Source organism: Miniopterus schreibersii, assembly GCF_964146895.1.
Source record: "Miniopterus schreibersii genome assembly, chromosome: 10".
NCBI lineage: Eukaryota > Metazoa > Chordata > Mammalia > Chiroptera > Miniopteridae > Miniopterus > Miniopterus schreibersii.
Window position 1 is genome coordinate 6,735,757 of NC_138110.1, and position 70,937 is coordinate 6,806,693.

At 46.3% G+C, this 70,937-nt stretch overlaps 1 protein-coding gene and 1 long non-coding RNA gene across 5 annotated transcripts; one reads left to right on the top strand and one right to left on the bottom strand.

Annotated features, from left to right (window-relative positions):
- The first annotated feature begins 11,637 nt into the window (after positions 1-11,637).
- On the top strand, positions 11,638-50,208 carry ZNF217 (zinc finger protein 217). Of its 4 annotated transcripts, XM_081150025.1 has the most exons (7): positions 11,638-11,823; positions 22,936-23,016; positions 36,841-38,594; positions 42,100-42,216; positions 43,858-45,423; positions 46,665-46,796; positions 48,146-50,208. In XM_081150025.1, exons 3-6 carry the CDS (start codon positions 37,208-37,210, stop codon positions 46,772-46,774), a joined length of 3,180 nt encoding a protein of 1,059 aa, XP_081006151.1. In that variant the 5' UTR covers positions 11,638-11,823; positions 22,936-23,016; positions 36,841-37,207; the 3' UTR covers positions 46,775-46,796; positions 48,146-50,208. The 4 variants fall into 4 exon arrangements, with proteins under 4 accessions (XP_081006151.1, XP_081006154.1, XP_081006152.1 ...); XM_081150028.1 differs by lacking the exons at positions 11,638-11,823; positions 22,936-23,016 and adding an exon at positions 26,219-26,432; XM_081150026.1 differs by lacking the exons at positions 11,638-11,823; positions 22,936-23,016 and adding an exon at positions 26,689-26,761.
- LOC308563201 lies at positions 25,723-26,758 on the bottom strand. Its single transcript, XR_013999750.1, has 3 exons — positions 26,685-26,758; positions 26,415-26,548; positions 25,723-25,753 (listed from the first exon to the last, which is right to left on the bottom strand). It is a non-coding gene; the product is annotated as an uncharacterized lncRNA (long non-coding RNA).
- Positions 50,209-70,937: the final 20,729 nt, after the last annotated feature.

Below are 70,937 nucleotides of genomic sequence, written 5' to 3' on the forward strand. Positions count from 1 at the left end.
ACCGATATTCAGAATTTGGCTACAAAAAAAGAAGCTTCCAGGGAATGTGATGAAGCCCACATAGGTAAAACTTTACTACATTCTTCCTATTTCATCATGAATGATTATTTGGTTCATCCAGTGAACAACTGTGAATTATCCAAGAAAAATGATCCTTTTTCTACTTGCGGTTCAATTTATTGATACCTAACCTTGTTTCATAAAAGACGAGGTTTCTGCCCTGGCCAGGTGGTTCCATTGGTTGGAATGTCATCCAGCACACCGAAAAGACTGCAGGTTCGAGTCCCGGGCGGGCACGTACAAGAAGCAACCGATGAGTGCATAAAAGAGTGGAACAGCAAAGAGTGGAACAGCAAAGACTGGAACAGCAAAGAGTGGAACAGCAAATCGATGCTTCTCTCTCTCCCCTCCCTTCCTCTCTCTCTCAAATCAATAAACATATCCTCAGGTGAAAATAAAGGGGAAAAAAGGTGACCTTTCCCATTGTGCACATGTTTAATGATTGAAAAAACGTTCTTGTATATTTTAAAATGTACAAGAAAGATTTTTATAGGCATAGAAATGTACTTTAGAAGAAGTGTTTAAAATATATTAAAAATGAAACTAAACTTTTGTTAATGGACATTTGAGTAACTAGGAAATATAATTAAGTCAAGTATATGTTTTCTCAAGCATTGTGGCTAGATCTAATTTGTTGTTTGCTTAGTTGTGTTTTTTCTTTCCATTTTTTATGTTTTTCTTTTTTAATAGTTTTATATATTGATTTGAGAGAGAGAGAGAGAGAGAGGGAAGCATCTGTTTGTTGTTCCATTTATTTGTGTATTTGTCGATTCATTGGTTGCTTCTTGCACCTGCCCTGCCCGGAGATCGAACTCGACACCGCGGATTGTCGGGAGGCCGCTCTAACCAGCTGAGCCACCTGGCCAGGCTTTTTTCCTCCCGTTTTGTTTGTTTCTAGTTTGCTTGTTGGTTGATTTTCTTTCTCTCTTCTCTTCTCTTCTCTTCTCTTCTCTTCTCTTCTCTTCTCTTCTCTTCTCTTCTCTTCTCTTCTCTTCTCTTCTCTTCTCTCTTCTCTCTTCTCTTTCTTTCTTTTCTTTTCTTTCCTCCCTCCCTCCCTCCCTCCCTCCCTCCCTCCCTCCCTCCCTCCCTCCCTCCCTCCCTCCCTCCCTCCCTCCCTCCCTTCCTGTTGCTGTTTTTTAAGATAGTAGCTGTGAGTCCCCTTCAGTCAGTGATAAAATCCTCCAAGTTTTAACATTTTATGGTTGAGGTTTTAATAAGCATTTAACATGAACTGAGACAAATGGGCTTGTTCAAGGCTAACTAACGCATGCAGCTCTGGCTCTTGAGCATACCTCAGAGTTCCCCTGAGCTGACCTAGCTAGATATCCCAACGTGTCTGCGTTGCAGCAACTGAGTTGGCTCAAAGATTTAAAGTAGAAGGGAAATGTTGGCCCAGATCAGTGTCACACACCTTTCTCAGTGGCTTCCTGTCAATCCAAGTCTCTGTACTGAGACTCCCGACTTTCACCTACACTCCAGGCACTTTAGAAAAAAATTCTGCCCTGGGACAGAGGTCAGGGAGCTACCTTCATGGAAGGTTCGCAGGCTGGATTGATGCCCGGAGGCAGCAAAGAGTAATGAGTCAGCACGGCCCGCGCCGAGCTGTGTGATCTCCGGCAGCCTAGTTAACATTTCTGGGCCTTGGTTTACACCTCTGTACAATGGGATCTGTCCCATAGGGCGGTAGGAAGGATTCACGGAGCTAATGCTTATAAAACATTTATAATAGAAAGATAGGAAAATATTTGCCGGTGTGAGTTGGGGACAAGTCTCCCTCCCCCAGTGGCTACTGCTCTGAAATAAGAGTCCACTCCGGAGGGAGGGACCTTGGGGTGGGGGAGGGGAGTCGTTTACTAAAAGAGCAATGTTTTCTTTTACATATTTTAAAAATGGAATCGTTCACAGGAGGCCGCTCTTCTGCACAGTCCAAGTGCCAGTGAGGGAGAGAAAATGCTGACTTCTCCCGGCCTGCAGTGCCAGGGAGGAGGGACTTTTAGTGCCTCAGGGACTTTTAGCTGAGTAATAAAGCAATATTCCTCGTGAACACCACCCCAGTCCCTCTCCCGTGATTGTAAACTTAGTAACAGAATGTTCAAGGTCTCCTGGGTATTTTACAAAATCACTTGAGAAAGACTGCACCAGGATCATCAATTTTTAACCAGTGCTTAGGGGGCATATTCTAAGTGAGCCCTCAACTGTCAAATAATTGTCATGAAACCCTGCAACATTTTTTCTATTGGCGTTAGTGATGACTGCCCACTGTGTGAATTACACACTGTGAGTTACACAAAAATAAGATAGTTTTTAAAAAGAATTTTTGTCCTAAGTGACAAAAGATCATTGTAAAATAAATGTGAAAACTATACACACACAGAGGAAATTAAAATCCCTGGGGATTGATAATAACATCTCAGTAGATGAGAAAGCGTTTTTGAAGAAGTTCTTCATCTGTGGTGCAGAATCTGGAATTTTTTCAAAAAGATGTTGGGATAAAATAATACCCAAATAAATTCAAGGAGAAAAAGAGGAAGTCATTCTACACAAATGCTAGAATGGAGACCACTTCCTTCTCAAATACGTACATCCCCCACTGTGAAAAAAGACCAGGATCTTCAAGGTAGGAAGTAGAAACAAGACATGAATATTATTCCCTGGGAATTCTAGGAGCCGAAAAGCACTGGCTTACGTAGCAACAGACCTGGGAGCTAACCGAGTCCGGATACACAGCAGAGAACATTCACACCCAGGTTAGAAGGGGCAGGACGTGGGGGCAGGGGGTGGGGGACCAGCACTCTGCCAGGAGCCCTGCACTGAAGTTTGGGCTCTGCAATTGATTAACTTTTTGACCTTGGAAAGGTGACGGTCCCTCTGAGGTCCCCTCTCTACCTTTCAGAGTGATATTAAGATAATGTATCTGTAAAAATCCTTTTAACGGAACAATGCAAACATAAGGCCTGACCTTAGGAGGCACAAGTCCAAGCTTTTCTGTATTGTCTGGATCAAAACATTGTTTCCTTGTCTACATTATTTATCAGAGTGGATTTCCACTTGTTTCCAAGGTGAAATAAGCTGCTTCCACTGGGCCCATTCAGAAACTCTGATGGTTTAATTTAGTGAATTTCTCTAAAGTCATGTTTTGAAAAATAGGTCCCTAGAAATACTTTTGTTTTTTAAAAAAATTTTCAATTACAGTTTGCTTTCAATGTTCACCTTACTCCCAGTCTATCCTGACCCAAACATTTACTGACTGTCTTTAAACACGGATAAATACTTAAGTATTCTTGATAAATGGATCAAGAAGTTGGGATTTCCTCTCCAAAGGCATCCTCATCTGTATCTCATCGCTGGCCATAAATATGCAACGTCTCCTAAAGCCCAGGCCTGCCTATCTGTGAGCCCACACCCATTTGCTGTCCCACATGAAACTTGGCGGCAGGCCAAGGGTATGGCCAAATAATGGCTGTGCCAGAGGGAATTAATCAGAGCGCCGCCCCCTCCCCCCGCAGGGGACAGAGGCCCCTCCATCAGGACCCAGGTGGGCAGTGTGGACACTTCTGAGCCTGCCATCCTGGGGGGACAGTCCCCTTTAGGGCACCAGGAGTCTATGAAATTACTCCAGCTACTGGTTGGCTTTTCTGAGCCTGCTTTTGGCACAGGTAGGCAAGGAGGCGGCAAAAAAAATGGTGTAAGCAAGTTTCGAAATCTTAGATCATTTCATGAATGACTCAGTGTTTCCTTCTGGAAAAGTGCAATAATTGGCTTTCATTAATAACTGAGCTTTGAAAAGAGGCTCTAAATGTGGAGGCTCCTTTGTGCGGTGGGAACCCAGCCGTCCTCTGGCCTTCGCCCCGCAGCTTCCCCAGGAATTCTGTTGGCCACAGCGTGGGCCTGTGAACAACCTGCCACGCACTTCCTCCTCCAGGCTTCCTGCTCCCAGACGGGCACCGAGGCCGGCTCTTTCTTGCCTTCTTTCCTTTGCCTTTTCTATTTAAAAATATTCAAAGTAGAGTGCATCAAATCAACACAACCTTCAACTCACGTGATATTATGGGTCACTTGCATCTCAATAAAGCCTGGAAAAATATTCAAAAGCTAAACCTGTTCCTCTTCTTTAAGAGACTAGAGGACAGCCTGGCATTTACCTCTTTCTAGAATGAGACTGTCATGAGGGGTATTTTGCTTTAGCGTGTGAAACACATAACTAAGTATGTTTCAAATATCATCTTTAATTCAGGCACATTTCAATTTTAGAATGAAAAGAAAAAGCAGCCACCCAAATACATGAATGGAAGCTCCGCGTCCTCTCCCTCTGCACATGAACGGCCCTAAGCGTTCGCACAGAGGAAAGCGGGCCAGCCGGCCGCCGGCTCCGGCGCAGCCCCGAAGCCAGGAGACGCCGGCCCTGACTCACCGCGGCACTGAACGCCGCTCAAGCTAAAGTATGCAAATAGCGCTTAAGCTGCTGGAGGGAGACTGCGATTGGATAAATAAAGTGGAGAAGGTTACTGTGGTTACCGTGGGCTCTATTTGCATACAGGCTTATCTTGTTTTTAAAGCAGGAGGGGGTTTGAAAAAGAGGAGGGAGAGAAAAATCCCAACTTTCACTGCCTGTTCTCAAAAGACGACCTCCTAAGAAGGCCCAGCCGTTCGGGCCACGTAAATGGCAAAAAGTGCTTCGTGTGGAAGAATCTGAAACGTTCAACACATTTGCTAGTATGTAGAATGCAAGCAAGGGACTAGCCTCAGGTCATCGTACTGAGAAAAAGTGCACGATCCAACTTTTTGTCACTCAAGGGTGGTGTGTTTAGGTCAGGACTGATTCTGTCACTACTGGGGTTTCAGGAGTGGCCTTGTCTGGGTTGTTGGGCTGCTCCCCTTCCAAGTCAGACCCACAGTCAGACTGAAAGAGAAGGAAATAGAGGGGGCGGGGAGAGGGGGGGAGAGAGAGAGAGAGAGAGAGAGAGAGATGCCTGATAGCAGATCCTGACGATATATATCAAATTACAAGCCTTGCAGCTAGAACCCTGTGAGTGAAAGCCGCAGTGACGCGTCACTTGGGAAGGGAAGCTCACACTGTACATCTTACTTACGTCTGTGTAAGCATGTATTTACCGATCTTGGGCTCTGGAAAAAACTTCACTCATTGCCCTTGCTCATCCATGTAAGATGGAAATAGTTCAAGGAAATGAGATGAGCAAAGTCCATACATACTGACTCAGAAAGAGAATGAATTTGAATAAATGCTTCAGAAAACGTCTAACTTAGACACACCCACATAGGTAGGACGGAGGGAAAGCTCATGGGAGCAGGGGACCCGCAGAAGCCCCTGAGTGGCACTCACCACGTAGGGTCTCCAGGCCCTGATTCAGCATCTGAAGATAGAGGTGGAGCCCGGGGCCTGGTAGCTGAGTTGGTTAGAGCCTCATCCAGATCCACCAAGGTTTCGGGTTCCATCCCCGGTCAGGGTACATATGAGAAGCAACCAATGAATGCATGAATAAGTGGAATAACAAATCAGTGTTTCTCTCTCTCTCAAATTAAAAAAAAAAGTAAAAAAAAAAAAAAATTGGGGTGGCAAGTGCCCAGAGAATGCGAGATATACACTTGGAACCATACGAATGCCGTAAAGATTCATTTCATAAATCTTTGCTTTCTGTTTTCTTTTATATGGGTATTTAATCTAGTTTTGGGGGCACTGTCAAGGCTTTCCTGATAATTTTACTCGTGGACAAAATAGAGCAGGTTTTCTGTTTGGAGTTCCTGTCCCCCCCAAGCCCCCTCCCAAAGCTGGATTCTGAAATGGAAAGTGAGACAAGGGAGGAGTGGTAAGGACCGGATGCACTGACAGAGAGGTGGCATGTTCCTTATTTAGTGAGCGTGGTCCCTTAAGATTATAACACAGACACATGCATTCCGGTACTTAAAGAAAAAACACCAAATATCTATATCTATATATTTTTTAAAGAAGTTAATACCTGCTTCTGGTATCCAATTCAACAGACACAAAGGGGACAACAGAGAAAGTTAGTCCCCTCTCCCCTCAGCCCCCACCGTGGCTCCAGCCTCCCAGGTCCCCTCCCTAGAGGTCACTGCTAACACCAGAACGAAGATTGTTTTAAAGGAGATAATTACCCTGCCGACTTGGTTTTCCTTTACAACGTGAATACACTTTTGTCGTCTTTATTCCTGGATAATTCCCTCTGAAGGACCTTCCGATACAGAGGGATTAAAAAAGAGTTTTGGTGGCATGACAGCCTTTGCCCGCTGGGGTTACAATCCAGCTGTCAGCGAAACCTTTTAATTTGTTCCGGCTCCACTTGGCACAGGTATTCCGCCCCTCCCCGCTCCACCAAAGGAGTGTGGCGGGGGCCAGGCTAGAGGGGAGCCTGTTCAGCATTTGGAGCGTCTAAATTTTTGTATGGGAAAGAAAATAAGAGGTGATTGAAGAAGTGAACGTTTTTAACACACGAGGGAAATCATCACTGGAAGAGATCAAGTGGAAAAGAGCAGGGTATTACCAAGTACTACACCTGCTTTCAGGAGCCGCAAGCAGCACGGGCCGGGTAGCTCAGTGGGTTACAGCGCCCCGTCCGGATACCCCCAGGCTTGGGTTTCCATCCCCGGTGAGGGCAGCAGCCAGCCGATGCAGCAATACGGGAAGCAACAAACTGATGCTTCTCTCTCTCTTTCACGCTCTCTCTCTCCCTCCCCCCTTGCCTCTCTTTCTAAAAACCAATCAATCAATAACATTTAAAAATATATATTAAAAAAAAAAAGAGCTGCAAGCATACACCAGCAGGGCAACTGCGGTTGTTTCTGAGTGTTACATGTTGGGCTTATGGGTGATTTCTGCAGGTTTCAGACTTTGTAGAATAAACAATAAGGATTTCTAATCGTAAAACTAAAAAAGTATTTTTCAAGATTTGTACATTGCACGCTAGACTGTATCCTCTGGTCTTTTCTAAGGATATGGCCAACTTGGCGAATTCTTGTCCTTAAAATATGGCAGGTACATAGGCCTAATAACAACATTCTTTGAGCGTGTTGTCTAGTTATCCCAAATAATTCTGATTCATCCGCTTCGGCCTCTACTATATTCTACTTACATTTGTTCAACACACATTTAAATAGAGTTGAACCAGTGATGTCTATGTAATTTCCACACCCATCCCCACAGTTTGGAAGATGGTATTTTTAACATTAGGCAGGACATTCTATATCAGTTCAATAATTATAAATTAAATTTGAATATTGAGGAACTGATCGGCTTTTTTTAATAGGTGTATTTTGACACCTACAAGAAGCCTGAGAATGGACCACAGACACGCTTTCAATATTCTATAAATTGCCTGGCAGTAGCCTCTTGGCTCTATCAGCTTCATAATTCATTTATACTTGTAATGTTATTTTTCAGCTGTGTGCCTGTGTGTACTTAAAGTAAAACGGACAAAAATAAGTTTGATGGGGAAAAACATTTTAATTGCTTTCAAATGTTCCAATAAAACTCAAACCCATACACTCTTGCTCAAGAGTTTCCTTGCCAGATTATTACATACTTGCTTGCCAAATCTCTCTAGCTTTCTCCTATTTTCTTAATCTTAGGAACTACAGACAATATTAAGGGTTGCTGGCTGGTCAGAACATGTAAATGTTTTCAAAAGGCTTTTAAACATTCAAATGTCATAGGAAGGAATAAAAAAAAAAAATCAGATCTCCACTCTTAAAAAAGACTAAAAGTCTATGAGTCAGAGAATAGCAAAGTAATCTTATGAAGTTTTTTTTTTTTTAATTCATGTTTAAATAACCATTTTGTTGTCTTCAACTGTGGTTCCTACTGAGAACATCCCAATAAACGGCCAGTCTCTGTGACTAAGGAAATACTTTAACTTATGATCCACTGATAGGAGAAGAAATATCAACCAGGCCAGGAGGTCTCGTAGGTCACTATCTAACAGACGGTGGCACCAGCCCAGGCCCAGCTTGATGATGATGGAGCGGGGGTTGTGTACAAACCATGACAAGTTTGCTAAGATTATTTCAGCCCATTGAACAACACCGGGTGGGCACCACGCACACTGGATTCTATGTAGACAGAATATAATAGAATGTACTGTGGATGGTGGGTGTCCTGTGTTCAAAGTTGAAGCTTTGAATTATTATAGGGTAAGGTTCCAGCCTTACTCTGATGGATTTGCAATGTTTTGCTGCCTACTTGAAAAACTAAGAAAGATATAACATCTTTAATAACTTGGAAAAGTAAAGACAGGAGCAGAAATCATTTATAACTTGGAAAAGCAAAGAAAGAAGCCGAAATCAGAAATCAGTCTGATATACAGAAATGGAAGGAAACAAAGCATTAGAGTGAATTCAAATATCATCTTTTTGTCACAAGCAAAACTCTCTTAGATATGAGTAATTTCCCTCAAATAGTCATAAGAACAATTTTATTTCAATCTTGATTTCTTCAAAGGTGAAATAAAACTCAGCTTCTTGGCCTCAGGATCATATCTTACAGTGTACTGTTTTCATAAACATTATTTTTAAGGAAAAAGCCCCACTATGACATCTGTATGTCTCCATAAAGACAATATCATAGTCACAGGGCACTTTTCATGTACCTTCATAGTATCTTGTGATATAAGGAGGGAGTGGGGAAACTGATTCAGGGGTAGAAACAAATTGTTGCTCTTACATGACCCAACACCAAAAGCCCAAGGTCTATTTAATTTCAGCTGCTCCCTTGGCTCTGGATTCAACTTGACATAATTGGTATTTAAAGTAAATGAATTTTAAATATATTTTTCATCATAATTATCACTTAGTGGTAGAAGTAATTCATTACTCTTGGGGGTCAGAAGGAAAGGCTTTCATTCCTAAGAGATCCAATCAAGGGGTGATCTACCCCACTAAACAGCTTCAGACATTTGCAAATGCTGGGAGATGTCGTCAGAAGAAATAAAATTCTGCCCGGCCGGGCGTGTCTCAGCGGTTGAGCATCAACCTAGGATCCAGGCCATCGGGATTCGATTCCTGGTCAGGGCACATGCCCAGGTTGTGGGCTCGATCAATGACTCATCATTGATGTTTCTATCTCTCTCTCTCCCTCTCCTTTCCTCTCTCTGAAATCAATAAAGATATATTTTTAAAAAAAGAAAAAAAAAAAAAAGAAGAAATAAAATTCTTAAGTAGACCTTCTTTGCTCCTGAGACACCTCAGAAGGCAGGCTTGCCACTAAGGCAAACCCACAGGCTTTCTGTTGGGGTTTAAGACTGTGGGCTTTTCTTATCTATCCTCTTATTTACAGCTAAAGTACTTCATTAAAAATGAATATAAACCTATCAACCTGGTGGTCAAAGAAGAGAAGAATTTTTTGAGGAAAGACAGTTTAAGGAAGAAATAATAAAAGGGGGAAATGGAATAATGCGTTGTAGCACAGAATGAGCATCCCTCAAAGTGCAAAAATAATGTTTTCCAAAGTTTTTTTTTTAAGTGTCTGTAAAATCTATCCATTATCTGCTTGGTGTTATTTTACATTTCTTTAACACCTCAAAGTTCAAAGTAAATAACTGTTAAGAAGGGTTAAATCCAATATTTACATGGAGAATGTTTCCTGAGAATTTGACATCTCAGTTAAGGTTGAGGTTTTGTCAAAGATGGTCAAATACATCACACTGGAAACTCGTACCTCGTTTGAAAACCTTCCTCACGCTCTTGCATCCTGAATGAATTCTGCCAGAGAGCTTGAGTACAAATCAGGAACTTAATTTAAGTAATTTGTCCTAAAAAAGAAACCTCTGGCCCGGTTCGCTACTTTGAATTTTTGGACTATTAATAATGAAGAGAGCTGTGTTTTCAAGTCTATTCTGCTCCCAGCTATGATCTCAGTATACACAGGGTGTCCATGAAGTACAAAAACAAAGAATATGCATAAGGTCCCCATGACATCTTCGATCTGCAATAGCTACACTCGAGCGGAATAGAGTATCAGAGAATAAAATAAGAGAAAACAAAAACAAAGTAAAGCAGTTTAATAAAATAAAGGGCATTAAATAATACTATGCAGACTTCCAGACTTTATAGAAACCCTGTACTGAGCTGGTGGGGTGTGCTGGGCCAGCTGAGTAGCTGGATGAAATGGGAAACTCCAGCGCAGGAAGTGCTGCTGCTAATTAAGGAATGTGGAACCCTTCCTTGTGAGTCAGCTGGGCGGTATGTGCAACTCTGTGCGGCTTGCTGCCTGCGTGGGGATTGCAGGAAACTTTACAAAGAAAACCAGAATATCTTGCCACTTAGCATTTAAGAGGCAAGATGTGTGTGGGGTGTGTGTGTGTGTGTGTGTGTGTGTGTGTGTGTAAAAGGTTCCTAATCTTTAAAACAGCTCGTTGCAGCTGGCCTTTTTATCAGCTGATTATATTTACTGCATCATCTCCTGGGATGGCATGGTGTTATCCCATAGACAAGACATGGACCATTTACGAGCTCACATTTTCAGGTACACAGCCTTATCACAGCCTTCTGAGGATTCACTACTATTACACAGCAATAAAAACATCTCTGGGGGACTGCTAACTCTTTTTTTAATTTCTTTTTGGGGAAAAAAAAGTCAATGTTAATTTATTTTATTTCAAATGTAATATAGGCATATTATAGAAAATTCAAGAAAAATAGGAGATAGGAAAAGGTGGTGCAGATCTCATAATAAAAAAACCATTAAAAAGTTTTTTATATGTGGCCACTAGCCATATATGGCTATTTAAAAAATATATATGTAACTTTTGAAATGTACACAAAAGTAGAGAGAATAAAATGAACCCTTCATTCCCAACACCCAGTTCTGCAATTTTAAGATGTTAAGCACATTTGCTTCAATTCTTCCTTTTTAAAAATTTGCTAAAGTATTACAAATTCCAACATGCCATGTCATTCTCCTAAATGCTTCAGTATATGTCTCAAAAAATACACACACGTTTTTTCCTAATAACCCGTCACGCCGCTATCGCAGCTAATGAATTAGCGGCGCACTCTCGGTACGTCCATGCCAAAATGCCCTTTTCAAGAAAACCAATTAAAATTTCTCCCGTGCACCTTTGTCCTCTCTTTTTGCTTACTAATCAAAAAAAATTTATAGTGTGTTCAAGTACGATTTTGCATCTTCTCTCAGGGGCTGCTCGAATGCTTCTCACAACTTTCTCCTTGGGAAATAAATGGCCGTGCGCAGGGGCGCGGGGCCTGCCCGGCTCTGCGCCCCGGCCCGTCCCCGCGCACATGGGGAGAGCTGCTTCCCTCCCCGCACGGCCAGCGCGGTGCCAGGCGCGCCTTTGTCCCTGACACCTTTCCCCGGGTCAGGGCTGCGTCCCCGGGACTCGCTGCAGGGGTGCCCGGCTGCACGCACACGCGGGCCGGGCCGGGCCCTGGGCCGCCCGCGGCTTGTTTACGAGCGGGCCGCAGGGGCGCCCGCTCCCACGCGCGGAGGGTGCGGGCCTCCGCTGCAACGTGCAAGGGCAGCTTTGCAGAGCCCTCCCCACCTCGCCGGCTAGGGCTGCCCTAGGGTTGCAACCGTCTCAAAGTAAAGAAACGCTCCTTTTCCTCTAGCTCCGCAAACGCGGCCTGCGCAGACTGCCCGGGAGCCACGGCCCCGCTCCGAGGAGAGACGCGGGGCTCTGGGAGATGCGGTGCTGAGAGTTCCCACCCCCGGGAAGCCCGGCGCGGGGGAGGGGCGCGGCGCCTGCAGCCTCTGCCGCCCGGGAGGGTAGAAATGCACAGGTCAGCGTTCTCTTCGTTTCCTTTACGATTTTCCCCCTAAAGCTGCGTGTTTTATGCGTTTCCGTCTGGCTGGGTTGAGGATGCAGAAATACGGTTGAAAAGTAGCAGAAAACTTTGGTGGCAGGCGTTTCCTGTGCGCGCAGCCCCGGGCCGGGCGCCGAGGATTCAGGCAGAGCCATCTTAGCTGCGAGTCCAAATTCTACTTTGTTTCCTTGGGGACACGTCCTTCTTACTTGTTGCCTTCAAATAAAATTGCCTCAGGAATTGTTTATTTCGGTGCATGGCAGTCTCCGTTTCTTTAAAGACTGTAGCGTATCCGTTTCAAATCCTGGTGGAAGATTCAGCGGTGTGGGTTTGGAGACATTTATGTGACAGATTTGCCTTTTTTTTTTTTTGGAGGCAGGGAGAAAACTGTCCCATTGCTGTCGTCGTGTTTATGGGGGAGGAAAAAAGGAGGAACTTGATAAGAAAGTACTTAGCAAGACCGGCTTTGAAAGCCCAACATCTGAATCATTATTTTCAGTTTCTTTCTCTCTCTAGCTTTCTGTTGTTTTTTTTTTTTTGGAAAAAGTTCAAGGAAAGATGGTCCTATTATCCTCATTTGCTTTTCACTGTCCCTCTGCCCCCCCCCGCCCCCCCCAAGACTCTGAAGTCGTTCCTCAAAGCGAGTGGGGACAAAACACAACCTCTTAAAATATTTTTAAGAGGACATGCAGGCTTGGTATGTTAAAAAATATATATTTATATATAACATATAAGTGTATTATATGTATTGTATAATATATATTACATATTGTATGTTACATATTATATGTTATACGTTATGTATATATCAACAATGTGCTAACCACGTTTTTTAAAAAGTTGTCCAGGAAGCCGGAGGGCTTTAGCTAAGCGGCGGGCCGACCGAGGCCAGGGGCGCATCCAGGAAGGATGGTGGCGAATGCCATTTTGGCTGACGTTTATCGAGTGGTCACCGTGGGCTAGGCAGTTTTAAGATTTCATCACAATGAGCTCATTTGATGCCCCAAAGTGGCCGATGCCCTGGGTGGCGGCGTCCTTCCCGGTGTCGTAGGGGAGGCGGGCGGCGAGGCCCTGGCTCAGGCCTCCCGAGGCCCGCGCACGGGGTCCAGGGGCGCCCAGGCTGGGCCTCACCCAGTTCTGGTTTGGGGGGAACCCGCTGTGTGCGCGTTGGGAGCTGCTGGGCAGAAGCCCGTCAGCTGATAGGGCAGTGGCGGGTAGGGTGGCTTGGGGTCGGCTGTAGAAATGGAGGGTAGCCGCCTGCGCTCGGGTCTAGGTTCCTGCTGTGTAGGTCTCCGTAGCCTCTCAGGGGTGTGGCTCTGACTCTAATCTCTGTCCCAGCCTTTCCCTGGAATCCCGGTGTCCTCTCTGAGGGCGCGGCTGGAGAGGGCACACCGAGGGCCCGCCGCTCGCCCACTCCAGGCACCCCCGGCTCCCTGAGGATCCCCGGGCCCAGGTACGCTCCGCGCGCCATCGGCATCGGTGGGTCTGGCAGACGGTTGAGACTCTGGAGCGGGCTAATCTGGGTCCGAGTCCGACTGTCTCTTTGGCCCGAAATAAACGTCCTTGCTGCTCTTTCCCGGCCCAGGAGTAAGCACCTGGCTGGGCCTGGGCGGGAGGAAGCTTCTGCCCCTCCTGCCCGCGGGCCATGGTCTTCATCATAGTAGCGGGTCCTCCTTGAGTGCCCGCTACGTGCCAAGTTCCCCCGGAGCATTTTACAAGCGAGGACTTGTTTCTTCCATCCAAATACACTTATCAGTGAATGCTCTTCCCTCCATCTGTAAAATGGGGACACAGAGGCCAAGGGAGCTCAAGGGAGGTGGCAGAGGCTGGGAGCCCAGAGTCTGGGTTTGAACCCAGAAAGCCAGGGCTAAGGGCTCACTGGCTGCGTCCCCGCTCAGGCCCAGCTTTCTGCTCTGTGGGATGGGCACTGACTGCCTGGGCATCCAGACATGGTGCATATAATGTGCTTGGCCTATGATGACTCTGTAATCAGTGGTCGCTGTTATTCTTCTCAATTCTCCCGAAGTCAAGGTCAGCCACATGGTGCAGACAAGAATGGCCTGAGTTCGCTTGGGCTCTTAGATCAGGCTAGAATTCCACTGTTCTTGTTGTGGAATCTCAAGAAAGTTAAAATTAAGTCAGAAAGTGGATTAACCCCTGATGGCGACCGTTTCCTCACCTGCCGCATGACTCGCACATACAGGGTATTAGGAGAGCTAAGGAACCGGGATCGGATCCATTGAGTGTGGAGTTAAGGCTGGGCACATAGCGGGGGCTCAATAAATTGTGTTATTTCCCCATTTTCTTATCCTTGTCTCTTCTTACTATTACTATTATCATTACTGTTGTTGTAAAAGTAACCTGAAAATATGAACACTTAAATATCTGGGTGATTTCAGCAAAGGAGACTGTCTGCATTACTATTTTAGGAATATACTTGGTTTTATCGGTCTATTTCATAAGCCTCTTAATAGTCCAGCCAGGTCATTATTCCTCTGCTCATACCTTTCAGTGACTCTCAGGTTCATTCGCAGCAATATGTGGTCTTTTAAAATTTTTATTTTTTTTAATTGAATTTATTTGGGTGACATTCATTGGTTAATAAAATTATATAGGTTTCAGGTGTACAGTTCTATAGTACATCATCTGTATGTTGTATTACGTGTTCACTTCCCCAAGTCAAGTCTGTCACCGCTTATCCCCCGTTATCTTCTACCTCCCTCACCCCCCTTAAAATCTGGTCTTTATAATGACCCAGTGACCCCCATCTTAATTTTTTGACTTGGCTCCTCCTCTTATTCCACGAGCCATAGTGCCATGCTGGCTTCCTTGCTGCCCCGAGCCACTGGGCACACTGCCTCGAGGTCTTTGCAGGCCAGCCCCGTAGCGGGAATGCCCTTTCCCCAGAACCCCGCATGGCTCCCGCTGCCCCCTTCAGATCCTGACGCGTGTCTTCGCCCGCGGAGTCTTCCTGGACTCGCCTATTGAACATCACCCCACCGGCCCCCTCCACTCCCTTTCCTCAGGTAAATAACAGCGCTTAACCTTCGGCCGTCTTCCCCGAGACGCCTGAGGCAGGAGGTTCTTATTTCTCTCCATAGCATTATCATTTAATGCACTGTAGTAGTATTTAACACACCAGGATAGGCATTTTGATAGGTTTGCGTTCCTGCTGCATCCCCAGCACCGAGAGCAGTGGCTGGTACATGGCAGGTGCTTAATAAATACTGGTGGAGTGAGAAAGTGAAGGACTGAGTGGATGAAGGAACCCAGGCAGCGTGCGTGAGGAGGCAGAACAGCTGTGTGTTGGGCCACTTCCTGTGCGCGGCCATGTTCCCAGCGTGGAGGGAATGGGCGCCCCTTGGACGGGCCTGCTCAGCTGATGAGACACCCAGGTTGAGGCTTTCCCCAGCCAATGTCACAACGAGACGCTGAACAAAGGGTGACTGGACACACAGTGGCGGCGTTGGGGGTGGGCCCCGGGGGGTGGGGGGGGATGGCCACAGATTGATTTCGGCTGATACGTGGCGCGTGGTTTGGGGAGAGTCAGCATCGGGGTGGCCCAGGCCGCGGGCGCGGAGCAAGGAGGTGGGTCAGCAGAGAATGGTTTCTGGAGTGTACTATCTGAGGGTAGTATTTATAAATCCTAAACATTTTATTCACCATTTTTTCTTCCCCAGGGCTTTGGACAGTTTGGGATTCTATGTGAATTTAAAAAATTTTTATGTATCTTGATTTTAATGAGTTTTATAGAGAGAGAGAGGAAGAGGGAAACATCAGTTTGTTGTTCCATTTATTTATGCATCCATTGATTGGTTTTGGTATGCGCTCTGACCCGATGGAACCTCAGCCTCGTCCTGGGACAGGCTCCAACCAGCTGAGTGAGCTACGCTGCCATTTTTTTCCCCACCCCCGTGCCCTTCCCCCGCCTCCGCTTCCCGCCGCTACCCGGTGCGCACTGCGCAAGCGTAGCCGCCTAGGCTCCGCCTCTTCCGGTCCCGGAGGCCCGCCTTTCACTGGGAGTCTATGCTAATGGGCAGCTGCGTTTTACGTGGACCCTTAGCCACCACCAAAGGGTCCTGGATCCTTGCCCACATCTGAGAATTAATCCCTTTTGGTAAGGGTCTTCCCCGCTTTCATATATCTATTGGCGTCTTATGTATTGTTTACATACAGTTGACTTAACTATATTAATGTCAGGCATGCGACATAATTATTTGGTATTTGTATGTATTATGAAATGATCAGCATATATATTTAGGTGTGTGTATGTAAACATAAGTATAATGTGCATAGTATGTGTGTATATACATTGTACACATACATAACTATACATTAGATACACATATTTCCCCTTTAGAAAATATATTATGGTGTGTGTGTTTGTTTAAACAGAAATGGCATACCTTTTTGCTGCTTGATTCTTTTTAAAAATTTTTTATTCCATGGTGTCTTGGTGATTTAGCCACGTGAGTACATGTGGCCCTACTTCTTTTTCCCAGCTGCTGTCTCTGTTCTTAATGTGGGCATACCATTGTTTATGTGGCCCTTTCCTTTTGATGGACACGTTGGTGGTTTCTAATTTTCACTATTATAAACAGTGCTGCAGTGAACATCCTTGTGTCCCTGAGGAATTATTTATTACTCTAGAGCACGTATTATAATTATATGCTTATCTATTCATACTTTAATTTGTTTGATGCCTCATTCTCCTATTAAAATATAAGTTCCACGAGGGCGGAAATACAATTTGTTTTGTACCTCACTTTTTAATTACTACCTTAGCCAAGTACCTGGGACAAAAGAATCCTCAGTAACTATTTATGTAATGAATCTGCAAAAATGTTGGCTGGGGCCACCACGGAGTGGTTTTGCATCCTTAGAGAGGGAATGATGATATATTTTGGTACAGTGTGAGATTTTTGCATAGGGTAGTAGGAGTTGGTTATTAGTGGTTTAGGAAAAAGTGTTCTGGGCCCAGTGATGAGATTCTTGTACAGATCAGAAGGAAACAAACAGGGAACCAAAAGGAAAAGGGTGCATTTGAGAGCTATTGGGATGATAGGCTCTGTAAGATGTACTAATTGACTAGCTCTGAGGGGCAATGGAAAGGCAGGCTTGGAGGGTTAAGACCTAGTTTAGGACACTTTATAAATATTTATTGCCTCCCAGTTCTATGCAAAAAGTACTCTGCTAATTGCTGTTGGGAAATGAGTTTGCACGACCTTTCTCCCCTACATTCAAAGGAGAGTTGCAGTCTATTGGGGAAGATGGACTAGTCCACAGGTACACCAGGAATGCAAGGGAGTGACTGAGGCGGGAGGGGACTAGCCCCAGGCCAACCAAGTGAACTCTTGCTGTTCCTGAAATGGGGGGAGGGGAGGGAGGTTAGAGTAGGGATGCTTCTCCCTGGTCCCAGAGCTACACATGGCTGACTGGTGAACATTCAGGAAATAGGGTGTCCAGAAATGTGCATCACTGTAGATTTTTAGAAATTAAGGAAATTTAGGGTGGTGACACAGCTGAGGTTTGACCTCAGGTTCACATGACCCATTGGCCTCAGTGTAATCTGGAAGATGGGGACATATCCTGACCCTCAGTTTCCCTTTTTAAAGAAAAGGCAGTAACAACAAAAAGGGCGAAGATTGATAAGGTTGCAGCAAATTCAGAGACAGGTGTTCTTATCAGTGATAGCTCTGACTCTATGGTCATGCCTTGGACACAAGGACAGGAAGATGTCCATTGAAGTAAATGGCCTGTTGTGTCTTAGTTTGCAATGCCTCTGTAGCCAGGATGAGATCGTCGTGGAGATAATCTGTGGAGGAAGAAACAGTTGAAGTTTAATAGTTCTTTCAGTTTTACTTCCATTTCCTCTCACTGGCTTCCCAGTGCTCTTGGAGTAAAATCCAAAGTCTTCACGTGGCCAGCCAGATTCTGCTGGCCACGCTCTCAGAAATTGTCTTTATCCTAAGAGATGTCGGGAGTTTCAGGCAGGGCCCTAATGGAATCAGGCTTGACTTTTGAAAAGATCAGCATGGCGTTTGGAAAGATCAATGTGACAGATACGTGATTTCTACTGGAAAGGTAGTTCTGTGAACGCAGGGTTCATGTTCCTTGCATCTGTATCCTGGCATGTGGGGAGAATGCCAGGCACACCACAGAGTAGGTGTGCGTTCTGTTGGTTGAATGCATACTTCACCTCTCTGCCTTTAAAGCAAGATGAAAACTAGCTATCTGCTTATTAGTAGGAGGATGTGATGGGATAATGGATATTATCTCATGCCTGGCACACGGTAACGTACTCATTTTTCATCCAGTATTTGATGAACATCTACTATGTGCTAGGCATGGTTCAAGGTCCTGGGGATCCAGGATGGGGTGTGGGGTGAGGCTTGGCTAGTGCCTGCAGCGAAAGGAAGCTCGGTGGTGAAGGGTGGTGAGAGGGGGAAGCAGGGAGATGGGAGCTGAGACTGGAGACCTAGGCCGGGGAATCTGCTAAGAGGGAGGCCCCATATCTGTGGTTAAGGACAAGGCCCTAGAGCAGAGGTGGGGACCCTTTTTTCTGCCAAGGGCTATTTGGATATTTATAACATCATTTGAAGGCCATACAGAATTATCAACTTAAAAATTAGCCTGCTATATTTGGTCAAATATTTAATTAACTCACCCCTAATGTGATGGCTGGAACTGCTTCTCTTTGGTGAGGTCTTGGCAGGGCCAGACCAAATGATTTCAAGGGCTGTATAAGGCTGGTGGGTTCGACGTTCCCACCCCTGCCCCAGAGGCAGGTGCTGGATTTAGCCTTCTAGCTGCTGCTCAGAACCAGTGGGCTTTGGGAGAGCCACTTAATCCCTCTGTGTCCAGGTTCATTAATAAAAATGGGAAAAAACAGGCTTTCCCTCAGAGGGTCGCCAGGAGTTAGAGTAAATGCGTAAAGAGCACACAGTGAGAACTTAACCAGTGTTAGAGTGTATCAGCCAGCCCCTTGGCATGCTGGCCCTGCTTTTGGTAGGTAGTATTTTGGAAATATCAGTGCTCCATCCCAGGGCAGAGAAATGCAGAAGGGCCCCCCTGGGTGTGGGTTTGGACAAGTCTCCGCTCTCGACAGAGTTAACAGATTGATTCAGAGCAAAATAAAACTCCTAACCAACCAACAACTTACCAGGCCATTTATGTCATTGAAAGAGAGAGCCAGGGGAAAAGTAGAAAAATTAAGTCAAAGACACTCAGTGTCCTTCCCAGCAAACTATGGGGCATCTTGGGTTCCAAGTCCAATGTCAGTGGCATCAGGAGAGCTGAGACTAGGGTGCCAGGTATATTCAAAGGTGAGCCCTCCACAGTCCTTTATGGAGTTGATACTTGGTGCAGTTGACCTCTGGTCAATGCAGGAGTTAGGGATGCTCACCCCCATGTAGCCGAAAATCCGAATATAACTTTTTTTTATAATTTTATTTTAAATATATCTTTATTGATTTTAGAGAGAGGGAGAGAGATAGAAACATCATTGATGAGAGAATCGTCATTGATTGGCTGCCTCCTGCACGCCCAACACTGGGGATCAAGCCCGCAGCCCAGATATGTGCCCTGACCAGGAATTGAACCGCGATCTCTTGGATCCTAGGTTGATGCTCAAAAAGCTGAGCCATGCCCGGCTGGGCCGAATATAACTTTTGACGCTCCCAAAACTTAACTACAGATAGCTTACTGTTTCCCAGAAACCTTACGTATAACATAGTCAGTTAACACATATTTTGTGTATTACATGTATTATGGACTATGTTCTTACAATAAAGTAAGCTAGAGTAAAAAATACTATTAAGAAAATCATAAGGGAGAGAAAATAGATTTCCAGTACTGTTCCTATTAGAAAAAAAAATGCATGTAGGTGCACCTGCGCAGCGCAAACACAGGAGTCATTCTAAAAACAACACAGAAGAGCTTCTCTTGGAGTATGCCATGGGGCAACCCAGCTATCCAATGAGGCAGGCAAGTAAAAGTTATAATGCCTATTTTACAAATGAGGAAACTCAGCCAAGACCCCATGACTGGTTTGAAGACCCAAATTTTAATTCCCTTCCCAGTGGAACTCACTGTGCAGAATTCTGCATATTATTATTCATTTCTATATTCATTTGTTTTGAACACATTTGTTGATCACTGTACAGGCAGACATGGAGATACAGCAGAGAACAAGACAGTGTCGTCTATTTTTATGGTGTTAAGTTGGAGGAGGACAGGTAGGAACAAATAATTCGTATGGTATAACGTGGAGTGTGTGTAACTGCATGGGTTTGAGCTCTGGGGGTACCTGGCAGGGGTGCATGATCTAATGTTGGTGGCTAACCCATCTCTCCACCTGCTCTTTTTTCATTAACATTCACTTCCCGCAGAGTCTCATACAATTCCATAATATTAAATATCCATTAGTGGTGGAGGGTTGTGGGAGAAGGTCTGAGAGTGAAATATAGAATTCATTCCTGGACATCTAAATGGAGATGGAGTAGGCAGTAGGAAATATTTTTGGGGAGTTGAGGGGAAAGGTCTGGGTGAGAAAGATATAAATTTAGGAGCCTTGTGGGTCTTCTGAACCATTGAATTGGATGAAATCACCTAGGGAATAAATAAGAAACTGAGAAGGTGCCAGCATTGGGCCCTGGGCACTTTAAAGTGTGGAGGTTGGGGACAGGAGAAAGAACCAGCCGAGGGGACTGAGAAGGAGCAGCCAGTGAGGGCTGGGGGAAATGAGCAGGTTTCCAAATCAGGGGAAGACGTGTTTCAAGGAGGAAGGTGGGATAGACTCCATCAAGTACTGCAGATGTGACAAATAAAATGAAGATGGAAAGTTGTCTGTCTGACATCCTAGAGGCAAAACCCAGTTCTTGCTACTGTTTTTGCAAGGTCCTGCCTCATTTCCATGTGTTTCTGTCCTTGCTCACTGGGCCCCACACACTGGCCTCCTTCTAGTTCATTCTCCAGGCAGCTTCCCTTCTGTCCTGAGCCTTCCCACCTCCTGCTCCCCGCCTGGCTTCCTGGATAGCGGCTGCTGCTCCTCAGGGAGCCCCAGCCTGAAACAGCAGGCAACGTCCCCTCTCCAGTGACCCTTATGTTGCAAATATAATTTTCTCTGTGTTGTATGTCTCCCTCTAGAACAGGGATTTTTCAACCAGCATGCCGCAGAGTTTTAAAAACTTGCAGTACGTGACCATTTAGGGGCACTGACCTCTTTTCCCTTAGATTGCCAAATAAAAAAATGACAACAGCCAACACAACTATAGCTGCGCAGTGTGAATGAATCAAAATGATACCTATTTTTTTTTGTCAGGTCGGCAAAAAAGATATTTTTTGGTGTGCTGCAGAATTGTAGTAATTAGTTTATGCGCCATGACACGAAAAAGGTTGAAAATCGCTGGTCTCGGAGGTAGACTGAAGTACAAAGGGGCGAGGACTTCACCTGGTTGGCTTACTCTGAGCTCCATCTCCCGTGCCTTCAGTAGTGCCAGGCCCCCCAAAACTCTGGGCTTACAACTTTGCACAGTGTCTCATTTAATTCTGCAGTCTTATATCAAAATAAGTAGTTATTTATATCAATTATATATGTATTTCTTTCTCATTTTATTGATACAATTGACATGACCCTGTATGTTTTGACACGTGACACTTTAAGTTGATGTTGTACAACACGATTTGATGTATGTGCATGTTGCAGAATCATTACACGGTAAGTTGACGTTCATTATTTCATGTGGTTCCAGTTCTTTCCTTGTGATGGGAACGTGTAAGTAGTGGTTTTTTCGTCTCCCACCATCTCCTCCACCTCTTCCTCTTCATCATCATCCTATTTTATGGATGAGGAAACTGAAACCCAGAGGGATTAAACAATATTCTAGAATTAATGCATCTCTCAAGAGGTGGGAGCGGAGCGTTTGAGCCCAGAGCAGCTGGAGAAAGTCTGAGGCCCTGGCAGAGGCACCCGGCAGAGCACCGGGTCTCAGCCCCTCGGAGGGACAGAAGCTGAGTTTCTTGAGTGACGGGGAAGGGAGCACTGCAGAGGGAAGCACGGGCTGACGGCTCTGGTGAGGTGGGCGGAAGCTTAGGACCCTACTGAAGGCTTCGTCTGGACTTGAGGCTGAGAGTTAGGCCGGGGCCAGAAGTACAGGCCTGGCGAGGCAAGCTCTGGAGTTTGTTCTTTTTTCCTGAGGCAAAAGGAAGCCATTAAGCAGGGCGGTGACATGATCTGATTTACACTGTAAAATATCTCTGGGCCTATGGCGTGGAGAATGGAGGAAGGCAAACCTAGAAAGAAAGAAGCTTGGAGAAACTTCACTTACTCACATAGTTGGAGAGGGTGAGAGTTTGTGGTGCTGGGGGTAGGCTTGTGTCAGGGATGAAGTGGACAAAGTTGAAATTCAGGGGTTCCCCCCAAATGTATGCACATCTTAACAGCTGAGAGCGCAATTTTGAAAATGGAATGTATTTTAGTAAGCATTGCCTTTATAATTATTTAAAGTGTATGTATACATTTTTTGGGATACCCTGTATATTTAGAAATTACAGGGTTTGCTGATGGCCTCAAGGTGTGTGGGGAAGGAGGGTGACCTAGAGTTGGGCTCCTAGGTTTTGAGTTGAGTAAGTGGGTGGATGGAAGAGGGTTCCATTTGTTGAGATGAGGGTGGGAATCGGATTTCAGGAAGTGTTCCTTACATTCCTCTGCCCGGCTTCCTCTCATCCCAGAGCTCCTCCTTTAGAACAGCAGATGGAGCAAAAAGCTTGAGAGGTGCTCCCAAAGTTCAGTGACACACGTAATTTTTAAAGAAAGTTTACATTTACATGTCGAGTGACGTCAACCTCGGAAAACCTTCCAGAATATTAGAGGAAGACAAAAGTGCTTGAAAAGGGGAGGGGGAGGGCACTGATCAAACTTGTCAACGGGACAAATAACAGTTAAAATAAACAATGCCCCCCACTGTCCGTAGCCAAGTTAATCTAATCAAGTTGTGATTGAATCTAGATTTCTATTTAAACTGAGCCTTATTCTTGGCCCCTCCCTTTTCGGTGCGTGTAAAAATCCGGCAATCACATCTCTTCCAGGATTGTGCCGAGCCAGGTGGACTGGCAAACTCGGAGAGAAAAGAGTCTCCAGGTTCCAGACACTGCCTCCACTTCCGAAAGGTAATTCCTGCTATTTATTTTTGTCATCTACTATGATGATGTTTTATAGAGGGTTTAAAATCTTGAGACGACTTGAGTGAAATCAAGAAACTTGGTAGAAAAGAGAGAAGTGTGGTGTTTCTTGCAGTTGTTGGTGATCCCTACTTAATTTAGTGCATTCAGTCGTGTTAAAAAGGGCTGCCCTGGTTTTCTTCTCAAATGTCCTTTGTAGTTTGCAGGAGCTGGCAGGTTGGGCTAACTTTTTCCATTCTCTTTTCCTGCTAACTCCTCACTGCAGTTTTTCAGGTTTTCCTGCTCTGAACACTAAATTCTTGTTAAGTATCTATGTTGGCTCCATTTCAGCTCCAGGGTTTTACATACAGTTTCCAAACTGTTTTTCTGTAATTGTTCCATAGTAAAATAAATACTTGCAAAATAAGATACCGCATTCTGGTCTTCTAATTAGGGCTAAGTCCCAAAAGATGATCCTAATAGATGGTAAATATAGCGAATCAAAAAGGTTTTTGTTTTGTTATTAGATCTGGAGAGAAAATCCTAAACTGGCTAAAAGAAGAGGTCTCATATCACTAGGATTAAATCAGAGATAATGGGGCGGATTTTTTATAAACGTACAACAGGAAACATCTTAAAGAGGGCTGGTCTGTTTAGATAATTGTGAAACATGAAGTGTAGCTGACGTTTGTCGCATTAAAAAGAGGTGAAGTGGGGCTTTTTCTGCCCCTTCAGCTAGTAGCATGTGCAGAGCATCAGCTCACATTGGAAGGGACATTTCTGGTCCCATTCTTTCTTTGTGTTGCCGGCTTCCCTGCAGCACCTGACTCCTTAAGAATTAGTCTAGCTAGGGGGTGATGGCAAAACAGGATTACTCGTGGGTGGGTGGAGCTAAGTATATGCAGACCAACGTTCGATTTTCAATTTTCATTTAGTACAATATGAATTCTTTGCTTTTATTACAAAACCACATGTTCCTAGTGTTCTGATACTTTTGGAGTTTCCATTTTTAATTGTTTTAACTATACATGCTTTCCAAACACATCTTAAGTATAAGCTTCTCCATTCAAAGGGGAGATTGTGTCTTATAGACACCCTTACAGTGAATACAGATCACTCCATGTCCATTTGAAAACAGTATGTGTTTGCAACCCAGCACTCAGTCACTGGCAGAATTTTGCAACCATTTCTCATTTTTTTGTTGGCATGCTTCCAAGAATAAGGGTCTTTGTAATTCCTTGCTCAAACATAAGGATCACATATAAAACTCTTAGCAGATAGATCTGTTAATACAATCATCTTTCATTTTTAAAAGCTACAACATAATAAGGTTTTTTTATTGGGGGGAGGAGAGAAACAGTAGCGAACAGACCATATGATGTTGTTATGCTAACAAAGTGGTAGCTTTGTGAGGGCCTAGAGGAAAAAAAAGCACAACCCTTTTGCTCTGAAAATAATTCAGTAGCAACAAGGTCTGAGAGCCAGGAGCTCTATTGTTCTTAGTGAAACGAATATTTGTCAAAACATTTGATTGTTTTCCCATTCCTACTGAAAAAGTTTGGACTTTTCTTTTTTGCTCAATTTTGATAGCAGGATTTTAAACTATCAGTGCTATTGTGTTTACAGCATTCAGGGTTTCAGAGTTCAAAGGTTATCCATTAACATGTAGAGTGAGGCTACACTTATGTTAAGACTCAACCTAGTTCCACTAGTTCATAGTTTCTTTGTTTAGGAGCAAGGGTGGAAGTCATTTGTTTTAGTAAGTTCAATGAAGCTTCTTGTTTATGAAGAGTAGGTCTCTGGACTGTTTTTCAGGATGTGACTATGTATAAGGCTCTAAAAAGTATTTTAAAGAAAGGTATTCATCTTCTCTGAGAAAGGGAACCCTGGTACTAGAAGTGGATTTTAGTGGGGGGGGAAAAAAAAAAAAGTTCTGCCTTAAGAATCTACTTCTGGCACTGCTAATTAATTAAGTGTGAGTAAGAAATTGGTTCACTTCGTTTTTAGAAAAGACTAACCAGACCATATGTGAGGCTAGTAGTTATATATAAAATGACAGCAAAACATCACACTCGGCAAATTCTTCCCCTTTGCTAAGGAGCTGCCTCTCACATTCCATTTCCTATTTATTAAGGGTTGCATTGCTCGCCAGCCCAGCACTTATGTAGTGGCTTTTTTTGGGTCCTGATTTATTAACCATATACTTTTTAAGTGCCTTTCTTGATATATTTTAAGTTTTTCCATTTTGGATACACCGAAGGCCAAAAAAAAAAATACTGGGCTATTTTGTTTGTGGTGACTTGCATATCTCCGTTTATATTTGCATTCGTTTGCCTCTTGGGGCAGAAAACTTAGTGGGTGTGATTGTGCTTCCGTGGTTCCTCTTGGGGCTTAAAATGGGGGAAATCACTGTCCTGGGAATCAGAACCTTTTCTTTCTTTTTTTGTGAGCAAGGGAAAGAACAGTAGGGAAACGCTTTAAATGAGTTGTGCGTGGGGAGGAGGGGGAAAAGCTTTTTTTGTTGTTGTTCCCATTTTAATGAGCCCGGTTTCACCCACGTGGATTTCTATCAAAGCCGAGTGGATTCTTGGAACCTAGGCCAAGTTTAGAAATCTCAAGTTATAATAGCAGCCCAAAACCCAGACCTTTCAGAAAAATAACAACAAAGGATAGCTTTATGAAGATACTAATTAAAAAACATTTTAATCATCTTGTCTCGTCGACCTTCCTCACACTTGAAGGAAACCTAAAAAAAAATGTTTTGTGCACCGCTGCCTTTCAGTCTACCCAGTGGGTGTGAAGGCTTTTTGTGTTGGTAATTCTGGATGACCCAGGAGTTCGGGCTGCCAGCCCCTCCCCTCGCCTGGGCACACCTTGCAAGGGAGGGGGCGGGGAGGCGGAGGCCCGCGTCTGCGCCTGCGCGCTGCGCCGGTGGCCCCCCCCTCCCCGCGTACCTGTCACTGGAACCGCCGGGCGTTCCCGGGCCACGTTAGGCCGGATGGCGGGAGGCGGGGGGTGTGGGGGCGGTGAAAGGCGCGCGCCTGCGCGGGAATCTCCCGGGCGAGAACAGGGAGTGCGCGTGCTCGTCCGCTCGCACGCGCCCCGGAGGCGGAGCCCGCGGTGGTGGGCGGGGCAGGGGCGCGCCTGCGAGGGTCACGTGGCGCGGGGCGGGGCCTCGGGGGCGGTCGCCGGGCGGGTGTAGGCAGGAGGCGGGGCGTATGCGAACGGCGGGGCCGAGGGAGGGCGCAACAGCTGCTCCTAAGCACTTTCTGACCCAACAGTCCGGGTGCGCCGGACGCACTGCGCCCCGGTGGCTCTAGGGACCCCCCGCGCCTGCACTGTTCCCTCGCGGACGAGTAGGGGGCGCCCGAGCCTTTGCCCCCCGTGCGCACCCCCGCCCCGCTCACCTTAGCCCCGCGCCCGAGGTGAGCCCGGCCCCCAAGTCCTCCGGGTGGGGGTGGGGTGGCGCTCTTTTTGGGGGGTCTTAAAGGCGTGAGGCCTCGTGGGAGATGGTTTCGGCCTTCGCCCCGTGGCCCCTCGTCTGTTTTGGGGGGCCGGTGCCGGCGTGAAATCCGGGAGGTGTCCGCACAAAAGGCCGAGAGAAACTCCCCGTCGCCGCCCCTCCCTCCGCCTTCCCCGCCCCCTCCCCTCCTCGCCCGCTCCCTCCTCATTCAAACCTCGGCTCGCTCGTGTGGTGTCAGTTCAGTCCCGGCCGCCGCCGAGCGAGGAAATGGCCGAGGAGCCGGAGCCGCAGGTAAAGGGGGCGCGCCCCCCGCCCGCGCCGGGCCCCGAGGGGCGCCCCGCTTCGCCCCTCCGGCGTCCCCCCGAGCCCGTCCTCGAGGCTCCGGTGCTCGTTATCTCGCCCCCGCCCCGGATGATCGCCTCGCCCGACCCCCCTGTTCCTACTCGGTTCCGCTCCTCTAGGGCGCCCCCTCCCCTCCCGGCGAGAAGGTGTCGGGCAGCCCCCGGTGTGTACAGACTGTTTTACCATCACACTCACTCTTGGAAATAGTCGAGATGGCTTGGGGGTGGGGGAGTCCCCCTCTCCGGGTCGGGAGCCAGGGGCCGGCCGGAGGGAGCCGGGGGCTGCGTACGCGGGGCGTGGGGGCTTTCCAGGAAAGTTGGATGGCTCCGCCTGGCGGGTCTCCCGGGTTGCCGACCCGGCCGTGGGGGGCCGGGGGCCGGTGCGGGGTCCCCCGCGATGGCCCGGGAGGGGCCTTGGCAAGTTGGAAACGGCCAAAACAATGAGTCCTAAAAGGCGTCCCCCGCAAACAATGGCCGGGACCGTCCATACGGGCCGGGGGAGGGGCCTGGCCTGGCCGCGGACCCCGACGCGCACCCCGGCGAGCCCCTCAGGGGCCCCCAAATCCGTGCCCGGGAGTCCCAGTCTTCTGCCCGTCACTGGGCTGCTTTTCCTGGATATACGGTTAGGATTTTTATTTACCCTCTTTAATTTTAAAGGTTTTTATAAACAACTTTAAAAATAACTCCTAAACGCTTAACTATATCTTTATAACTCAATTCTAGTGGAAGACCCAAAGCTAGCTAGCTGGAAGCAGAACTAGGAATTCCAAAGGGCAGGAGGGATTGAAATGTTAGCCTAAAAGTGTTTCTTTTTTTTTTAAAAGGGAAGTTTCTGCCAGCAGGCGCTGAGTGGCGAAACCGCGCAGTTTCAGATGTAGAGCCTTCTTCCCTCTTGATTTGGCCCCAAAATGCAAGCGACACGGGATGGGGAGGGGAGGGCGCTGCTGGGGGCCCGGGCGGTGGCTTTGGGGCGGCCTGGTTGGTCCTACGCCGGCCTGGCGGGCGAGAGGTGGCCTGCGGTGTGCCCAGGCCGGTACCTGCGCGCCGGGGCTCACAGCCGTTCAGGTCCCGGGGGGACCCCACATTTTAGGATTCGGGGTAGGACCACCGAGGACTGGAAGCAGCATTCTTGGGCGGGCGGGGAGGTTTTCAGTAAGGAAAGAGCCACCAGTGGCCACTTCTGGGACCCCAGTAGCCTGTTCACATTGGGAGCAGCAGAAACTTTTATGTCTTTTCTTTCTCTAAGAAAAGGATAGTCACTTCAGAGGTGAAGGCTTTGGTGTGTTGTTCGTCTTTGAAATTTTTTGAGCCTCAATTTATCTCTGAGTCAGCCTATAGGGCTTGAAGTGTTGAACATTCCTAAACGTGTATTAAATAAATGGCGGTTTGTAGTGATCCTATGGCCAGTTTGGGGCCCTGTATTAGTGACCACCATGCATACCCACGGCCTGGCTGGTTTCCTGGTTTTCTAGATCGTTTGCAACCATTAAGCTGTATGTTTTAAGAAGCCTAGGTCTGATTCAGTTCAGGTTGATTCAATTATGTCTTCATCGCTTTTGAGTTGGTTGAATGAGTTGACATGAGATTAAGCTCAACAAAAGAAAGGCAGGGTAACAACAGCTGCCGGCCAGGCCTGGCCACTAGGTAGGGGTCTTCAGAAGCTTTTTACCTTCTCTTCTGTGTGTCAAGAAGTTCACTTAAAAATTTTTTTTTACTGTTCTTTCCCCTTGGAATAGATGGACTGCCTTGATATCAAATAAGACTTAAAATATTAAATTTTATAATATTTTGAGAATGAGTAATAGATCTTGAGTTTCTAAAAGCCTTTAGTGTCTCTAGTGACAAGTGCAGAGCAATAACCTAATTGCTTTTGTCTGAAAAATGTAACAGTCGAACCACTAGTTTGTGCTTGCTTAGTTAATGTGTGCTAAGAACTTTTAAGGTGTGTCCATAATGGTAGATGGCTTTTTCTGAGAAGTCATGTTTATTTTAGATACTGTTTTGTTCAGTATTCCAAAGACTAGTAGTAGTGTGTGTGTGTTTTTTAATCCTGGTGTTTTAGTCCAAGTCACCCTCTCCCATTGCTGCCATTTTTAATGGTATGTAAGTTTTAAATCCTAGAGGCAGTGCCTTATTTTGAAACCCAGAAGTCAATAGCTCCAAGACAAATTTATAATTTATTTGGCTTGTTTGTTAGAATAGGGTTAGTAATCTGATTGTTTGGAATTTTAGTTATTGGGTGTGAGAAGGAAGGCTGCTCCTTCAGCTCTGCACGTTGATTTGCGCTCTGGAGGAGGAAGTAGGGGGAAGATGACTCTTAGGTGGACACGTACTTTTCTTCGTTGTCTCACTTCTTTCAATCCTTTTATCTTCTCAACACCTCCTAACACTTTGCAGTGTGACCTTTGCCGTTTTTTTAAAAAAATAACATGTGAGATCGAAGTTTAGCAGTTGTCTTGGATTCATATTACTCCCTTTCACTTCTTAATCAAAAAAAGGAACTAATACACCACTGAAATAAAACTTGTAAAATTTTCCCCCCCCTCAGCCTGAAGAATCTATTTAGGTAACAGCTTGGCCCCCTTCCCCTTCAGGTAATAGGGGAGGAGTGAAGGTTTTTGGCTTTGCCTTTACTTTTAAGGTTTAAGGTGGAGATAGATTTGCATTCTCTTTGTAAGCCTCCATTTTTGGCAGTGTCACTTCTGGGAAGAGGAGCAACCCAGTGGTCCTTTTAAAGAGGAAATCTGAAAATAAGGCTTAATCAAGTCACTTAACAAACTGATGAAGTAATTCAGGAATATAATGGCCTGGCAAGGACAGTCCCTCTATCTCATTTCAGATAAATGCTCATCACTTTTCTCTCATTTAACAGTATTTATGATAAAATGGCACATTTTTGCCACAGCAGGGTTGCTTTTTCCCAACTCTGGAGCCACTCAGTTCATAGCTGCTTGGTGAGAGCCTCAGGGGTCCTGAAAGATGTGTTTTCCCACTTTATAAAATTACATTCTTTTCTCTCAGTTGTCACAAACATGATATTGGCTGATAAGAACTTTGGAGTAGTTTTAATGACTCTTGACTGCCTACAATCTACTACTTATAAGAAAAGATACGCTTTTATCTGACTCTCAGGACTGTGATTGGCCTTCTCTTGCTTGTTACACAAAGCTTTGTTTCCACTTGCTCAAAAAAAAATTCAGTTCAAGGTGTTCCATCTCATAGATGCCAGTATGGCTTGTATGTTACGGTTTTTGAGCTTACTGTGTATGACTTGTTTTAAATGGTTTAGTCCTAATTTCCTACTTCAGTCTAACCCTGTAGCAGATGGTTAATAAGTGAAATGGGAAAGGTGCACAGTGGCTAGGGATTTTTTTCTTTATTTCTTTAGTGGCTAGATATTTTCAAGACTTAGAACTACACACTGGGAATAAAAACATTAGGCAGTTGTATATACTGATGAGTGTGCCAATAGCATAAAACAAGTGTAGTGGGACTTTAAATTAAATGACTACAATTGGAATAGCTAGAATAGTTTTTAAATTACTGAGGGGTTTCAAAATAAAAACCTGGAAGGTATTTACAGATCAGGCATTTAAAGGAATCCCAGTTATATTGAATATTCTAAATAGTGAAGGTTTTTGTTTTAGTGTGTAAATTAAACCCAGGACAGTGGGAATGGGAAGAGGGGATTTGTCCACTCATCTCCAGATGGGGGGAGGGGTGTTGACTAGTTTAAAAGCACGTGGAAGACAGTGAATTACACAAAGACAGCAGGAAATTTCTTAACTTTGGGTGAGGGAAGCTGATCATTATAACTTAATGGTCTCATTTTGGGCACAGAAAAAGGACTTTACTGAAATGCTCGTTTTTAAGAATAAGGTGATTTGGCTTGTTTTTCTGCAACCAGTAACACAGGCAAATTTGCAGTGGTATGTGGGGCAAAGGATTTTGAAGTGAGACCATGAGGGCAGATAGGAATCTGACTTTGAGGAAGTGGGAGGACAGGGACCATCCTTCTTAAAACCTGCAGCTCTGGTAAACAAGCACAATTCTTGTTTAAATCTATCTTCCAGATAAATAGAGGGGCAAGCCCCTGCCAGCTGCTGCCACCTCCAGTTGCCCCTTTATACCTAACATTGGGACGCTCTGGAAAAACCTTTGCATTTGAACATTTGCTGGCTGCCTGTTCTCATCCCCATTACTTCCTGCCCAGGGTAACAGAGCTGAGTTACTGGAAATTTGGGGCCAGTTTGGTAATTTTATGATCAAGTTGAGAAATAAAATTACTAAACCTGAAAAGACAGCTGAGTATAGTTGTATGAGAGAATGAGCTTAATTCCTTAGCCTGTGTTCTTGAGCTTTACAAAATTTGTTTCTGACCTATACATCCCTCCACTTCCCAGAGAATAGCTGGCTTTTTTTAATGGGTTCTTGTAGTGTTTTATGTATTGGTGTTTGTTATTTTCTAGTGTCAGGAAAAAAGCCTTTTGAACTTAAAATCATTCAAAATTTATAGTTACAAGGCTTGGAGATTGAGAGCCCAGATAGGTTTTGTTCTTGAATCAGCATTAGGAGAAATAGTTGTTTTTCCCTACCTGTATCAAATCCGGATAACTTCAAAAACAGTTCAATTATACCAGAAGTGTTTTTCATCTTAAACAGTGATTATGTGTGTTGTTGTTCAGTATATAAATCCACTGAACATTGACTGTATGTATTAATTGAAAAGAGACTTTTCTCCTTAATTTTGAAAGCAAACAGGTGATTTAAAAGAGCCAACATACAACTGTAGTATTTGCTCTCTGCAAAGACAGGGAGGGGAGTATTTAAAGGTCTGTAAAGACCCCTCTCATGCCTTAAAAGGCATTGATTGCCCTATTTATATTTAATCTGAACTTTGTTAAATTGGGTACAATTAAGAATAGTCACCATTTGTCCTTGTGGAAAAAGAGGTGTAGGTATGTAGGGTAGTGGTGTGGTATAATGCTTGAAGTTATTGGTATATCTGTGTATATACAAATATATGTGTGTATGTACATGTATACATTCAGTAAATCTTTGTAGGGAGTTAAAGAATACAGGTAAAAATAATTTTTTTAGTTCTCTGAATTCACTCCCTCTCTGGTGCAGTTATTCTAAAATCTTTTCAAAATGTTAAGGTAGTACTGTTTAAGTCTTAATAATAGGAACTCACTGATAGCAGTGCTTAACTTGCTTAATTACAATTCTTTTTTTTAAATCCATTTCCCTTATAGTTCTCTTTCAGGACAAGATGAAAAATTTAAAAGCCAGTTTACAGGCCACAGTATTTGTTAAAACTGATAATACTGAAACTAACACTAATACATGGTGCTTAAGTTCATATTAGTATCCTTTAATTGACCTTAATTGATTTGGAATGAATCAGGCTGAGTTTTTAAAATTTTATTTTATTTGTTTTTCCTGAGGCAGAGTTTTTAATCATCACATTAGAAAATGCTAATGTGATTACATTTTATAGTACTACTACTTTGGTCTCTAATCCTATTTCAAGAAAATGAGACTTATGTCCTGTAGGATCTTCCCAAGCTCAGCCTTTGAACTCTCATTTGCTTTTGAATAGCTTAGGCTGGGATGTTAATATCAACTTTGAGTATTTTAATCTTCTTTCACTTAACTTTTAAACATCTTTCCACCGCCATATTAGGAAAGTTGGTTTGACCTTGTAGCTCCTGGGTGTGACCTTGGTGATTGCCTTGAAATAGTGTTGAAGGATTTCAAGTTACAGGTTTTGATTGCTACTGTAGATTACTATGTAGAATTCTCTTCACTAGTCAGATTAGGAAAGAATAGTATGTGCAAAATATGGAAGGGCAAACTTCTAGAAAAATTAAGTTTCCTAACCAGATCTTGGAGATGATTTTGCAGTTTAAAGGCACAAATGAATTGGTCAATGACTAGCAGTTTGTTTAGGTTGAATGTTTTAATGATCATTTAATTGAGCACTTAAGTAACTAGGGAAGGGGGGCCTAGTAGATTTGTTGGGTACTTCACATTGCTTGGCTATAAATAGAATTTTTATGTGTTTTGGACAGTTTTTGAGGACCATGAGTACCTCATTGCTCCATGCTCTGTGGTAATGAATAGTCCATATCAAGAAGTGTAAGGTACCTGCTAGTGAAGGACAGCTGTGCTGCCTCAGAGGTTAACAGTTTGGGTCCATCTGCACATAAAGAACAGTATTTAAAAGTTACAGCAATTGTCAGCATGGTGGCATTTACCTCTGACTTGTTTTGCTTAAGCACAAGTTATTGTGCTTTTCAATGTGTGATATTTGCTCATTTCAAGATCTATAGGGAGTGGCAGAATTCACAATAGCGTTACTCACAAATGAATATCTTAAAAACAAAACAACAAAAAAACCCTAGAAGAAATGACCTAAAACACAGAAGAAATCACCTAAAGAACATCAGACTTTTATTTCAAGCAGTTTTAGCAATAGGGTTCCTACTTTTTTAGGAAGATTATTTTGTGTTAAATTAAAAAAAATGTAAGTAATCACAATATAAATGAAAACCTTACCCTCTTCTCTCAGAATGTAAGGTTATCCTGAAGAACCTTTTGCCTGGGTGCCTTGGGGTATATGGCTAAAGGTTAAGTGCTGTTATTTACCTGAGTAAAGGTTTAGAAAAAAAAAATTTAAACATTGAAAAACATTTTTGCAAGTGCCTTTCAGGAGCTTAGTGTGTTGGGAATGCTCACTTTTCTGTACACTAAAGCATTTAGACCCTAGGTGTTGGGTTCGAGTAGCTTCCCTCCCACCTCCAGTTCTTTGTAAAGGGAGACAGTTGACATTATCAAGAGTCACCATTCTGTGACTTCTGTGTGTTTCACCTGTAGAGCAATGATGGTCTGGGAAGGCTGTGCACACCCACACCCCTTCAGTTGGAATTGGTGGATGGTTATTAACGGTAATTAGGTTAGAATGTCTGTTTCTCCTAAGTTCTGTTATTAGAAAGTCTTTATTATTACTATCACTGTAAAGATTTTTGTTTAGTAGGTTGGTTTTAAGTCATGTAGTTATTGATTTATAGTTTAAGGAAGTGTTTTGTTGTCTGTGTATAGTTTCTAAGGCAGGAGTTGAGGGCATTTGCTATCAGGTTTCCCAAGGGTGGCTTGCATTTTTGTTTCGGTGGGCCTGTGAGTTGAGTGGTTATAAACCTAAGTGATTGCTTGTGCTGGTCAACTTTGTGGTATGGTTAAGTGATTTTTTTAACTACACTCTTGAAATTGCAGAGAATGGTGTTTAGATGGCAGCCATAGATAGCCATGTGGAAGTTTTGAGGAACATTCAGGCGTGGTTGGTGACCATGGCCATGCCCATACTGACTCTATGCCTGTACTGATTATGTAGTGTTTATTCATTTATTTATTGCTTGGACAAGGTGTTTACTGAGGACCTAACCTTGTGCCTGGGACCCCTTCTAGACACGAGGGCGGGGTGGGGGGGGCACAAGGCCCACAGGGTCTCTGTTCCTAGAGGGTGTGGTGGTGGGGGGGCACAAGGCCCACAGGGTCTCCTTTCCTAGGACCTTTAAAGGTATGGCTCAGGGCTTTCATTTCTTTTGGGCGAGTAGTAAGGATTGCAGTGAGCCAGGGTCACCTAATGCTTGGGACAGTTGGTCAAGTTCCTGACTATCAGAACCTGTCTCAGAAGCTTCCCCAGAGGAAGGAGAGCTTAGGTTTTCCCTAGGAGGGTGACCTTTCCCACCTCCCACCCTTGAGGGCTTGGCCTGGGCCACCTTCCCCTCAACTCTAGGCCCTGGCCTGTTATGCCCCTCTCCCCTCCCCGCAGAACTGAAAGCTTTCTCCTAAGATTTTAACACTGCCTCCTTTACCAATCAGTCCTCTTGGTCTTCCCTTAGAGCTGATGATAACGTAACCCAGATACTTAACATTTCAGAGATAAAAATGGAAACTAACCCATCTTTCCAAGCTGCTTTTCAAGCCTTTGCCGTTGCCTGGGTGGGAAGTAATAGGGACACCTACCTTGTGCTTCTAATCCAGAGACTGAGTGTAGGGTTGTGTCTTTGGAGGAAAGATTATTTTTAGAAAAGTGGAATTGTCCAAAACTGAAAAATGTCACAGACAGTGAAATTTCTTTAAAAAAGAAAAAATAATGCTGAGATTTGACATGGGGACTAGCTTTGATTTTTGCCAAATTAGGACATTAAAATAACACCTTAACTATTTGCTATTGCGTCCTTTGTTTTTTAAGAAGGTTATTTTGGCACCAAAATGTAGAAAAGAGCTCAAATAGAGGACAGCCTTTATTCAGATTGAAATTATGAACTCATCGAGTTGTTTCTCTTATTTCTCATGTAGCTGTTGGCCAGTGAAAGCAGTATTGTCAGAGTTTTTGGAACTGCTTTTCTAGAGTACGTGCTATTAATTTCTTCAGTTAAAACATTACCTGGGATACTGGCATTCAGTAAATATTTGTTGGATGAGTAAATTTCTGAATAGAAACCTTAATGATCAGTCACATATCCAGATATCATTTACTATCTTAATTAGTATAGTCATTAAATACTCTTTTGATTATATCTGTCCATAAATATAGATCTGTCCCCAGAACCATAGAAGTTTGGAACTCTGAGGGGATCCTGTAATTATTCCATCTGCATGAAGTACACCACAGTAGAGGTGATGTGGTGATGACCACTTTAAGGTTATGACTCAGGCTGGACTAGAACTCGGACTTTGGGGGTGTTCTTTTATCTCCAAGCTGGTAGTCAGTCCAGGGGTTTATGCTCCATTGTGATGGCAGCAAAAGACTAAGGAACTAACACGAAGTACTTCAGTGCATTTTTTTCTTTACCCTGATCTTTGATCTGCAGTCTTATTTAGAAAAGTTTGAAGTTTAGCTTTTTCAAAACGAAAGATAACAAGGAATCTGAGCACTTTCTCTTTGTGAATGTGAAGAAATATTTCCTTGGCTGCTCTGAGCCTGCCCTTTGAGGAAGTGGAGAGAAGGAAAGTAAACTTTTTTCCTTAACACTGCCTGTGGTGGGAGTAGTGTGTGTGCCTTTTTGTTTTCATGGGTAGAATTAACTGACTTCAGTTCTGTGCTTGCCATAAGGTGGGGGGTTGGCTTCAGAGGTTCTCTTCTCCCAGTGAAAACTGGCTTCTAAGTCAAAGCCTGCAGAGTGTACAGTGCCAAGGGGGGTAAAAATGAGAGGGTCTACTTTCTGACTTAACACTAAGTAAGGCATGCTGAGCCAGCTATGTTGAGGATTTCATTTTAAATGTGTACATTCACAAAGTAGCGTTGTGTGTATGTTTCCTTGTTGCTTGGACAAAGGAAGCCCTTCCCTGATGCTTGTTGAAGGCAGAGTTGTCAAAAGGTAACTTGGATTTGGGCAGTGGATTGAGGTGTCCAGTGTCCAGTGAACCAGAATTTCTCAAGGTTCCCCTTGGCCAAGATGAGCAACCACTCTGAAGTGTTCTGAATTTCGTTCTTTGTTTCTTGAACGGGAGCTTTGGGAAAGGTCCCTATTTTGTGCTGTCCTCTGTGAATGTGTAATCCCCCAGTGTGCTTTAGGCATGTGTGCTTCTTGTGTGTTTGTATATAAGACAGCTTGAAGCTCTGGTTTTTAAAATACTACCTAAAGTGCTCTCTTTGTCATCTTATTTTTTCTTACAGTCTCTAGATCTTATTCTTACAGTCTCTAGATTTGTAGAGGCTGTTTACAAGGATACAGATGTGTGTTTAGCCACATTTTAGGTGTGTTCAGCTGAACTGAACAGTTTCTGTCCTGAAACTTCACATTTTGGGTTTAGACCATTAAAGCACCATGTTTTAAGTTTCTTACCTGGATGAAATTCTAGTGATTTAATAGGTGTGCTGATTGGATAAAATGAAGTCGTTTTTAATTAACAAGCAGCTGACTTAGGCGCCTTCTCTGCTATGTGGAAAAGGTGCCTGTGACCACACACCCAGCCTTCTCTCTTCTCGGACTCTAGCTAACCGTTTGTTTTTCCTTCTAGGTTTTGGAAATCTTGTCTCCAGGTTGCTGGAATTGACTTCTTGCTCCACTGGTCACTCAATGGAGACAGAGAACTAATGCTTTGGCCTGACTCATATTTGAATCAAAGCATTGGGAAGTCTGTCTGTCCGTTTGTGGAAAGAACCAGTGATACTCTTTATCACTGAGCTTCCTAAGACTTCTGAAGTTAAGAAGTTAGAGGAATATACACTTTCTTTTGAATTTTTATGACAAATATTTGCTCTCGTTTTTGAAGCCCAGGACTGCTGGGGGTGTGAGTGACAAGTCTTACAAGTGGCCTTATTCTAAGTCCAGAAATTCCTCAATCAGATTCTTATTTTATACACAGTCCTACAGTGACAGGAAACATGCCAACTCAATCCCTCTTAGTATATATGGATGGGCCGGAAGTTATTGGCAATTCTCTTGGCAGCCAGATGGAGCTAGATGATGCCATGTCAATAAAAGGGACAGCCGCTGTTCCTTTCAGAGCCACACAAGAAAAGAACATCATCCAAATCGAAGGCTACACGCCCTTGGACTGCATGTTCTGCAGCCAGACCTTCACCCACTCTGAGGACCTCAATAAGCACGTCCTGCTGCAGCACCGGCCCATCCTCTGTGAGCCTGCAGTTCTGCGTGTTGAAGCAGAGTATCTCAGTCCTCTTGATAAAAGTCAGGTGCGAGCAGAACTCCCCAAGGATAAAAGTGGCAAAGAAAATGAAGACTTGAGCTGTGAAGTGTGTGGGCAGACATTCAGAGTAGCTTTCGATGTGGAGATCCACATGAAAAAACACAAGGACTCTTTCACCTACGGGTGTCACGTGTGCGGACGGAGGTTCAAGGAGCCCTGGTTTCTGAAGAACCACATGCGAACGCACAATGGCAAGTCGGGGGCCAAGAGCAAGCTGCAGCAGGGCTTGGAGAGCCCGGCCACCATCAACGAGGTTGTCCAGGACCAAGCCGCTGAGAGCATCTCCTCTCCTTACAAAATCTGCATGGTTTGTGGCTTCCTATTTCCAAATAAAGAAAGTCTAATTGATCACAGGAAGATGCACACCAAAGACACAGCTTCCGGTGGCAACAGTCCCCAAGCAGACTCTGAGCAGGCAGGGATGCCAGCCCCGGGAGATGAGTTCCTACAGTTCCTAAACCTGAGACCCAAAGCTCACCCTGAAACTGCAAAGCAGCCCGCCAGATGGATACCTCAGCTTGACCCATTCACCACCTACCAGGCCTGGCAGTTGGCCACCAAGGGCAAAGTCGCTGTCTGCCGGGAGGTGAAGGAGCAGCCCGGGCAGGAAGGGAGCACCGACAATGATGATTCTGACAAAGAAGAGCTTGGAGAAATTTGGAATGTGAGTAAAAGCCACCCCGAAGGTTCTGGAAAGTCCAGAACCAATAAGAGTGGTTGTACAGGCCTCGCTCAAGATAAGGAGAAGCCTAGACACGCCAATGGTGAAGTGCCTTCTGGGGACGCGGACCCCAAGTTGCCCAGTAAGAGTGAGAAGCCCACGCACTGCTCCGAGTGTGGCAAGGCGTTCAGAACCTACCACCAGCTGGTCCTGCACTCAAGAGTCCACAAGAAGGACCGGAGGGCGGACGCCGAGTCTCCGACCATGTCTGCGGATGGCAGGCAGCCGAGGACATGTTCTCCGGACCTAGCTGGCACCCTGGAGGAAAACGGAGCCACCGATCGAGAAGGTGGCTCTGAAGATGGATCTGAGGACGGGCTTCCCGAAGGCCTCCATTTGGGTAAGTGGTGCTGCGTGCTGGCTCTCTGCAGGGCACGGGCAGCTCAGGGAGGGGTTCTGGGGGGCTTTGAGTCCAGGCGGTTTGGGTACCACCCTCTTGAAAGTCCTTTAACCCCCTCAGGGTTGAGTTAAAAGGCCTATCAATCAAGATTCCTTCCTGTTTTGAAAACACCGTGATTTTATATTTTGCTAACAAAGGACACGCATTATTTTAACTTGTGCATCAGCCTAAAGCCATGCTTCTTAACGGCTGATTTTTGCCCCAGAGGACATCTGGCAGTGTCTGGAGACATTTTTGCTTGTCAAACTGTGTGGGGGTGTAGGTGCTGCTAGCACCCAGTGGGTGGAGGCCAGGGATGTTGCTAAACATCCCACAATGCACAGGACAGCCCCACAACAGAGAAAGATCCAGCCCCAAATGTCAGTAGCACAGGGTTGAGACCCTGGCCTTCGCTTAAGTTTTGTTGGCATTCCTGATCTTATCCATAAAAATAGGGAAGTTCCTTCCCTATCTGTCAAGGCCCAGCTCTTGTGTAATTATTGCAGGTTGATTTCCAGTGGTGGAGAGGCACTGAGAGTGATGGTTAACCAGAGCAAGGATACTCCTGTCAGAGACGCCACTTGGTGCTGCTTGGTGTCCTGTCCGTTACGTCTGGGGCTAGTGTTCATTAAGTTAGCTCAGAAACTAAATGTGTCTGTAAAATACAGGGAATAGGAACACGCCAAAGATATCTTTAAGAAATCTCATTTGCTCAGTCAGATTTTAATGTGCTAATGACACTTATGGGAACTGGAAGCTGCCACTGAAGGCTGGTTGACATGTTTCTGGAATCCCAGTGGGCATTATCCAGGGCAGAGGACTCACTCTGTGGGAAGTCCTGCCCATCCTCACCTCATCCAGAGCTGCTCATTCATTGGGTCATATTTTGCTTGAGTAAAGAATTTTGCTGCTTGAAAACAGTTAAAAATTCCAGCAAGTGGATGATGAGAACTTGAGTTAGTTTTAGAGAAACATCATCATTTAGAAAAGTGTTTTTTGGTTAAAACAAATACTGCCTTTTGTTGTAACTTGACTGTGGATGTCTCCAAGAGCTGTGCATGAGACAGGACAAGTTTGGCCAGATCGTAATTGGACCTCCATCTCTTAAGCTGGGGCCCGGCTCTTTTTCTGATCACATGATGGATGAGAGAGCTGTGGTTTTCATATCAAATATTTAGACTGGTTTGAGTTTTCCTGGGACACAGGAAACCTAGCACTTAAGAGAGCTTACCATCCTCAGTTTTCAGAAGTCCAGAAAACACATCATATGGTGTCTTAGTGACATCATAAGAAGCTTTAAACTCAGCCCTCTCGTCCTCTGTTTTTTTCCCCCAGAGTCAGTACTGTTCAGGGTCATGTGGTCATGGGGAAATAATCAGGCCCCGGAGATGTCCCAGTGTCCTGAGAGAAATGAAATGGCCAGCCCATGTTCTGCCAGCAGGTGGTGTGGGCAGAAGAACCTGGTGGAAGACTTGGGCTTGGTTGTTGGGCAGCTAGAATACCCATAATAGCCGGGAGCGCCAAGACCTGGGTTCAGTCTGGTTCTGCCACTGCATTGTTTTGTGACCGATTATGTGTTGCTTAACCTTTCTTTGCCCTGATTTCCCTGTTTGCAAAATTGGTTCATTGAAATTTTCCTTGTCTTCCACCTCCCAAGGATAATTTCAATAGTCTATTTATGAAGAGTTCAGTCCTTAAAAGGACAGCACTGTAAAATCAAAGGTGATGCTGAAAAGAGCAGGAACCAGCCAGGTAGATGTGGACATTTCATGTCCTTCTGTTAAAACAAAGGCATTTCATAACTTTTTGGATGTGATGCAACATACCATAAATCCTGACACATAGTTGGAAGTAGGAAATTGCGATAAGGTACAGGCCCAGCAACAAACTTGGCTAGTTGTGTGTGATTGTCAGGAGAGCTGGGTGTTCCGTATGTAGGGATTTGTTTTTCCTGGATTTATACAGAGTGGGGCAGAAGTAGGTTTACAGTTGTGACTACACCAAACAGTTTGTTCTTGTGTTATTTATTAGTTAATGTATTACTTTCCATTTGAACAACTGTAAACCTACTTTTACCCCACCCTGTATTCTGATGTCATCTTCTGGTCAGATTGAGCTTATTATAATTTACTATCAACCTACCTTTTTTTAGATTTACTTTTAAGAAGATTAAAAAGCAAAATAATATTTTTTCAGCTTTTAGAAGTGTGTTTGATAATAGTTGTTCGTGTGATATTTTTTAAAGTCCTCAAGGCACCTTTTGAGATCCAGGGCTGTGCTGTCTCTGCTAGTTTAGCATGTGTAGAGTTGTTTAGAGGGTTAACAGTGGGTACATTTTCCTCAGGGGAACTTAGGGTGACAGAGTGTACCGTTCTGTCTTTATTGTACCTGGAGGCTCACCGAGGGCTGGCTTGTAAGCTGCTCTTAAAAGTCAGTAAGCTATAAATAATAGAGAAAGAAATGTGGAAGGAGCAGTGGAGAAGCCTTTTAATTGGAAATAAGTTTTTCAAGGCAAACTGACCAGTTTAGTTACGCTAAATTTTAAGAGTTCTCCCCACTCTTTTGTCATTGCATGTAAGATGAGCTCCAGTAAGAGGAAGTTGATCTAAAACTCAACCACTCACTTTTGGGCGAGCGGGCATTTTAACTGCAGCATGTCTAATTGTCTTGGAGAACTGGTGTTGTGTGACGTGTAACCACCCTTTAATTTGTGTCCCCAGTGGACCTTTGCTCTGGTGCATGTAAGATACACTGTCCCGATCAGCCTGTTGAGATTGAAGTGTAAAGTTGAAGGCGTTGTAATTTGAGGACAGATTGTGATTTGTCAGATAAATTGCAGCATGTTAATGCTGTGGACAATACAATCTGCTTTCCAGAATGTTGCTAAATGTTGACAAACTTTCCTAGGTGTTTTCCTGAGCCAAACCTTTTATTTTCTGAGAAGATTAAGTTGTGCTTGCTACCCTCTAGTGGTAACTTGCCCCAATCTTAAGATAAAAAACTTATTTTCCCCGGTGGTTGGGAAAATTGGCGATGTATATTGGCTCAGTTTCCTAAATGACTCGCTCTGAAGAAGCTGGTTGTTCAGCCTGTTTGTGTAGGTCCAGCTCCAGCTGGCCAGGTCCTGAGCGGTTCGGCCACGTTGAGAGAGCGAGCTGCCCGTGCCTCTCTGTTAGTGATCTCTCCTGTGATTGACAAGTGGGAAACTGAGTCTTTAACAGCAAACGCTGTAATCAAAAACCCCACCAAAACAAACAAACAAAATGAAAAAGTGCACATGTATTATAAAACTTCAGACAACCTCAAAACAACATTTGGTGTGTTTTTAGCCTTTTTGGTTTACCCAACACTAATATAAAAGTTACTTTATGCTTTCCAAAAATGTTTTGATCAAGAACATTTTAGTCAACTCGCCTTACTCATGTACTTGAACTGTCTTCTTATATATTTTTGTTTCTGCTTTAAGATAAAAATGACGATGGAGGCAAAATAAAGCATCTGACATCCTCAAGAGAATGTAGTTATTGTGGAAAGTTCTTCCGTTCAAATTATTACCTCAATATTCATCTCAGAACGCATACAGGTAAGGAACTTTTTAGATTTTTTAAAATGATGTATTAGTCAAAAGAATTATGATGCAGTGTTCTGTGTCTTGATCTTTTTTTGGTTGTTCAGATAATCTGGTAGGTCCTTGGACTAGTTTAAGAATAAACATGTAGCCTGGCCGGACGTGGCTCAGCGGTTTAGCATCGACCTAGGATCCAGGCGATCAGGGTTTGATTCCCGGTCAGGGCACATGCCCGGGTTTGCGGGCTCGATCCCTTCGGTGGTGTGCAGGAGGCAGCTGATCAGTGACTCTCTCATCATTGATGTTTCTCTCTCTCTCTCTCTCCCTCTCCTTTCCTCTCTCTGATATCAATAAAGATAAAAAAAAGAGCTAAAAAAAAAAAAGAATAATCGTGTAGCATGCCGTAGCCGGTTTTCTCAGTGGTTAGGTCATTGGCTCACAGACTGAAGGGTCCTGGGTTTGATTCCAGCCAAGTTCACGTACCTGGGCTCCAGGCTTGATTCCCAGCCCCGGTTGGGGCACGTGTGGGAGGCAACTAGTTGATGTGTCTCTCACATCGACGTTTCTCTCTCCCTGCCTCCTCCTCTCTCTGAAAAGCAATGGGAAAATCCTCAGGTGAGGATTGAATAAAAAAAGAATAAACATGTAGCATGCAGATTGCAGCTATCATTTTAATTCTTTTAGTATCATTTTAACTTGAACTCTTCTGTTCCTGTTTTGAAGTTAGTTTCCTGTTTAGTTTCCAATGACCATATCCTCTCATTTTCAAACCTCTTTAATGTATTTTCAAAAAAATTATTTTTATTAGAGAGAGAAACACTGATTTGTTGTTTCACTTATTTATGCATTTTTGTATTTTTAAGTTGAATTTATTGGGGTAACATTGGTTAACAATTATGTAGGTTTCAGGTATACAGTTCTACAACACATCATCTGTATATTGTATTGTGTGTTTACCACCCTAAGTCAAGTCTCCTTCCATCACTACTTATCCCATTTACCCTCTTCTACCTCCCCTCACCTCCTTCCTTCTGGCAATCACCTTACTGTTGACATTGGTTGATTATTGTATATGCCCTGACCAGGGATTGAGCCTGCAACCTTGGCATATCGGGATGATGCTCTAACCAACTGAACTACCCGGCCAGGGCCTTTAATTAAAGTCTTTTAATCCCACAGCTTATTTGTATTTTTATGGTTTAGAATGAAATGGGAATATATTTTATAGTCTTTTCTTTAGATTGTAGAAGCAGCTGTAACAGTGGTGTAGGAAGCTGTGTGCGCTTGAATTTCATCTCTTCCTCTCACTAGCTCTGCAACCTTGGGCAAGTTATTTAACCTTTCTGAGCCCATTTTTTTGAGCTATAGAAGTGGGACTATAATACTCACTTCCACAGGGCTATTATGAAGATTAAAGAAGTTTAAAGTGTTGCTACTTTATTTTTAAAATTAAACACATGTATTCACATGCTCAAATACTCAGTATACTAAGCATGATAAAGCAAACACCTCATGAGGAATCCTGGGTGTGAAGGTTAGTTGGTGAGGGCGAAAAGGAAAGAACCCTGTATTGTGTGTTAGATTCTTCAAGTTTCCAAAGATCTCTCTTGATGCTTTTCACAAACTTCTGTAATATGGTGACATTTCTTCTTTTAGGTGAAAAACCATACAAATGTGAATTTTGTGACTATGCTGCAGCCCAGAAGACCTCTCTGCGGTATCACTTGGAGAGACACCACAAAGACAAGCAGGTTGACGTTGCCGCCGAGGTCAAGAGCGATGGGAAAAACCAGGAGACGGAAGATGCACTACTCACCGCCGACAGTGCGCAAACCAAAAATTTGAAAAGATTTTTCGATGGTGCCAAAGATGTGAAAGGCAGCTCACCTGCCAAGCAACTTAAGGGGATGGCCCCTGCCTTTCAGAATGTTCTGGGCAGTGCTGTCCTCTCGCCAGTACACAAAGATACTCAGGATTTCAATAAAAATGCAACTGGAGATAGTGCTGATACAACAAGCAGAAACTCTGCCCCTGCTTATTTGGACATATTAAAGAAGAGACCAGCCACAGAACCTCAGGCCAGTAGCCTTGGCCGCAGAACAGAAGTGGGCGTCCTGCCTCATCCTCACCCAGACGCCCCTGCTGCCTGGAAGGCCGAAGTCGGCCTCAAAGAGAAGGTGGCAGAGGTGGCACCCGATGGCAGAGTGAAGCCTGGCATGGACTGTCAAGAAAAACCTTTAAATCTATCCCTCGCGCTTCACAGCTGCCCAGCAATTTCTTTGAGCAAGAGTTTAATCCCAAGTATCACCTGCCCATTTTGTACCTTCAAGACCTTTTATCCAGAAGTTTTAATGATGCACCAGAGATTGGAGCATAAATACAATCCCGACGTTCACAAAAACTGTAGAAACAAGTCTTGGCTTAGAAACAGGCGCACTGGCTGTCCGCCGGCTCTCCTGGGAAAAGATGTGCCTCCCTTGTCCAGTTTCCCCAAGCCCAAGCCCAAGCCCAAGCCCGCCTTCCCGGCCCAGTCCAAGACCCTGCCGTCGGAGAAGGGGAAGCCGGGCCCTCCAGGGCCAGGCAAAGCTCCTCTGACCTCAGGGACCGACTCTAGCACTTTAGCCCCCAATAACCTGAAGTCGCACAGGCCTCAGCCCAGCGTCGGGGCGCAGGGAGCTCCTGCCGCCAGGCAGCAGCCCTCAGAGATGTTTTCTAAAAGTGGAGTTTCTCCTGCCCCAGAGAAAACGAAGAGGCCAGAGACGAAGTTCAAAGCCCCGGGGGTCTCGGTGTCCCAGCCCGCGCTGGGCAACAGCACCGTCAACGGCTCAGCCGACTTCCCGACCAAGCACGACAGCCTGTGGGTGCCCCCGGGACTAGACTACTTCTGTGGCCGGAGCACGGGTGGCGCTGGTCCGGAGCTTGGAGAGCCGCTTCCCAAACGGCCGAAAGCCGGGCCGGCGACTCAGGATGCAGAGCAGCCCGGGCCCCACTACAGAAGGGGCCTCGACCTGCCCAAGTACCCCTTGGTCCGCGGAATCACGTCGCTGCTCCCCCAGGAATACGTGTGCTCGCCACCAGTGGTGCTGCCCCCCAAGCCACGGTTCCTGGCTTCGGGTGAGATCGACTCTGCCAACGTGCTGACGGTGCATAAACCCTACAGCGGGCCGGGGCCGCTCTATACGTGCGCCCCCGGAGGCCCGGCAGCCGGCGCGGGGCTGGAAGGTACTGCCCTGCTGCCCCGGCCACACCAGTGGGGTGGAGCCCCAGCTGATCCTTGCATTCTTGGCGGGGAGGGGGCAGGTCACGGGGGTGGGGTGGGGGGGGTCAGACGGAGACATTTCTAGATTTGGCAATGATTTGTGGTCCCCAAAGCAACCCTCTGGGGTAGGGTCTTATTTGGAGTATTGAATTTCTTTTGCTCACTTAATCTTTTTCGCTTGTGGGGGTGATCATAAAAAAGGTGGTTGAGAACCACTGACCGACCTTCTCCTTGCTCTTGAAGTCTCAGGTGTCATTTAGGCCCGTTCGCCTTCTGCTGTTACGGTTTTGTCTTCTCCTAGGCACATAGGTGGTGTGCCCAGCGCTCACTCCCAACCTACCCTGGGATCTGAGATTTGGGGTACTTCTGCCCACGTCTAGGCTGACCACCCTTCCTAGGCTGTCAACTCCTTTAGAGCTGAAAACACATAGTAGAGAACCTTGAATTGCCTGCAGCCCCTCACATGCCCCTCTTAAGAGGGGGCAGGGAGTGAAGACTATCTGAAGACCCCTGCCAGGAGCAGCCCCTGTGCCAGCTGTTGATTAAACAAGCTCTTGAGCAGTTTTGATGTCAGGACTTCTAGAATTACTGACTGCTTAGTCCTTGGGAGATACTAAGTGAATTTAAAAAGTGCCATTACTTCCTCATATATGTCCGTCGTTACCTTGTAGATTACTCTGGTAGTCTCCCCATGAAATGTTTTTAAAGCCTCTGCTTCCTCATTGTAGGGGTGTCTGGCACACACCTGTGCCTGTGAAAGTGTAGGTGAGTGTCCTGGGGGCATGCCACACTCCCAGACTTAGTTAAACCAGCACACCTTCCTCTGTGGTGTGTCAGCTCTGCTGGTTTGTGCTGCCTCCAAGGGACAAACCCATTTAAATCCCTCAGTTTGTATTCCAAATTCCAGGTTCTGTATGGTGACAGTACTCCATGAAGGATAGCTTGGTGCCAATTGATCCGGTACAAATAGCAAATTAAAAACCAATTGCATTCAACACTCCAGTTACTTAAAAAGTTGCGATGAAATATTAATTTTTGTTGCCTATTGATTAAAAGCTCTTAAAAATTTCCTCAAATGGTGGGCTCTGACCACATTATCAGAGTTAGGAATTTTGAAAATTGATCTCTGACAACCCACCCATAGCTTACCTAATTGCTTGAACTGAATTCTAAATGCCCTTTTACATTTTTTCCCCCCAATCAGGAAAAAGGCCTGTGTCGTATCAACACTTATCCAACAGCATGCTACAAAAGAGAAACTATGAGAATTTTATTGGGAATGCACATTATCGGCCAAATGACAAAAAAACTTGATTTCCTATTTTGGGGAAGGAAGGTGAGTATATAATGTACTGATTTGTTTAATTGAAAATAAGCCATCTAGCTTATCTAATATAATAGAAAGTAAAATTGTTTTTAATTTTAATTTCAAATTTTTAAGGTGTCTTTATGTTTTAAAGACAGAAACAGTAGGATCACAACTGAAAGTAAGCATTTATTTTGTGCTAGGCATTGAACTTGGTCTCATTTCATCCTTCCAGCAGGGGGCAGTAGGTCAGGCATCAGCAAATCGTATTTTCTGCTTGTTTTTGTCAGTAAAGTTTTATTGGCACCTGGCCATGACCTATTGTCTAGCTGCAGAGTTGGGTAGTTGTGGCAGGAACAGATTATTACTGACAGATTACTTGGGCTGTGCACTATAGCAAGTCAGTAACAGCACAGGCCGACTGTCCTGTTTGTCCAGCACTGGTTTTTTCCTGCAACCTCTGGGCTTCTCTGCTCTCATTTCCTGCTACCCAGGCCATCCTTCCTTCACCCTCTTTTTTTTTTTTTTTAAATATGTTTTTATTGATTTTAGAGGGGAAGAGGGAGAGAGAGATAAACATAGATGTGAGATAGAAACATTGATTGGTTTCTCTAAGCACCCCAACTGACCAGGGACTGAACCTGCAACCTGGGCATGTGCCCTGACCGGAATCAAACAGGCGACCTTGTGGTGCATGGGAGGACGCTCAACCAGCTGAGCCACAGTGGCCAGGGCCCTGCACCCTCTTGTCAAATAACCTTTCTAATACTTCAGGACCAGCTCACATACCTTTTCTTCAAATGTTTGCAGAGATCCAGGGGCTGCTTCCCTATTGGTGTTGCCTCTGCAGGTGTGGTTCGTGCCCATCTCTGCCCGTCTTGCCTGTGTGTCTGACTTCCACCGCTAGCTGAGCTCCAGAGCAGAGTCCTTCGTCTAATGCCCACCCATTGCCGCAGTGCCACTGATAACTTGGTAGATGTTGGCTGAACAAATAATGTTACAAATGTTTTACGTACCTTCTTGAGGATGGAGGTTATTATGAGTCACTTGTTTTGTTCACGATTCCTGGTCCTCCCATACATTTTCCTCTCATAAGGTAGAAACTTGCAGAGTTTGTTGGAGGTGGCAGCTGGCTTTGCAGACGTGAGTGTAACTTATGAATTCTGAGTCTTGGTTCAGTCCTTTTTGCCGAATCACAGTTTTACACCTATGACCATGGAAGTCATGCGGCATTCATTATCTGTCATCTATCTGTATCCCCTGGTACCTCATTGCAGAGTCAAGAGCTCTGTGGTTCTGTTTCTTTACTACACCTGAGCTTGTGTTTTTTTAAAACCGTCTTCAATTTTAATCACTCTTTAAACCTTTGTTTTCTTTAGGTCGTGATGGATGTGTGTGCTCCCCGTGAAGTTGTTAGTTCATCCTTAGAGAAAGCGAGCAGTGAAAGCTACTGAAATAAGCTGTGATTGTACTGTACATACGACGCAAGGAACACTACGTGCCGCAGAGTGGTTCTGTTAACTTTTGTACCAAATAGCAATAAAAACTGTAGTTGGAACAGTTGGGTTGTATACAAATGGAGAATGGAAATCTCTATTTTGTTCCTGAATAATATTTTTTTTTTTTAGAGTTGACCAAATAAGGGGTTTTTGCATACTTGAGCGCTGCTGAAAAGAATCATTTGGGGTGGGGTGGGGAGAAAGTATATAATGCTTGCACCTCAGGTAAAATCTGTATATACATAAGTTGTACTTGCTTGTTTCAATACCCTGTGTATTTTTCTCATGTAGCTCATCACTTTTGAGCAGTTTCTGCTATTTCATTTAAAATGTATGTTTTTAAAAAATGTTCTTGATGATTTGTATTATGTTAAATTGTCTACAGTCTGTTGTCTTAAAATTGTTAATGGAAGTATTGACCCTCTGTGAATGTGTGCCGCGTATATCTAGCTCAGCTACTCGGATTTGGTACCCTTTTATCACAAATATTACTGTCAGCCGAGGAAGAGCCGCTCCACGGTCCTTTTTGGGGATCAGGTGTTTGTGGGACGGTTAAGTGTCTGCAGAGCAGCATTTCCTCTGTGGAGCAGCCAGCTGTCCAGCAAACACACCAAAGTATATGTGGAGCTACTGAAATTAGTCTCAAATGAATCATTTTTGTTGGAAAATTCAGTTTTTTAGGCATTTGCCTAAATTACTAGGTAAAAAGTATAAATTATACATGGGATATACAGATATTAGAAGCAGTTTTCAAGGACATGAGTGTTTTGGGGTAAATGTTAGGTTTGTATTTGGAAGTCTTGGTGCAGCTGCATTGGAGTCAACAGTGAGCACATTCAGACACGTTGGTTCTGAATCCAAAGTGCCAGCCGAGCCTCCTGCTAACGGGGAGGAAATGGCCTGTTTCTGTACCTCCTCTGTCTTCCCATTTTTGGTTTTAAAGCAGCATTTTCTCAGTACACGTCAGTTTGCGTTTTAGAGGATAGCCACCAGTTGGCTTGCTGGGTGTTTTAAAATTCCGGCCCCTTGATGGGCAGTCCGTAGCTGAGCTTCAGCAGTTCCTGGGTTTAACAACCACAAAACATTTTACTAAGAAAACTATTTGAAAAATAATTTTGCACTGTTAATGTTTCTTGTCTTGAGGGTAAAGTCCTAACCGCATCCTGATTTTTTTGTTGTTTTCATTATGCAACATGAAGCGTAATTGATCGGGAAGCCAACTCCCGTGTGACAGGGAGACTGACTGGCGATCAGCCTGCTGGCCTTGCCGCAACGTGCTTCGTATCAGGAAAGTGTACACTATTAACCCCTTTTCCTGTTCACAAGCTGAGCCATATGTACAGAATCTAGGTTTTTGGTTCCATAGTTTTGCACTTTTATAGCCTATTTTTGAAGATTTAACACACGTGCGAAGATGATTGACTTGATCGTTGCTAATCCAATGATTGTTACAGAAAGCTTGCTGTGACTATAAGTGTAAATCTTAAAAGGGGATATATCAGAGTAGAGGGCTGAAACTTAAACCTGTATTTAAAAACAAATCACCAAATCTATGGGAAAACAAGTCAGTTCGTGTTATGCTGAAATTATGGGGGTTTTCATATTCTCCTTTCTAACCACATTTCTAAAAGCATAAAAATACCAGTTTTTTTCTTTTCTTACAGCCCTGTATTCCAAAATATGTTGTTATTATTTTTTGTCCATCAGTATTAACTATTGGGATACTACTGGTTTTGTATGTTTTTTTTTCTTTCAGACAACAGTGCATATAATAGAGGTACAATCTGTTGGATTTTGTTTATGTATTTATTTCATTCCAGTTTGATTTATTTTAATTGTTGATAAGTTGTTAAACAGTAGACATTACTTGTTTTATTTATGATATATTTCAGCTTAAAGTTATGTTATTATATGTGGATGTAAATATAGATTTGGTGTTTTGCAGCCTTGGTTTCTGATCTTTACTGTGTTCCCGGTTTCTGATTTTGTTTCGTTTAACTTTTTATAAATACAATTTTAAACATACACGATAGTAGTAAGATTAGTATAATGGCTACCCCTGTCCTGGCAGCAACATTTTGTGTTTTTGAGTATTTCAAAGCAAATCTCTGGCATGATTTAATTTCATCCCCAAAACTCTTGAGAGTATGTATCTCTGACAGAGCCTTTCATTTCACACCTGGCTGAGTGGCCAGGGTTCCTCCTAGCCACCTGCCATCGTCTCACAGCTGGTAAGTTGCAGCCAGGGTCCAGACAAGATACACTCCAGTTTAGCTGACAGGTTTCTTAAGCCTGTTTTAATCTAACCCTCCCCCTGGGTGACATTTTATTCATTGAAGAAACTGGGTCATTGGTCCTGTAGAAGGTACCACATTCTTGTTTGAGTTTCTTGCATGTCTGTGGTTTCCTCTAACCTGTTTTTCCAGCCTCTGTGTATCCTATGAACTGGCAACTACACCTAGATGTTTAAGGTAGGTTGGAGCTCAGTTTTGGGGGCAAGGAGGTATGGACTTCTGTGGTGTCACCACTGGACACACAGCATTGGGCCTCCCAACCTGTAGTGGTGAGTTTGACCCGTGGGTTCAGATGTCACAGCGGCCTTTATAGAGTTTTCCCATCAACCTTTCCCCTCTGGGTTTTAGCAATCCTGATGAACATACGGAATGTCACAAAAGGTGATTTTTAAAAGTTCTATCATTCCTTCTGCATTTATAGGTTGGAATTCTATGAAGACCTCTGATTATTTGGGTCCTCTGACACACAGCTTAAACAAAAAGGGCTAAACCTCGATTTTCTCCTGTGATTAACCAGATTTGGGAACAAGTTGGTGGGGGCCCAGCATCTTCCAGACATGACTGGTGAATGCACTTTTGAATTTTTGTTACGACCTCGTGTGGTGCGTTTGGAGCAACTGCAGGTGTCATTTTGACGCTCAGTCCCGTTTGGCCAGCAGGGCTCCTCTTAAGTTGGCTGTGTTTGGGACAACCGTCTGAAGGCTTCTTAGCTTTTTGCGATGTCGAGATGTTCTGAGGTCATCTTGAATGTTTCTTGAGATCCAGGCCTGGAGACTTCTGCAAGGACCCTGGGCTCCATTGATTGGAAAGGTGGTCTGGGGAAAAGGGGTGTTCATTACAACCGGTGGTTTCAGCTCCTGAGCTGAAATACATCAAGAAGAATATCTCAGTCATAATACTGCTGTTTCTCATTCAAATTTAAGATGGTGCTTTTACTCCTTGATTTCATACTTGATTTTTCTGGAACCCTGGGTTGCTGGGACTAACATAACGAACTGCATCTTACTACATGAGACAAGTTATGATGCCAGTATTATTTGCAACATGATTACTAGATGAAGCTTTCAAAAAAATTTCCCCCCCACAGTTTTACTTGTTTATAGCAGTGGTTTTCAACTGTGGCCCCAGACAGCAAAACCATCACCACTGGGAAATGGTTAGAAGTGCAGATTATCAGGTTCGCCCCAGACCTGCTGAATCAGGAGCCTCGGGCGGGGCCGGCGTTATCGAGCCTCGGGTGCTCACTGGCCCCTGCCCCGGGCACAGTCATGTGGCAGAGCCTGAAGTTGCCTGGGTGCCGGGTGCTCCACAACGTCACACGCTGCCAGATTAGTTTTCTGTCTTTAGACACTGCTTTGCCTCCCCACCCTTTTCAGTATTTTGTTACATAAAGCATACTTTCATAGTTAAAACTATAAAACTCAGGTATATTCAGAGATGTCTAGCTTTCCACCCCTTCACCCTGATTCCTTTCTTCTATAACTTTGTTTTAAAATATGTTTCTATTGATTTTTTAGAGAGAGCAAGGGAGAGGGAGAGAAACATCATCGACTGGCTTCCTCCTGCACGTCCCCTACTGGGAATTGAGCCCGAAACCTGGGCATGTGCCCTGACCAGAAATTGAACCATGACCTCAACCACTGAGCCACACCAGCCGGACTGTAAAGTAACTTTAAACATTAGTTTTTGACTTATCCTTCGGTTGTTTTTTGAAAGGACAGGCCCACGCAGGTCCTTCTATTCCCTGATATGAAAAGGAGCACACACTCCACATTAGTACAGCTGGTAACGTGGCTGCTTCCTTTTTTCTTAAGAATGAAAGAGCAGCCCTGGCTGGTGTGCTCAGTGGTTAGAGTGGAGGCCCGAAGACTGAAGGTCTTGGGTTTGGCTGCCGGTCAAGGGCACGTACCTGGGTTGCAGTTTCTTCCCCGGTCCTTGTTGCGCGTTCGGGAAGCAACCAATTGATGTGTCTCAAGTCGATGTTTCTCTTTCCCTCTCTTCCATTCTCTCAAAATTAGTGGAAAAAATATCCTTGGGTGAAGATTAACAAACAAAAAAGGAAAGAAAGAGCACAGTTTTCTCCTGAAAATCGAATGACAGAAAATCTCATTTGCAGGGGCAAGTCCTGGCCCGTCCACCTGGTTTTACTTACTCAGCCCCAGCCATTGGCCTTACCAGGTGCTGGGCGTGGGCTCGGCGTCGGATCTGCCTCCCGTGAGCCCAGGTTCCGATTCCTCCCTCCTGGGGCTGGGTGCTGGGTGCTGGAGATGGACTGAAAACCGGCCCAGGACCTGTGGTGACACGTTGGGACAGTCACACGGGCTTGGTGGTCAGGCTAGGTTGTAAACAGACGTAAAGGCTTCCCCTACCCCTCTCGTTTATTATGGCAGCTTCAGGGGACTTGGCTTTCCTTCTGGAAAATTCTAAGGCCCTTTCTCTTTCAGCAGTGGTCTTGCTGGTTCGGACCTGGTAACACTTTAATTTCAGATAATCCACATTGAAGTGCTCATGTGTCACCTGCCCCCCAAGCCTCCCCAGCTCTCTGTTTGGTGTTCATTCCTTCCAGCACTCAGCACTGCCTCGGTCAGGGTGAGCACCCCGAGGGCAGACATTTATCTGTTTATCTCCTGGGTTTCGTGAAGGGTTTGGCGGTGCTAATATTTGTTGCTAGGATGGATGGATGAGCATACGAGGTTGAGAGGGAGTCCGGATTTATCTCAGAATAACCTCCTACCTTTGAGATTATTTGCTAAGTTACTCTGCGTGAGCATTTCCATCTATCCATAGCAATAACTGGAGTGGCCCTCAACACGTGGCAGTTACTACCCCCTGCTCGGGTACCAAGTGAGGCGAGTTTTACCCAGAGCACGATGTGTGGGGGGCAGGTGTTTTAGAAGAATCGCAGGTGTGTAGGATCTAGGGCCCTTGGGTCTGGTGGGCTTTTTCCAGGGTGTGTGTGGGTGGGGGAGAGAGTGGTGGAGGTGGCTGTAGGGCAGTTTGAGAACCAGATTATAGGAGATTAGAGATATGGGCATACCTCACTTTACTACACAACACTGCGTTTTTGTTTGTTTTTTTTACAAATTGAAAGTTGTGGCAACCCTACATTGAACAAGTCTATCAGGGCCATTTTCCCAACAAGCTCAGATGATGGTTAGCATTTTTTTAGCAATAAAGTATTTTTAATTATTTTTTATGTGTCTTGGCCGGAAATTGAACCTCCAACCCTGGCTTATGGGAATGATGCTCTAACCAACTGAGCTGCCCTGCCAGGACTAAAGTATATTTTAATTAAGGTGTGTACTACGTGCCAGAGACAGCGCAAGGGACTTACATGCAGTATCTTAAGGTGGCCGATTTATTCTCACCATTTTACAGGTGAGAAAACTGAGGCCCATAGAGGTGAAGTAACTTACCCATGGCTGGTAAAGGGGTTGAACGAGGTTAGTGCTTTTTTCCTATAGATAGGTAGCTGGTTGCAGTTCATATGTGAGTTTTGTAAAAGGTGGGTGTTTTGGTGCATCTCGCAGAAGCAGTAAAGTGGATCTGGCTACATTTGGAACCCGAATCGTCTCTGGTCATGAGGTAGGGCACCAGCACAACACACTTCTGCTAGATTGCATGCGGGAGCGGCGTTCTGGAAGACAGTCAATAAATGAACGCTTTGAATAATTCGAGACTGTTTTTCCCTAAGAACTAACTGACCAGCGACCCCAGACATTTTAGCGCTAGAAAGTGTTAAATAAACTTTGCCACAAGGCGGCGCTGCTCCGAACAAAGTGCATTTACTTGTCCCACCAGCTTTTTGGGACAAGTTTTCCAAGGCAGACATTTGCGTTACTACCAATGCTGCAGGAAAGACGAGACTCTGTTAATACGACTTTATTGAGATATTTATAAAGTTTTTATAGTTCATCTCACCAGGAGTCTCAGTCTTTATGCTCATGACCTAGTTTAGTCCTTGCGCTTGGCGATGGGAACACTGAAGCCCTTATTTCCGGCACCGCCCAAGCCCCCTGTCATTCCTTTGCCGCCTCCTGAGAGCAGGAGGATGTTGGCGGAAGGTCCAGCTCGGGTCCGTTACCCTGGCAGGGCGGGGTCCAGTCTGAAGGGAAAGGAAACTAGTCCTGGGGGAAGGGAGCCTCGCTCAGGTGTGGCCCCCGGAGCCCCCGGCCGGCTTCCTCTCCACCCCCCCGCCCTGTCTCCGCTTCTCCCCCCACCCCAGTCCAAGAGGACTCCATGGGACCACCAGCTTCCCTGAACTTTGAAGTGCAGACCCAAGTTTAATGCAACAAATACCCCCTTGGGTGTGCCGCAGGATGTAAGTCATTCTGATTTCAGATTTTTTAAAGCACAGAAGGGGCGGTGTCCAGGCACCAGGACACTGATAGTTCGGTACTTTAAAATGGCACAGGCGCAAATGCTGCGAGAGGAACGGTAAGTGCACCGTGGCATATCCTCACAGTAGGTCACAGCAGGAGGGTGGGTGGCCCACGGTCATAACTGTGAATGGAAAGTGCCCGGCACCGCCTTGGCCAGTGTGCTGAGTGGTTAGAGGGTCTCGGGTTCGATTCCCGGTCAAGGGCATGTATCTGGGTTGCAGGTTCTATCCATGGCTGGTCGGGGCCTATGCAGGAGGCAACCAATCAATTGTCTTTCTCTCTCCCCCATTCTGTCTAAACATCAATGGAAAAAATATCCTTGGGTGGGAGTTAACAAAAAGAAAAAAGAAAAATGCCGGGCACAAAAGGATTCCGCTGCGTAAAGGACAAAACTGGCAAAACTAGCCTATGCTAGGGGCCAGGACGAGCGTGGCGTGCTGTTGGGGTGACTGCAGAGAGGCACAGGCTTTTGGGTGCTGGAGACGCTTCATTTCTTCCTCTGGGTGCTGGTTTATCTTGTGAAAACCCATGGAGGTCTACACAGATGACTTTGCACTTTGTGTACAGGTATATTATATGTCAATTAAAAAGAAATAGCACAGGAAGGTGCTGGGGAATGCAGAGTTCAAAAACCAGAGCAAGACTGAGGTTTTGATTCACAACGTGCCTTTCTGATCGGCACAATTTAATGCCATTCTCTAAACAGGTAAACTGAGGCTCGGACAGTTGGGCGCCGTGAGTCTGGGTGCAGGTGGGTCTGGCAGGGTGGGGGTTCGGTCCGGGTGTGGCTGTCCGCAGAGCCTTGGGCACCTCCAGCACGGCGGGCCCCCCTCCGGGCGGTGTGACGATTGCTACACCATCACAAGACAGGTGCCCATTTGTGAAGTTGGCTACAGATGACTCTCTCTGGCAAGACTGAGCTCCATGAAGGCAGGGCAGGCTCGCTCATTCATTCATTCACTCATTCATTTATTTATTTGAGGGTCTATTGTGAAAACACAAATGTTTTTGGCCCTTATGAAGCTATAAATAAATCTTATTATACAGGATGTCAGGACTCAAAAGAACTATGGAAAATAACCTGGTGAGGAGGTTCAGGTTGGGTTGGGGGCGGGGGTGCAATTTCAAATACAATGGTTGCAAAAGTTCTCACTGGCCATTTGGGCAAAGGATTGAAGGAGGTGAGGGAGGAGCCATCTGGGTATTTGGACAGAAACATTCCAGGCAAAGGAAGCCGCAGGTGCAAAGGCCCTGATTACTCCCCCGTGAGAAGGTGCAGGTGGCTGGCCGGCAGGTGGCTCTGGAGAGGAGGGGATGGGGCCTTGCTGGGCCTTGGGAAGGACCTTGGCTTTTGTTCTGAGCTGATGGGGAGCCACTGGGGGTTCTGAGCAGAGGATGAACGTAATTGGACTTAGCCACAGTTGTATCCCCAGCTCCTAGCCTGGTCAGACGAATTGGTCACTGAATCATTGATGGCACCTTCAAATGGGGTCGAACATTCATGCAGCAGAGACACTGACAGGGCTGCTCATCCCACCATGTTGAACTTGGTTTTCATTCCCGGAAGATGCCACCTGTCAGGGCATTGGACCTCTGGGAGGAGAGCCAGGAGGGCTTCCTGGAAGAAGTGCCATCTAATCTGAGGCTTGCACAAGGGGCCAGAAAGCTTGCACCTGCTGTTCCCCGGGAGGGTGAAGGCAGCAAGGCCCAATTCAGAGATCACAGGTAGGTGGGGACCAGTTGCTTAGAGTTTTCTGCTCTGAAGGATGTGAAGAGGCTGAAGAGGGGCGGTAGCAGGTGAGGGCGCTCACGTCACCTTGATGGCGAGAAACGCTGCAGGGTGCAGAGCCCCAGGACAGGACAGCACAGGTTTCATCGACCGGAAGCAGAAAGGCAATGTCAGATAACAACTTCGGGTTGAACTTGTATTAACGTCTCCCTCATTATTACGGGTTAGATTTTGAAGGTGCGCAGGCGAGTGTAGCGAATGGAATCCTCTAACGACGCTTTTTATTGCTTTTTGCTGATCCTTAATAAAAAACAATCCTAAATCACAGCCAGCTCGATGGCCTCTTTTCATCTGCAACACAAACGACACCTCCAGTTGAGGAGTTTAAAGATTTTCAGATGTAGCATCAGCCCCACCGGGACCGCCAGCCACAGAGGGGGGCTGTGTGTCTTTGTACGCAAATTTGAATTATGCAAATCTAAAATTGTTAAATGCAAACTTGAATTATGCAAATCTAAAATTGTGAATCAGAGACGTGTTAAATAGAGTTCCATCGGAGGTACCAAATTGCCTGTAGTGTGATTTCCACAAAATCAGAAATTCTCAGAGAATCTTGTTTCAGGGGGGAGAGCTGCAGGCGGTGCGAACATCCCGCCACACGGGGGCGCCCGCCGCCAGGTAAGCGGACCTGCGGCCAGTCCTTTGTTGGGATTAGGCCTGGCTCCTGCGGCTTCAAATGGTGTCCCGGCTTTGGGTTTCCTTCCCCTGACAAAAACCCCCAAACAGACCCCCCGCACCCCCCGCAAACAACCAGAAAAACGCAGCTGCTTGTAATTCCAACATGGACATGCCTCTGAAACCAGAGGCCATTTGGCCAAAGGAAACACTTAAAAATTCAAATGAAAGATCGTAGCTGATGCCTTCCTTGAACAATGATGGCATTTATGTCGTAGCCCCTCCTCCCCTGTTATACGAGTTTATTTGAGCCAAACCGACGACATATGCCGGCCAGCAAGATCTCAAATGCTCCATTTGACAGCTCTCTCTGTACCGTTAAAATCGCCATTGAAATAAAAGTGAACAAAATTATATCCGCAGCTGGTTAAAACAATCAAATCGTATTCTAGTGAAAAACAAGGCTTGTGCTGGCTGCCCGCACCCCAGGCCCGCTCTTCCGTGGAGCCAGCCACGTGGCTGGCGCTGGCCTCGCTGGCCTCTCCCTTTGCCAGGATTGCTAGTTTGCAGTGTTTTCTAAAGGAGGCGCTACTGGCATTTGGGGCGGGACAGCTGCTTCTTGCGTGGGTCTGTCCATCCATGGCCACACGGCCTGGGACATTCCTGCCCTCACCCCACCCAAGCTGGAGAATCTGCCGATTCCGTGAGAAAAGTGTTTGCAAAGGTGCTTCGGGTGCCGCCTGCTCTGGTCAGTGCAGAACGCCCTCCCTGCCTCACACTTGTAATTGCAGTGGTGGGGCCTCCTCTGCATTTCCCCCCCGTGCTCAGTATTTCCTGCCTCCCCACTTTGTGGACGGCGCTGTAACACGCCTGTGCAAGTTACTGTTTCTAGTCCCTGTTCTCAGTTCTTTTGGGTGTACATCCAGGAGTGAAATTTTACGAGTCCCTACATCACACACTTTTTTCCTTTTATTTTAAAATATAAAAACCCATATTTGTGCTTCATTTTACTTTGATTTTTAAAAATTTTAGGAGGTCATGGGTTCGATTCCATCAGGGCACATGTCCAAGTTTCAGCGTGATCCCCTGTCGGGGGCATGCAGGAGGCGGCCCATTGATGTTTCTCTCCCTTCAATGTTTCTCTCTCTCTCCCTCTCCTTTCCTCTCTCTGAAATCAATAAAAAACATATTTAAAAAATTAGATGTAAACTCATTTTTAGTGTGACATTTTCTCCTAGACTTTTACTCTAAACTTTAATAATTGCTTTTTTTCCCTCTTGAATCTCTACTGTGAGTGACTGTGATGCTGAATAAATATATTTTAGTAAACGAATGAATGATATTCGCCAACGCAGCCCTTAGTGACAAAATCCACCAAGACTTTTATCAATGAATTTGTACCTTATTTGTTATGACATTTGAAAATTTGTTATATAAGAATGTGGAATATATTCTGGGCATCTAACCGAGGCTCTACTATAAGAACTGAATTATAATGAATGGCTAGGGAACTTTCATTCATACCAAGGAGCATAGGCTGTGTTCTGCTTTTTAACTTTTCTGTCTCAGCCTCTCAACCAGTGCGTGTTCCATCTGATCTGTTAGCGAACGGGCTGGACTAGTGGCCTCTCAGCAGTGGAGTCTAGATTCACACCCACACCCTAGAGCAGTCTCTACTTAATTGGGCTACTTTCTCCACCCAGAGAATTCTGGAACACTCAGAACCCAGACAGGTAGAAAGGGCACTTCATTTTTTTTTAAAAAGAAAGTCCACTGGGGGGACAGGAGGAGATTAACCAAAGAATGTACATGTATAGACGCATTGCCCAGGGACACAGACAGTAGGGCTGCGAAGGCCTGGGGGGGGCCGGTGCGGGGTGGAGAGGGTCAGTGGGGGAGAAAAGGGGACATCTGTAATACTTTCAACAATAAAGAAAAAAAAAAAAAAAGAAAGCTCATTCGAGCGCCTTCCTTCACCGGTGAACCCAAGGAAAGCGTCTTCCTCCCAGGCGATGGCAATGCAGCCTCTGTCCACCGGGGGGCAGTGTTAGCCAAGAATAGCAATTGGAACAAAGAGAAGCGGGCCCTGGATTTGCAGAGCAACTTAAGGAAATTAATCAGCAACTGTAGAGCTCCGGGCAAACAAATACGAAGCGGGCCAGGCCTCGCGCAGACCCTCTCAGCGGGGTTCTGCCTGATGCCGCCGGAGGGCGGGCTCCGGGCACACTCCTGTCTGCTGGGCAGTTGCACCCAGGCTGCCCAGATGCGATCCTGGGCTTCCTCCCCCAGTGCGACACTGTCACAGACAGATGGTGACGCACAGTGACGGGCGCCACTCAGCCGCCCAGGAGCCTGCTCACTCTTCTCTCTCTGAGGGGGCAGGTGATGGCACGTCAGGCTTATGAAAGCAGATGAAAGCACGTGGCCAGGACGATCTTTCATTTGATGGGGGCCAGTGGCGTTCAGATCTTTTGAATTCATTAACCAATAACACTTTTTAAAAAGGGTGTCATCATAAGGATGGATACCAAGTTTCGATCTTGCCAGTTAAGGATATTTTAAAAAGATACAGTTGGCATTTACTGTCACCATTATTCCATGAAAGAGAGGGCAGGGCAGTTGGAAAAATATAATTGAAGACTAAAGGGCATTTGTTTAAATTGACAATCCCCCCCCAACAAACAAAAAAAAACAAACCCACGTGAAAAAACAAATCAGCGAAAACTTCATTAAGATTTGCAGGAAGATTCCTGTTGGGAGGCATTATTCTAAAGGTGTTAATTCTTTTGGTTTGAGGGAAACTTCTTAAAATCAAGATAACAAAGGACAAGGAACTCCTCTGAATTCCCCAAGCACGTGGCCCCTTTCCACCAGACCAAGGAGAGTTCTCCTTTACTGAGCACATGCAACGCGAGATAGGAGTTTCCATCATGCCCACTTCACAGGGAAGGAAACCAGACCCTGAAGAGTTTGCGTAGGCCCTGGCCAGGGCGCTCAGGGGGTTAGAGCATCGTGGCGATAGGCCAAAGTTGCAGGTTCTATCCCCGGTCAGGGCACATGCGAGAGTCAACCAATGAGTGGAACAACAAATCGATGTTTCTCTCCCCCCTCCTCTAAAAACACATGCAACATAAATAAAATGTTTATGTAAGCCGGCCCACGGCTAGCGAGGGTGCTGAGATTTGAATCCGACTGTGGCAACAAGAAGCCCCGTACCTAACCATTGGGCCATCCTGCCTTACTGTCCCCTGGCTGCTCAGGTTGCTCTAGAAAAGTGCAGTGTTGAGTTTCCTGATAAATCACATAACAACAATCACCCCAGTTGACCATCAAAAAAGAAAACCAACCCTAATCTCCCAGTTTCGAGGCAGCCAGTGTGTTAGCACATTGTTGTTGTTTTGAGGCTGAACTTCATAGACACATGTGCACCCTCCTTGGCTCACTTGACAAGATAAAGCGTTTCCCCCAGTTATTAATATTCTTTGTTGCCATAATTCCCAAAGGTTGTAACATCTTTCACCGAGGAATGACATGTGTAGGTTGACACTACTAGCCTATAGTTAGTGTCTTAGTCTGTTGGAGCTGCTATAACAAAATACCACAGACTGGGTGACGTATAAACAACAGACTGATTTCTCCAAGATCTGGAGGCTGGAAGGCTGAGATCCGGGTGTCCCCATGGCAAGGTGAGCGCCCTTTCTGGGGTGCAGACTTTGCTGTGTCCTCACATGGTGGGAGGGCTGGGGGGCTCTGCGGAGTCCCATTCATGGGGGCTCCATCCTCGGGACCTAATCACCCCCAAAGGCCCCACCTCCTAACACCATCTCATTAGGGCTTAGGTTTCAACACGTGAATTTTAGGGGGACACAAACATACAGGCCATAGCACTTACTCTAAGTTGCTTCCAAGTCTTCATTGTTTATAGAAAATACTGTGTTGGACATCCTTGCGCTTTTAGCTTTGTTCATATTTCAGATCTTCTCATGGTGAGATTTTTCAGAAGTGGAATTACTGGGTCAAAGGCTATGATATTTTCAAGTTTCTCGGAAAGTGCGCAGTGGCCTCACGTGGTGTTCCACCAGGGCCGGGCAGGAAGAGCACTGTTTTGTTAATGACACCGCGGGCGGTTAGTACCAATTGCTTTAGATAGGGCCCTGGGACTGGGTTTGTTTAAATCCAGTTAAAGGATAGCTTTTACGGGGGAAAAAAAGCTGCTTATGTTCCTCTAGACCAGAGATTTCCAACAAGTGTGCCACAAGAGTTTTTAGACGTGGTTTAGCATCTCTTCTTCCGAATGCCTTCGTGTTCCCCTGAAAACATTCTCCAAGGAACTTTCTGAACATTACAGCAACAAAGCACAGTTTCAGTTAAATAGTTATTTCCATAAAATATGTCCAAATTTCTGTTTTAAGTTCTATGTGAAATGAGGCAGAACATAAATTTTAAAATGTCATAATAAAAGGCCATGTGATCTAACCTAATACACATAGAAAAGCTGTCTATGAATTTTCTTATGAGAGAAGAGATACTATCTCTCTCTATTTAGGCATTTCTGGAGCCTAAGTCTAATCAGAAACATCTTTTAAAAATTACATTAATTTTATTTTTTGGAAAAAAATAGGAATTTGGAGAGAAGGGGCTTATTTCTTAAAGTCCCAGCATTTTAAGACAGGGTTTGTCTTCACCTGTTCAGGCCGCTGTAGCAAATGTACTATAGAGGGGGTGGCTCAGAACGCAGTGCCGCCCGGCCGGGCGTGGCTCAGGGGTTGAGCATCGACCTGGGATCCAGGCGATCGGGGTTCGATTCCCAGTCAGGTCACATGCCCAGGTTGTGGGCTCCATCAATGACTCTCTCATCATTGATGTTTCTACCTCTCTCTCTCCTTCTCCTTTCCTCTCTCTGAAGTCAATAAAGATATATTAAAAAAAAAAAAAAAAAAGAACAGTGCTTTCTCACTGTGCTGGAGGCTGGAAGTCCACGAGCAAGGTGACAGCAGACCTGGTAGCCGTCAGTCTGTTCTCTGTGTCTGTGAGTCTGTTTTAATTTTGTTCCTTCATTTATTTTGCTCTTTCGATTCCACGCACAAGTGAAGTCGCACGGTGTTTGTCTTCTCTGACTGGCTTATTCCACTAGATCCATGTACGCTGTGGAAAACCGTGACCCTTCGTCCCTTGGCGTATGCGTACCACAGCTTTTTTACCCGCTCGTCTACTGCGGGACACCTGGGCGGCTTCCAGATCTTGGCTCCTGTAAATGACGCGGCCGTGGACACAGGGCGGCACAGATGCCTCCAGATTGTGTTCCTGGTTTCTTTGGATAAACGCCCAGACGTGCGCCCACTGGGTCGCAAGGCGGTGCCATTGTTAATGTTTTGAGGGACCCGAGTGTGCCGAGCAAGGCTGAGAATTCCCAGCGGTGGGGGGAGAGAAGCGGGGAGGGAATGAGGGAGATGAGAAGAGTGGGGGGGGGCGGCGAGGGCGCCCACGTACCTCCTGGGGAAACGGGCTGAGGGGCTTCCCCCCCTTTATTATTTTCTCGCAGCGTTGCTGAGACGCAACTGGCACAGTGTCACTGTGGGGCTTAGGGGGCGCCACCTGTTGATCTGATTCGCTTACACGCGCAAAACCATTACCACCGTGGCCTCCATCACGTCACGTAATTACTGTCCCTTCCCTTTAGTGCTCAGGACACCCGAGGCCTACTCGCTTAGCAACTTCTCACTATAAAGGTCATATTAGTAACCATAGTCACCGGGCTGCGCTTAGGCTCCCGGAGCTCATTCGGATTCCAGGAGCCTGGGGTCCTGCCCTAGACTCTGCTCCTCCCTCAGACCCACCTTGTCATTTGCAGTTCACTTGACCAGGGGCTCGCTCCTCTCCCCCGTCTCCAGACTGGAGGGATCGCAGCCAGGTCCAGGGTTCTAGGTGCCTGGCACCTGCTGGGGGTCCTCTTTGTTGAAAGAACATAAACATAAACATAAACATAAGCATAAGCACGGCTAAGCTACCCTTTCTCACAGAGGCTCAATTACTGTGGCCCTGGCCCATGACTGGGCAGTGGGGAACCTCCCTGCCTCCCACAAGCCTCGTGGGGAGTTCCCTGGGCTGGTTTTTGCCTGTGGAAACGTGTGCCCATGAAGGTGCCAATGTCTGTGGCAGGTTCTGCCTCTGAAAGTTCCAATGGCCACCCATCCTGAGGGGCCGGAGTTTCCCCACAGAAGGTTCAAGAAGGCTTCTCTCCCCAGCTCATTGTTACATATTGTCTCTGGACCCCCGATCCTGTCTTTATTTGAAAATTTGGTGTTTAGTTCATCATGGCTTTTTGGGGGGCATTAATTTTGATTTTTTAAAAGACACTGCATTAAAATATCATTTATCTTGTTCTGGCTGGTGTGGTTCAGTGGGTTGAGCTTCGTCCTGTGCACCAAGAATTTGCTGGTTCAGTTCCAGGTCAGGGCACGTGCCTGGGCTGTGGGCTCGATCCCCAGGAGGGGGATGCAGGAGGCAGCCCATGGACGTTTCTCTCTCTCCCTCTCCCTCTCCCTCTCCCTCTCCCTCTCCCTCTCCCTCTCCCTCTCCCTCTCCCTCTCCCTCTCCCTCTCCCTCTCCCTCAAATCAATAAAAACATGTTAAGAAATATCATTTATCTCGATTATTGAGTTTTTTGGTGACCCCTTAATGTGTCCCAAATGAGTGCCTCACTTGCTTCTTTCCAGCCTGAGCTCTCCACAGCTTAGCGCCTCCCGGACGCTTCTTGTGAGTCAGCACCTTTGGTCTCTATCACCGCTTTTGAACTGGTCCCAAGGGTGACAGCCACGGCCCCCTCCTGGGCTCCCCTCCTCAATTCCAACTCTTCCTCGGGGCATTCCTCCCCCCAAGGCAAACACTTTAAACACAGACCCACATGCGCCCCGCTAATGAAACTCCGCAGCCTCTCCCGCCCCAAACCCCGGCTTCCGGGCCCACCCCAGGCGCAGAGGCTTCTCCAGAGGCCACCAGCGTTCCAGGCAGCCCAGCACGCAGCTCAGCTGGGACCTGGTTTGGGCTCGCCAAGCTCCTCCTGCTCTTAGGTAGATTTTTCTTTTCCAAAAAGGGGGCAGTTCGACGTTGAAACATCTCTACACTGTCTCTGAGTCTCTGGGGGACAGCTGACACCCCCACCAACACTCATTCACAAGGAGGTTTACCACCTGATAACAACTCGAGGCATCCCAGAGATTTGCTAGCAGAAGTCAAAACTTTCAGCTAAAGAATGATTTGGATGGAATTTTAGGCATCTACTAATTTTGGATTTTACTCACCTTTGTGGCTCTAACATCAAGGCTGTTAGGTCCTCAATATTGGGTTGTTGAAAGAGCAAAGAAGAAATGGAAGAGAGAGATTTTGGAAGTGGGTGAAAGCAAGTCCATGACTCTCTACCTTGACCGCAACTATAGTCAGCATCTTACTGCAGGGGACCTGGGAGCTGAGTCAAGTTCCAACACTGCCCCTCCCAGGCTGTGCCTCCTTGGTTGTGTTACCTAACCTCTCTGAGCCTCAGTCTCCACATCTGTGAGATGGGGATATTGACAGTACCAGTCTCACACTGTTGGGAGGATTTCATGAGTTCATTGATTCTGGTTGAGAGAAGCCTGGCACATGGTAAATGCTCCATAAAGGCAAACTATTAATACTTACAATTTATTGTCGTTCATCAGGGTGGAAAAGCAGTCGAGGTTCCCGAAGGTTCTAGTTTTTAATCAGGTCCCCCTCCTCTCTGGATTAATGATGTTTTTTCTGGGAGTTTCTAGAAGAGCTCATCACTTTTCCAGTTTCTATTTCCTGCCATTTGTTGCCACATCTACGCTTGACGGAGGGGTGTCAGGAATTTGTAGATGGGTTGGAAGCGCACTCAGTGCCCTGAGTGATCTTAGCTGTCAGTCGCAGCTTTGTCACCTCCTCACTGCCTTCCTGGAACCGTGATTTTCAGTCAGGGCGTTTCAGAGAAGGAACGGAGCAGGTCTACGAACTTGCACAGGAAGAAAGTGACAAACACTGGCTTTCACCAAGTTCCAACTCTAATTTAGCATTTCCTGGGTTGTGAAAGTTGGCAACAAAGCACATAGTGGCCGGAGGAGCTGTGGCTTTGCCACCCATAGAAGCCACAGATATTTCCCCGTTATTTTACATCAGCCATGACAGCTGGGAAAAGCATTCACTCATCATGACTTTGGTCGTATTCAACTCTGCTTGGCATGTTGTCACAATGCGTTAATAAAGGAGCACATGGGGTACAATATCTCAAATTTGTTTGTATAATTTATATTTTAAAATCTTTCTTTGAAATTGATTTTGCTTGTAATCCTATGGATTTAAAAAAATACTTTTTATTGATTTTTGGAGAGAGAGGAAGGGAGAGGGAGAGAAACATCGATGTGAGAGAAACATTGATCTGCTGCCTGCAGGGGATCGAGCCTGCAACCCAGGCATGCACCCTGACTGGGAATCAAACCAGCAGCCTTTTGGTGCATGGAACGATGCCCAACCAACTGAGCCACCCAGCCAGGGCTATAATTTATATTTTAGTAGCTTTATTGGACATAATTGACTTTGCTTGTGATCCTTTGGGTTTTATTTTATGTGGTTTTAAACACTCTCCCAAGCAGGGGTTCGTGGGCTCCGCCAGACTGCCCCAAGGTCTCTGGCACCAAGCAGTCCAAGAACCCCTGCTGTGGACCAACTTCCATCCTTAGGAAACGGCCGGGTAGAAAGAGAAACAGGGAGAAACAGCTAACACGTTCTTTTCATTTCTATCGTCTTGAAGCATCAAGCAGGGTCACCCCACGTTTGTAAATATCTTAGTGACAACAAGGAAACTGGAAGCAAGAGGCCTGGGGCCCAGTCCCAGCTCCACTGAAACCGGCCGTGTGACCTTGGGTGGGCCGTGCAATCTACCTGGGCATCGGTTCCCTCCCTGAGGAGATGAAGAAACTGGACCAGAGCAGAGGTGACAAACTCCAATGCCATCAAGGCCAGTGACCCACAAGGTGACTCAGGTGTGTGAGTGGACATGTGGAGGGGAATCTGGAGACCTTGACCTATTTAAAGGGAGCAACGGCTACTTAGCTATAGCCGATGGTTCTCAGGTGGGGATGCAAGTCCCATGTTGCCAAAGCTTCAGATTTTTTAAAAAAAAGCCAGAAACTGGATTTTTATGTGAAATCTCCCTTTATAAAAAATATTGCTTCACAACTTAAAAGACACATATGGGACAGATGAAACACTTTCGCAAACTTCTAATGTATGTGTTTGGTTTGTGCAGCTTGGATAACAATGAAGATGACAATGTTGATAATAACAGACGCGCTCATAGAGCACTTGCCGTGGGCCAGGCACACATCAATTCATCAATTACAACAATCCTAGGGGGTAAGTACTACTCTCACCCCTATTTTTTAGACGAGGAAACCATGTACAGAGAGGTTAAGCGAGTCACCCTAAGTTGCACAGCTAAGAAGTACCCTGGTGGGATTTGTCCCTGCCTCACCCCACCTCCCTGCCCAGGGCGGTGCTAGTGACTCAGGAGGGCTGAGGGACATTCCATGGGCAGAGTGGCCTGGAGGGCCAAAGTCTGAAATTGAAAGTGTGGGTTGAATGTGTCCCCTCTCCCCTAAAGCTGTGTCCATCTGGAATGGGACCTCATTTGGAATAGGAGCCTTTGCAGATGTCACTGACACAGAGGCCTGAAGATGAGGGCACCGTGGATTAGGGTGGGTCCCGTGCCCATGAGACAGAAAGGAGATGACAGGCCCAGGAGGAAGGTCATGTGAGGACGGGGCGGAGGTGACAGGCCCAGGAGGGAGGCCCTGTGAGGACAGGGGCGGAGGTGACAGGCCCAGGAGGCCCTGTGAGGACAGGGGCGGAGGTGACAGGCCCAGGAGGAAGGCCCTGTGAGGACAGGGGCGGAGGTGACAGGCCCAGGAGGAAGGCCCTGTGAGGACAGGGGCGGAGACGCGAGGGATGCGCCAGGAGCCAAGGACACCAGGGGCCCCCACGGGCTGGAAGGGGCAGGAAGGCTCCTCCCCCGGAGCCCCAGGAGGGCGGTGGCCCGACCGACACCTCGACACCTCGCTTTCCGAACAAAGGGCGCGAGAACACAATCTGCTCCAAGCGCTCGGGTTTGCGGTTGTTGCAGCAGCCCCAGGAAACGCAGACAGGGGCGCCCCTGAAAAAACTGAAAAGAAACAAGGCTGCTATTTCTCAGCTCACCGCCCGCGGACGAGACTCTGCGGGGCTGCGGGGCTGCGGGCCTCGGGGCTGCGGGGCTGCGGGGCTGCGGGCTGCGGGGCTCGGGGCTGCGGGGCTGCGGGGCTGCGGGGCTCGGGGCTGCGGGGCTGCGGGGCTGCGGGGCTGCGGGGCTCCGGGCTGCGGGGCTGCGGGGCTGCGGGGCTCCGGGCTGCGGGGCTGCGGGGCTGCGGGGCTGCGGGGCTGCGGGGCTCGGGGCTGCGGGGCTCGGGGCTGCGGGGCTGCGGGGCTGCGGGGCTCGGGGCTGCGGGGCTCGGGGCTGCACCCGCAGGACCTCCCCCAGGTGCGCGCGGCGCCGAGTCCTGCGCGTCCCCAACCAGGGCGCAGGCGCCCCCCCCTCCCCCGACGGGCAGACGCGCCCCGCCCCCGCCCCGCCCCCTCCCGTCGCTGTTCCTGGGGCGCCGGGGCCGCAGGCGGGGTCCCCGCCCTCCGCGCCCGCGGGGCGCGTGTCCCGCCGCAGGAGCAGGTCCCGGCCCTCTCGGTGCCGGCTCAGGGCCAGCTGATGGCCAGGGCTAGAGGCGAGCCGCCGGCCTGCCTCCCCCTCCGGCCCCGAGCCCCCACCCGTCCAGCCGCCCCCTCCCGGGCCTCGGGTGCTGGGGAGCCCGGGAGCCAGCGGGGGCAAGACGGATGCAAAGCCCCCGGCCTTCTGAGCAGCTGGAGACCCCGGGGGGGGGGGCGTCGTGGGGACCTGGAGGGGCCCCGCAGTCTTCCCAGATCCGCCTGCTGCTCCAGAGGGCCCCAAAAGTCAGGTTTTTAAAATTCTTTTTTATTGTGGTAAAATATAGATCACATGAAACTGCCCCTCTGCCCCCCTTTCAGTGTGCCAGCCTGTGGCGTGAAGGCCACGCGCACTGTGCGCAGCAGCACCCCAGCCCCCGGCAGCCCCCGTCCTGCTTTCTGTCCCTGTGAACTCGGGCAGGTTCATTTTTTAGGGTGAAATTTCCTTTTTTATACTGTGGGCTCATTTACCAGGGGCCACCAGAGCGCATCCGCGGATTTCCATCGTAAGTCGACCAAGGAACACACCCCAGGCTGAGCTCTGCATTCCCCCAAGTCGTGCTTCATCTCTGGTCTCACCCTCTGCGGGCCTTCCACATGCATCTCCACGCTGGTCACTGTCACCACCCCCCCCTTCACCCTCAGAGCACAACACCCCCACCTGGACCGCCTGCTGAAGGCCCCCTGCCTCCTGGCCACCCCCCTTTCCTCTTTCCTCCAGCCCTTCCAGGGGCTTTGGAACCAGGCAGCTCGGGTCTAAATTCTGACTCTGAGATTTGGGACCTGTCTCTTAACATCTATCTGGGTGACTCAGTTTTCTTATCTGATGAATGGGACCCATCTCGGGATTGCTCCGAGGATGAAATGAGTTCATCCATGTAAGGCCAATTAATGCAAAGCACTTTATTATCGTGATAAAACAATTGTGGTTACTATATATGATTTTGCGATATAGGGTAATTACTTATTTGCACGTCGATCCACCTGAGACTGAATCCCTGGAGAACAAATCTGGCCTATGCTTTGTACTTGATTAGTAGGTGCTCAATTAATGTTTGGGGAAGGGAGGGAGGGCAGGAGGGAGGGAGAAAACAAGGAAGGAAGGACACACCTAAGATGTCAGGTCTGAAGCAAAGACACCTCCCATCATCTCTGGATGTGTGGGGTTCCCACCACCCCAAATCACAGGAGTGCATCCCTTTCTTGTTCAGTTATTGCCAAGCAAACTACTCCAAAACTTAGTGGCTTAAGTGTGTCATATCTTTTGATTTTGTGGGTCAGGAATTGGGCGGGGTTCTCCTGGGCGGGTTTTCTGATTCTCATGGTGTCTCGATCCCCTGAAGGGTGGTGGGTGGGCTGGTCTGGAGGTGCAAGGTGGCCTCACTCAGTGCCTGTTACTGTCCTACATGGGCCTCTGCAGCATGGTGATGTCAGGGAGTCAGCGGCCTCTCCTGGGGGCCGGGTTCCCCCAGAAAGAGCGTCCCCAGCCTCACTAGTCCCAGAAAACCATGCTCTGCCTTCTGTGGCCCAAGCAGACTGCTAACGCCGCTTGGATTCCAGGGGAGCGGGGCTGGACCCCACCTCTCCTTGGGAGGAGCAGCGGAGACCTCTGCCCCGTTACCACCACAGTCCCTCTCCCCACTGCAGGGGTTTAAACCAGGGGTCACCGGCTCTCACACACAGTTTTCAGTGACTCTGTGTCCCCCAAATGCGTTTTGTAAAATATGCAAAATCTGCATTTTTTCAGTGAGATGAGCTGTCAGGAGGATTATGAATCACTGCACGGTGGTCTTCCTTTTTCCTGGAACTTATCTCATCCCAGTCCTCTGCAGAATTTTCCCAGGAAAACATAAACAGAGACTCGTGAGCTATTCCAGCAATGCAGAGCAATCAGTCACCCTCTGATCCCCTGCGCGCCCTCCTCAGAGATAATCTCGCTGTCACTCCGATGTGTATCTTCGGCGATGTTTCCCATGCTTCACATAGATGTGTAGGGTTTGAAAAAAGGCAAATAGCTTCACTCCCTTCATAGTTTTTTCTGTAAGTTGCTTTTTTTTTACTTTTTAAATTGATTTTAGAGAGAGAGGAGAGGAGAGGGAGAGAGGTAGAAACATAGATGAGAGGGTTATTGACCGGCTGCCTCCTGCACACCCCCCACCGGGGATCGAGCCCCCAACCCGGCACGTGCTCTGACAGGAATCAAACCAGCGACCTCTTGGTGCATGGGTCGACACTCAACCACTGAACCACACCGGCCGGGCTAGTTTTCACTTTTTAACATTATGTGGAGGAGACTGGTTCACGTCAGCAGGTCTAGACTTATTACCCCATGTTTAAAAACCAGCCCCGGCGGACGCGGCCAGTGGGGGGAGCCATAATCTCTGTGGGGGCTCCTTTGGGATGTACCTGGAGGTGGTTTCAGCCCCACTCGCACCCTGCGCTGTCCACAGCCCCGGCTTGCCCACTCGTGCTCCCGGAGAGCATCTCTCCCGGGTAAGTACGGGGAGGCCGACTTGCTGGATTGCTGGGTGTGTGCATCTCCATTTGAATTTTTATTGCTAAATTCACTTCCAACATAGATGCGTGGATGTACGTGTCCACCAGCAGGGGCTGACGGCACCTCCGTCTCCACGCTGTCGGCAAAGCTGACTATCCCCAGTCTTCTCAGCTCTTTCCAGTTGCAGCGCTGAGCATCTCACCGCTGTCTAGGCCACTGCTGTCCAGTGGACAGTGAGGAACTCGGCCTTCGGGGTCAGGGAGATCTGAGGTCCTGCTCAGGTCACTTACCTCTAAAGAGGTTATTGGCCCTG

Excerpts from the sequence above, each read along its gene's own strand:
- ZNF217 (XM_081150025.1), top strand. The coding sequence starts at position 37,208 with ATGCCAACTCAATCCCTCTTAGTATATATGGATGGGCCGGAAGTTATT. Across the intron at positions 42,217-43,857 it reads TCATCTCAGAACGCATACAG|GTGAAAAACCATACAAATGT; the intron begins GTAAGGAACTTT and ends TTCTTCTTTTAG. Across the intron at positions 45,424-46,664 it reads AGCCGGCGCGGGGCTGGAAG|GAAAAAGGCCTGTGTCGTAT; the intron begins GTACTGCCCTGC and ends CCCCCCAATCAG.